Here is a 60,948-nt window from a genome sequence, read left to right on the forward strand (position 1 = left end):
AGCCCCGAATATCCCAGAAATATCCCAGATTTGGGATTCCTCTGAGAGCCCTAAATATCCCAGAAAATCCCGGATCTGGGATTCCTCTGAGAGCCCCAAATATCCCGGAAAATCCCAGATTTGGGATTCCTCTGAGAGCCCCGAATATCCCAGAAATATCCCCAGAAATTCCCAGCTCTGGGATTCAGCAGAGGATGGGTTTGGGGAGTCCCAGGAAACCTCTCCTGGTCCTTTTGGGTCCTCCAGATTTGGGGGAAACACACCCAGAACCCCCAAGCCGGGTCCAGCCTTTCCCTCAAACCCTGTTTTGGGAGGGTCGGGATTGTGGATTGTGAACCTTGCAAGGTGTGGGGGGAATCTCCTGGCAAAGGGGCACAAACCCAGAGCCATTCCAGGCCCATTCCCGGCTGGAATTCTCCTGGCAAAGGGGCGCAAACCCGGGCCCATTCCAGGCCCATTCCCGGCCCATTCCTGGCTGGAATTCTCCTGGCACGGGGCACAAACCCGGGCCCTGCCCTGGCCGGGGGCGCCGCGCGGGCGATGCCAGGCAGGGAGAGGGGCAGGACCGGGGCCAGGAGCAGCCGGGACCGGGGCCAGGAGCGGGAGCAGGGCCAGGAGCCCTTGGGAACGGGGCCAGGAGCCCTCGGGAACGGGGCCAGGAGCTCCCGGAGCGGCGGCGGCGCCTCCAAAGCCGCGCTCGGGCGGTGCCGGGCGTGGGGCGGCACCGAGGGCGTGCCCGGAGCCGCGCGGGCAGCGCTCGCACGCCAGGGCTGCCCAAAGAGCGCCCAGAGAGCGCCCAGAGAGAGCCCGGAGAGAGCCCAGAGAGCACCCAGAGAGAGCGCCCAGAGAGGGCCCAGAGAGGGCCCAGAGTGAGCCCAGAGAGAGCCCAGAGAGCGCCCAGAGAGGGCCCAGAGAGAGCCCGGAGAGCGCCCAGAGAGAGCCCAGAGAGAGCCCAGAGAGAGCCCAAAGAGCCCAGAGAGCGCCCAGAGAGGGCCCAGAGAGCGCCCGGAGAGGGCCCGGAGAGGGCCCAGAGAGAGCCCAGAGAGAGCCCAGAGAGAGCCCACAGAGGGCCCAAAGAGCGCCCAGAGAGCCCAGAGAGCGCCCAGAGAGAGCCCACAGAGGGCCCAAAGAGCACCCAGAGAGAGCCCAGAGAGAGCCCAGAGAGCGCCCAGAGAGCCCAGAGAGCGCCCAGAGAGCGCTGAAAGGCTCCCGAAGGGCGCCTAGAGAGGGCCCAGAGAGAGCCCAAATGTCCGCCAAAGGGCGCTGAAAGGCTCCCAAAAAGCTCCTGAAGAGATCCCAAAGAGCGCCTGAAAACCCTTAAAAACTTTCCAAGAGTTTCCAGAAAGGTCCCAAAAAGATCCCAAAAAGCTTCTGAAAAGCTCTCAAAGACCTGCCAAAAAAATGCCCAAAAAGCTCTCAAAGAGCTCCCAAAAACTCCTCAAAAACTCCCCAAAAACTCCCCAAAAAGCTCCCAAAATCTCCCCAAAGGCTCCCCAGAGGCCCCAGCCCGGCCCAAGCCGTGGATTTGGGGCCGCGCTGGGGTCGGGGCGTTGCCCCCCGGGGCCGTGGGGGCGGAGGAGGCGGAGGAGGAGGAGGAGGAGGAGGAGGAGGAGGATGAAGATGAAGCTGCCGCAAACGCAGGGCGCGGAGCGTCCCGGCGCGGGGGGCGGGGCGGCAGCGGCCGCGGTGTTAATTACCGTAATTACCGTAATTAACGTCCCGGCCCGGGGGGCGGGGGCAGACAAAGGGAGCCTTGTCTGCCTCGGGATGAAGGCTCCGATCGAGCCCCGGCCTGCCCGGGCCGGGGGGGGCGGCCGGAATTGGGGCAGAAACGGGGCTGGGACCCCAAATGCGCGGGGAGGTCTGGGAATGACCCCAAACCCGAGGGGGATTCCTGGGAATGACCCCAAACCCGAGGGGGATTCCTGGGAATGAATGACCCCAAACCCGAGGGGGATTCCTGGGAATGATTTGGGATCTCGGGATTTGGGGCTCTCTCGGGATTTGGGGTTGGGGTCAGCGCGGGGAGGACACGGCGGCTTCGCCCCTGTCCCCTTGCGGGGTCACTCACGGGGGTCACTGATGAGGGTCACCCCCCTCATATTTCATCCTATTCCCATTTCCATCTCATCCCATTCCCATCTCATCCTATTCCCATCCCCATTCCCATTCGCATCCCATTCCCGTTCCCATTCCCGTTCCCGTTCCCGTTCCCAGCCCCGCCGCCCCTCAGCCAATCCCGCTCTGCCACCTCCTCTCCCGACCAATCCTGCGCCGCCACCTCACGGCTCTGCCCACCAATCCCACCAATCCCATAAATCCCTGGATCCCATAAATCCCTGAATCCCACAAATCCCCCCCTGCATCCCAACGCATCCCACAAATCTGCCCAATCCTACAACTTCCCCCCCTCATCCCGCAAATCCCACAAACTCCCCTGCATCCCACAAATCCCTGCATCCCCCAAATCCCGCTGATCCCACAAATGGGGATTTTCGGGGTCAGAAATGGGGATTTGGGGTTTTTTTAGGGTTAGAAATGGGGATTTTGGGGGTTAGAAATATTTATTTTTTTAAATGGTCAAACCCGGGGATTTTGCTCAGTGCGCTCCCCGCTCCCTGCCGCCGCCCCCCCCCCAATTAAAATCCGCAATTAAGCCGCAGCTCATTTGCATACGAGCTCTTCCCCACCCGTTCCCATCCCGGTATTTTTTTCCCGTTTATTTCTCCCCATTTCGGGTTTTTATGGGATCGGCTCGGGAGGCGCCTCCCGCCGCTGCCGCCGCGCATCCCGCGGGATCGCCGCATTCCCGTCGCCATGGCAACGCGACATTCCCGTCGCCACGGCAACGCGACATTCCCGTCGCCACGGCAACGCGACATTCCCGTCGCCATGGCAACGCGCCGGGATGCCCTCAGGTGCACGCGGGAACAAAGAGGGGACGGCGGGAAATCCCCGAATTCCCGAATTTTCCGCTCCGGGACCGGCCCGGGCGGGACGCGCCGGGTTTGGGGCGCCGCTGCTGCGCTGGGGGACCCCAAAAAAACCCCCCAAAAAAAACCCAAAAAAAACCCCAAAACCGCCCTGGATTCCCGCGCGCATTTGGGGTCGGGATGGGGGAAAAGCCCAAAATTCTGGGGCCGAAATTCCCGCTGGATTCCCCCTCTGGAAGCGGCTCGAGACCCCGGCGCTAATTAGGGGATTAATGAGGAGCCTCCGGGATGGGCGGCCAGGAAAACCCGGAGCTGGGCAGGGAATCCACAGACAAACCTTCCTCCCCTCCCTCCTCCTCCTCCCCAGGCTGGGCTTCGGCGGGAAAGAGAAATAAAAAATAAAATTTAAAAAATAAACCCCAAAAAACCCAAAAAACCCACCCGAGACCGTGCACAGAGAAAGGAATTCAGAACAATTCCAAACCGGGCCTCGGCTCCGATGGTTCTTCGGTTTTGGGGCGGTTTTGCCGGGTTTTGGCACATCCCGAGCCGGGCTGGAAATGTTGGCGCTGCTTTGGGTCATTTCCAGCCGTTTTTGGGGGAAAAATTGGGATGGAGGGGCCCGGGGGAGGCGATGGAACCCCCTGGATTTTGGGGATGGGAATTTTGGGGATGGGGGAATTTGGGGATGGGAATTTTGGGGATGGGGGAATTTGGGGATGGGGGAATTTGGGGATGCCGAGGCAGGGGGGAGCTGGGGCTGACCCCAAACCCCTCCAGCCCCAGGATTCCCCAGGATTTTGGGCCATTTTCCCATTTTTAAACATCAAAATCCCGCCTGGAGCAGTTGGCAAAAACTCAGCAAACTCCCAGCACGGCAGTGCCAAACCCCAAGGGGATTTTGGGGATATTTCCCCTGATTTCACCACATTCTATCCCAACTCCCAGGGGGATTTTGGGGATATTTCCCCTGATTTCCAGTGCAGTTTATCCCAAAGCTCCAGGGGGATTTTGGGGATATTTCCCCTGATTTCACTGCAGTTTATCCCAACCCCCAGGGGGATTTTGGGGATATTTCCCCCAATTTCCAGTGCAGTTTATCCCAACCCCCAGGGGGATTTTGGGGATATTTCCCCTGATTTCCAGTGCAGTTTATCCCCAACCCCCCAAGAGGATTTTGGGGATATTTCCCCTGATTTCCAGTGTAGTTTATCCCAACCCCCATGGGGATTTTGGGGATATTTCCCCTGATTTCCCAATTTCCACCATGGTTTATCTCAAAGCCCCAGGAGGATTTTGGGGATATTTCCCCTGATTTCCAGTGCAGTTTATCCCAACCCCCAGGGGGATTTTGGGGATATTTCCCCTGATTTCCAGTGTAGTTTATCCCAAACCCCCACGGGGATTTTGGGGATATTTCCCCTGATTTCACTGCAATTTATCCCAACCCCCAGGGGGATTTTGGGGATATTTCCCCCGATTTCCAGTGCAGTTTATCCCAAAGCCCCAGGGGGATTTTGGGGATATTTCCCCTGATTTCCAGTGCAGTTTATCCCAAAGCCCCAGTGGGATTTTGGGGATATTTCCCCTGATTTCACTGCAATTTATCCCAACCCCCAGGGGGATTTTGGGGATATTTCCCCTGATTTCCAGTGCAGTTTATCCCAACTCCCACGGGGATTTTGGGGATATTTCCCCTGATTTCCCCATTTCACTGCAGTTTATCCCAACCCCCAGAGGGATTTTGGGGATATTTCCCCCAATTTCCAGTGCAGTTTATCCCAACCCCCAGAGGGATTTTGGGGATATTTCCCCCAATTTCCAGTGCAATTTATCCCAACCCCCAGGGGGATTTTGGGGATATTTCCCCTGATTTCACTGCAGTTTATCCTCAACCCCCAGGGGGATTTTGGGGATATTTCCCTCTATTTCCAGTGCAGTTTATCCCCAACCCCCCAAGAGGATTTTGGGGATATTTCCCCCGATTTCCCCATTCCCACCGTGTGTTACCCCCAGCGTTTCCCCACCAATGCTCCTGCAGCACCCTGGTTTCCACGGAGCACCCCGGGCTCAGCTCATTCCCAAATCCCGTTTTTTTTACGGCTCTATTGAACTGTTTGCCACATTATTTATCCGTTAACGCGCCGGGTCCCCGCCGAGACGGCTCTGCCTAATAAATAACGGCACAAATCATTAAGCAGGGTGATAAAATCAGAGCCATTTAAAAATACATCAACCTGTGCGGCTCCCGTGCAGAGAGGAGCTCCAGGGCCCAGCGGGAGCGCAGGGAAACTCACGGGGGAAGGAAAAATCAAACAGGGAAAAGGCCTGGGATTGGAGAATTCCCTGGAAAATGAGGGATGGGGGCGGTTTGGGAGGGCTGGAGGGGGAAAGGGTGAAATTCAGGAGGGGCTGAAGGCAGGGAAAGGGGACTGGGGACAAAGCCCAGCAGATCCCAGCCCCAGAGGGAAAGGGATGAGGCCTCCCCAGGGCCCTGGGTTTGGGTGGGATTTGGGATGGGATCCTGGGTTTGGGATGGGATTTGGGATGGGATCCTGGGTTTGGGATGGGATTTGGGATGGGATTCCGGGTTTGGGATGAGATTTGGGATGGAATCCTGGGTTTGGGATGGGATTTGGGATGGGATTCCAGGTTTGGGTGAGATTTGGGACTGGATTCCAGGTTTGGGATGGGATTTGGGACTGGATCCTGGGTTTGGGATGGGATTTGGGATGGGATTCCAGGTTTGGGTGAGATTTGGGATGGGATTCCAGATTTGGGATGGGATTTGGGATGGGATCCTGGGTGGAATGGGATTTGGGACTGGATTCCAGATTTGGGATGGGATTCCAGGTTTGGGATGGGATTTGGGATGGGATTCTGGGTTTGGGTGAGATTTGGGGGAGGATCCATCCTCGCCCAGCTCCACCAAACCCCAAAAACCCCAAAATTGGGATGTGGGCCCCTCCCACCCGTTCCCGGTGACGTCCCCGCGCGTTGTTTGCGTGACAGCGGCGCTGATTCCTGATTACAGGCAGCAGCGTAATTAGCAGCAGCCAATTACCCTAATTACACCGTGCTGGTCCGGGGGACTGCGGGAAAAACAGGTTTATTTGGGTTTATTTGGGTTTATTTGGGTTTATTCGGGTTTATTTGGGTTTATTTGGGTTTATTTGGGTTTATTCGGGATTTTGGAGAGAGAAGTGAAAAACGGCGCTGCCAGACCCTGGGGAACGCGGAGCCCCCAAAAAAATCCTCATCCCCAAAATCCTCATCCCCAAAATCCTCATCCCAAAAGAACCTCATCCAAACATCCAAATCCCAAAGAAAACTCATTGTAAGAAGCGCAGGATGACCCGGAGGAGCCGTTCCCGTTCCAGCCGCGCTCCCCGGGAAAAACAAATCCGGAAAACACCTCCAAAAAAGCAACTCCAGAAAACATTCCTGAGAAACACGATTCCCTAAAACATCCCTGAGAAACGATTCCCTAAAACATCCCTGAGAAACACGATTCCCTAAAGCATTCCTGAGAAACGATTCCCTAAAGCATTCCCAAAAAGCAATTCCAGGACCATTCCCGAGCAGCGATTCCAGAAGGTTCCACAGGCTGGGGCTCTGCAGGAGCCGCGGCCGCTGGGGTTTGGGGGATTTGGGGGGTTTGGGGTTCGGGATTTTGGGATTTTGGGGTTCGGGATTTTGGGGTTCCCTGTGGATAACGGCCGCGCCCCGGCCTCGCCTCTGCTCCGCTCTCATCCCCGCCCCGGCTCCGCCCCCGGGCCCTTAGGCCGGGTTTAAAGCCGGGATTAGGCTGGGGAGGCTTTGGGGCTGTCCCCAAGGGCCCCTGTGGGGTGAAAGCACCGCAGGCCCCACATCCCCAGGAACGGCCCTGCCCCATTGGCCACCCCAAAAACCCTCCCTGCTCTGCCCCAGGCCCGGCCCCGCCCCCAAATCCCCAAAAATCCCAAAAACCCCAAAAATCCCAGCCCAGGGGTCTGCAGGACCCCCCTCACATCCCCTGAATCCCAAAAATCCCCAAATCCCCAATCCCAGCCCCAGCCCGGGGCCTTTTCCCCTCCCAGCCCTCCCTGCACCCCCAGGCCGGGATTTTGGGAAGAATCCTTGGAAAGACCCAAAGCGGGCGAGTTTCCCCCAAATTTACCATTTCCAGCTGGAGCTCCTGGGTGGAACCTCAGCCCCGATCCCGGGACCTGGAATGGCCCTGGGAGCTCCCCAGGGGAATTCTTGGGGAATTCTTGGGGAATTCTTGGGGAATTCTTGGGGAATTCTTCCCTTCCCAGGCCCGGCCCAGCCCCAGGTCTGCGGCTGGGGAGGGGAAAATGACAAAAAATGGGAGCAGGAAAGGGGAAAATGATCCCAGAGATCCCAGAGATCCCTGAGATCCCTGAGATCCCGGAGATCCCTGAGGTCCCTCCAATTCCCTTAATGGGATTTTTTCTCCTTTTTCCCCCTCCCAGGGACGCCCCCAGGGAAAACCCAGCCCCAAATCCACCTTCAATCCTCGGGAGGGGGAGGAAGCCCCGGCCCCACGGAGCCCCCAGGGCCCCTCCCAGTCCCCCCAGTTTGGGTGGGCTGCCCTGGGCAGGGGAGGCAGCGCCAAAATTCGGATTTTTAAGGGGAAAAACCTGAATTTCTGCCACTCTGGGGCTGCTCTCGTGACGCGCAGAGAAGGAATTCGGAGGGGAAGGGGGCCCTGGAATTGGGGCCGGGGGCGTTTGGGGACCCCGGGGGCGTTTCCAGTTCTGCTCCCTGAACAAACACCGGGACCCAGCCCCGCTGGGCAGGGCGAGGTGGAAAATCCCCGTTTTCTGTCTGTCTGTCTGTCCGGCCGTAATTCCTGCGTGTCAGAAACGCCGGGAGCCGCATTCCAGCGCCGCACGCCGGCCCCAGGCCCCTCCAAAATCATCCATCTCCAAAATCATCCATGTCCAAAATCATCCATATCCAAAATCCCCTCCAAAATCATCCATGTCCAAACTCATCCCCTCCAAAATCATCCATGTCCAAAATCATCCATGTCCAAAATCATCCATGTCCAAAATCATCCCCTCTAAAAATCATCCATGTCCAAAATCATCCATGTCCAAAATCATCCATGTCCAAAATCATCCATGTCCAAAATCATCCATGTCCCAAATCATCCATATCCAAAATCATCCATGTCCAAAATCATCCATATCCCAAATCATCCATGTCCAAAATCATCCATGTCCAAAATCATCCATGTCCAAAATCATCCATACCCCAAAATCATCCATACCCCAAAATCATCCATGTCCAAAATCATCCATATCCCAAAATCATCCATGTCCAAAATCATCCATACCCCAAAATCATCCATACCCCAAAATCATCCATGTCCAAAATCACCCATATCCCAAAATCATCCATGTCCAAAATCATCCATACCCCAAAATCATCCATGTCCAAAATCATCCATACCCCAAAATCATCCATGTCCAAAATCATCCATACCCCAAAATCATCCATACCCCAAAATCATCCATGTCCAAAATCACCCATATCCCAAAATCATCCATGTCCAAAATCATCCATGTCCAAAATCACCCATATCCCAAAATCATCCATGTCCAAAATCATCCATATCCCAAATCATCCATGTCCCAAAATCATCCATGTCCAAAATCATCCATGTCCAAAATCATCCATGTCCAAAATCATCCCCTCTAAAAATCATCCATATCCCAAAATCATCCCCCTCCAAAATCATCCATATCCCAAAATTATCCATATCCCAAATCCCCCTCCAAAAATCATCCATATCCCAAATCCCCCCGCTCCCAAAATCATCCCCTGCCCAAAATCATCCCCTGCCCAAAATCATCCCCTGCCCAAAATCATCCCCCTCCCAAAATCCCCTTCCCAACATCATCCCCTCCCCAGCAGTTTTGGCTCCAGGCCTTCCCCAATTCCCCCCCGAGCAGCAGGAACCCAAATCCGCCAGGTTTTGCCCCATTTTCCTGCCAAGAGCAGCGAGCGCGGCCCCGTTCCAGCTGCAGCTTTGGAAACCAGGCCCCATTTTCCTTTTTTCTTTTTTTTTTTTTTAGGGATTCTGGAAGAGCAGCAGGAGGGGAGGAAGGGTTTGGAATTGTTTCTCTTTTTTTTTTTGTATTTTTAAAAGTTTATTTTTTAAGGGGAGGCTCTGATGCCGCTTATTTTAAAAGGAGGAAAAGGGGGAAACAAAGGGGTGGGAAATGCGTGTTTTGCACCGGTTTTTTTTTTGTGGTTTCGCCCAAAAACGTCCAAGCCGGAGGCCTGGGCCAAGGAGCGATGCCCAAACCTCCAAGATTCCGCGGATTCAGGGGGAAGAAGGAGAGGAGAAGGCGCGGAGGAGCGCGGGCGGCTCCCGGAGGCGTTTCCTGGCCCGATCCCCGCGGGATTAACCCCAAAGCGCGGCTGCGTCAGCGGCGGGCGGCAGCGCCGCCAATTAACGCTCACGCGCTGCCAATTAACGCTTGCGCAAGGGCGGCGATCGCAGCAGCAGCCCCGGTGTGGAATTGCCGAGGTGCCCGGTGGGGCCGGGCCGGGCGTTAACCCCGCGCTCCTGGCATTTGGGGTTCCCCTTTTCTTTGGGGTTCCCCTTTTCTTTGGGGTTTCTTTGAGCCCCGCTCGGGTTCCGGTCACGGGTGGGAACGGTGAGAAATTAATTGTGGGTTATGGAAAAGAGCCCCGGGCTCTGGAGCTGAGCATTAATTAATCACGTGGGGCTTTGTGACCTCGGGCCAGCCCTTATCAGCGAGCCTTATCGGGATCCTTATCAGTGATCCGTGTTACTACTGATCCTTATCAGCGATCCTTGTCACTGAGCCTTATCAGGATCCTTGTCAGCGATCCAAGACTCCGTTTTATCCCTTTAGGGCTCGATTTTACACTTTAGGGCTCGGTTTTATCCTTTCAAGGCTCGGATTTACCCTTTCGAGCTCGGTTTTACCCTTGAGGTCTCAGTTTTGTCCTTTAGGGCCCGGTTTTAGCCCCTATACCCCCGTGCAATGCCTGACTCTCCAAAGTCGGGGTTTGGGGCCGTCCCAAACCGCCCCTCAGACCCCAAACCCATCCCCAAACCCCAAATCCCCTCCCCAAACCCATCCCCAAACGCCAAATCCCCCTCAGACCCCAAATCCCCCTCAGGCCCCAAATCCCCCTCAGACCCCCGGCCCGGCCCCACTCCCGGGAGTCCCTCCCGGTTCCCGTTCCAGCAGCCCCGTTCCCTTTTTTATCTCTGTTTTCACCGGAGCTCCCGCTGGCTCGGGCTGCGGCCGAGGGGTCCCGTTTCGGGGCATTTCGGGCCATTTTGGGGCATTTTGGGCCTTTTTGGGGCACTTTTGGCCGTTCCGCGGCAGCCGCGGCCGCCGCTCGGCGCTGCCATCGCCCCCCCTGGCGGCCGCTCCGCGCATTGCGCCCAAAGGGGGTTCGGCCTGTCCGGAACCCACCCGAACCTCCCCGAACTGTGCCGAACCTGTACGAACAGTCCCGAACCTTCCCGGACCCTGCCGAACTATCCCGAACCTTGCCGAACCTGTACGAACAGTCCCGAACCCTGCCGAACCTGTACGAACAGTCCCGAGCCGTCCCGAACCCTGCCGAACTATCCCGAACTGTGCCGAACCTGTACGAACAGTCCCGAACCGTCCCGAACTCTGCCGAACCGTCCCGAACTTCCCCGAACAGTCCCGGACTCTGCCGAACCGTCCCGAACCCCCCCGAACCGTCTCGAACCCCCCGAACTCTCCCGAACCGTTCCGAACCTCCCCAAACCGTCTCGAACCCTCCCGAACCAGGCCGAACTTTCCCGAACCCCCGGTCAAACCCATCCCAGATTTTTGGGGTTTTCCCTCTTTTCCCCCCGTTTCCTCCCTGATCGCCGATTTTCTCGTTAATTGATGTTTTGGCCCCAAAATTCAGCGAGCCCCCCTGGCGGGAGGGGGACAAATCCTGCAGAGTCATCCCCAAATTCCCCATTTTCCCCAAATTCCCCATTTTCCCCAAAATCCCCATTTTCCGGGACCGATCCACCTGCAGCTCCCGGCCCTGTTTACAGCCCAGGGGATTGGTAAACAGGGAAGGGGCAAAAATCCCATAAAATCCCATAAAAATCTTTCAAAATCCCACAAAAATCCCTCAAAATCACAATCCCACAAAAATCCCACAAAATCCCATAAAAATCCCATAAAATCCCTCAAAATCCCATAAAAATCCCTCAAAGTCTGGGGGCTTGTGGGGCTGCCGAGAGCGGAGCTGTGGCCACCAAATTCTCCCTTCCTGCAGTGTCCCACCCAAAATGGGCCAACTTTCCCTCAAAACGGTGAATTTCCCCCCAAAAAAGGCAAATTTCCCCCCAAATATGAGAATTTCCCTCCCCAAAAAGGCAAATTTCCTCCCAAAAAAAGTGAGTTTTCCCCCCAAAATGCGAATTTCCCCCAAAAGAACACCCCAGTGAGTGGAGGCTGGGCCCACACCAGGAATGGCCCCAGAAAGGGGCAGAAAATGGGGCAAAACCCCCGGGATTTGGGGCAAAAGGACCCAGAGAACTGCAGGGCACCACGGGGGATTTCAGAGAAGGGGAAAAAGGGGGGAAATCGGATTTTTTCCCCCATTTCTTTTGAATTTTATTGATTTTTTTTCCCCCCATGTCTTTTGAATGTAATTATTTTTCCCATTTCTTTTGATTTTTATTGATTTTCCCCCATTTATTTTGATTTTTATTGATTTTTCCCGTTTATTTTGAATTTTATTGATTTTTTTTTTCCCGTTTCTTTTGAATTTTATTGATTTTTTCTCCCCCCAAAGCAGCGGATTTGCAGCAGGCAGCGCCGGCTCCTCCCGGGAGGGATAAATAAATAAATTGGGCTGGGACCTGGGGGAAGGAACATTTCCTGACCTTTTCCAAGACAATTAAAATCCCGCTGGAAATGGGGATTTTCAGCAGAAAAACCCAAGCTCTGGATGGGAAAAACAGAGAAAAAATAAAATCAGATTTTTAAAGAAAATCACTATTTTTTCCTTTATAAGCGCCGTTTTTGGGGGAAATTAAAGAGGTTTTGGGGCGTCTGCACCTGCTGGGGGAGGGAGAATTTTCCCCCGGCGATTTTGAGGCAATAAAAGGGGTTTTTGGGGTGGGGGAAATTCTGTTTATGGAGCCTCTCTGCGGTGCTCATTACCAGCACGGAGCTGCTTTTGGGTTCTTTTAACGGGGATTTTTTATTTTATTATTGCCTTTTATGGCTTTATTTTTTTTTTCTTTTATTTCCGAGGTAGAAATGAAAAAAAAAAAGGGAAAAAAAGGGGAAAAAAAAAAGGAAAAAAGGAAAAAATCCCATCCGCAGCTCCCCCCCCTCCCCGTGCCTGGAGGGATCCGATATAAAATCGGGAACAATTTGTCACTTCCAGCAGGAAATAAAAATGACAAATGAGGGGTGGGAGCGCCGGGGCTCGGCGGGAGCAGGGGAGCGGGAGAGGAGGGAGGAAAACCCCGGGTTTGGGGGGAAAAAATGGGATTTTGGGGAAGAGATTGGGATTTGGGGGGGATACCTGGGATTTTAGGGGGGGAATTGGGATTTTAGGGGGAAAATTGGGATTTTTTGGGGGGAAATTTGGGATTTTGGGGGAATATTTTGGATTTTGGGATGAATTTGTGGGGTGGTATATTGGGATTTTGAGAGGACGCTTGGGATTTTGGGGGGGGACATCTGGGATTTTGGGGGTGATATTTTGGAATTTGGGGGGAAAATTGGAATTTTGGGGGGGGGATTTTTAGGAAGGAAGGAAGGAAGAGGGGGGGAAAAAGGAGGAGAAAAAGGAGAGGAAAAAAAGGGAAAAAAAAGGAAAAAAAGAGGGGAAAAAAAGGAGGGAAATAGAGGAAAAATATGGAAAAAATGGGAGAAAAGGAGGGGAAAAAAGGGGGGGAAAAAGGCCAAAAAAGGGATTTCTCCCTCCTTGGGCTCGTCCTTGCTCCCGGGCTCCTCTCCTCCCTTTTCCTGGCTCCCCTCCTCCTCCCGCGTTGATTTTCCGCAGTTTGGGTTTTTCTCTCTGCATACAAATGGCCCCGAGCCCTCGCCCCGCCCGCGCCTCTTTTATGGGTTTGGTTTTTTTTTTCCATATTTCTGATTTTTTTATTTCCCCCCCCCCCCCGCCTGTTGCCATGGAAACCTTCCCGGGCTGTGCTCCCCCCTCCCGGGGGACAAACGGGGACAAATGGGGACAAATGGGGATAAACGGGGATAAATGGGGATAAATGGGGACAAATGGGGATAAATGGGGATAAACGGGGATAAACGGGGACAAATGGGGACAAACAGGGACAAATGGGGATAAACAGGGACAAATGGGGATAAATGGGGATAAACAGGGACAAATGGGGACAAACGGGGACAAACGGGGACAAACGGGGACAAATGGGTATAAACAGGGATAAACGGGGATAAATGGGGACAAACGGGGACAAACGAGGACAAACGGGGATAAATGGGGACAAACGGGGACAAACGAGGACAAACGGGGATAAACGGGGACAAACGGGGATAAACGGGGACAAACAGGGACAAATGGGGACAAATGGGGACAAACAGGGATAAATGGGGACAAACGGGGATAAACGGGGACAAACAGGGACAAATGGGGACAAATGGGGACAAACGGGGATAAATGGGGACAAACAGGGACAAATGGGGATAAACGGGGATAAATGGGGACAAATGGGGACAAACGGGGATAAACGGGTATAAATGGGGATAAACGGGGACAAACGGGGACAAACGGGGACAAACGGGGACAAATGGGGACAAACGGGGATAAATGGGGACAAATGGGGATAAACGGGGATTTTGGGGACAAACAGGGACAAACGGGGATAAATGGGGATTTTGGGGACAAACGAGGACAGCCCCGGCATGGGGGGCAGGGGGGGATTGGGGGACATTGGGGGATTTGGGGGACATTGGGGGATGTGGGGGCACTGGGGGGATGTGGGGGCACTGGGGGGATTTGGGGGCACTTCCCGGGAGCACAAATCCCCCGGAGATCAATTGGCATTGGGGATTTGGGGATTTGGGGCTGGGAATCGGGGATTTAGGCCTGGGGATCAGGAATTCAGGGTTGGGAACCGGGAATTGGGGGATTGCGGATTTAGGGCTGAGAGTTTGGGGCTGGGAATCGGGGATTTAGGGTTGGGAATCAGAGATTTAGGCCTGGGGATCAGGAAGCGGGGATCAGCTTTGGGGCTGCAGGTTGGTGGCAGCGCCACCGAGGCCCCGCCTGTCCCCAGGGCTCCGGGTGACCTTTCCCGCTGTCCCTGAGCCATTCCCGGGCTTTTATTCCCTTTTTTTATCTTTCCCTGCTCGCCTGCGGGGGTTGGATTTTCCTGTCGTCGCAGTGTGGGGAGGGGGGAGCGCTGAGCCCGGCCCTGTCCCCCTGTCCCTGTCCCTCTGTCCCTCTGTCCCCGTCCCTCTGTCCCCGTCCCTCTGTCCCTCTGTCCCCAGCTGAGAGCAGGACGCCAGGAGGGGCTGCAGGGTGACAAAAACCCCCCAAAAATCTCATTTTCAACCCCAAAAGCCCCTCCCGGGGGACAGGGCCGGCCCAGAATCCCCAAATTCCCAAATCCCACAGTTCCTGCCCCACTCCCGGCGCTGTCGGAGTCAATCTCCGGCCCCAATAAATTTCCCAATAAATTTCCCCATTTCCCCTGTCCTGCAGGGAAGATCTGATCAGCCTTTAAATGTCAGACGTAAAGGAAAGTTTGTCATAAAAGAGCGTGTAAAAAAAAAAAAAAAAAAAAAAAAAAACCTAAAAAAAGGGGAAAAAAAACCGGGAAAGGCAAATCCCGAACTGAGGCGGCCGGAGCTGAGCGGGGCCAGCGACCACAGCCCACCCCAAAAGGGCTCCCAGACCCCAAACCTGGGGAGGAACCCCAAATCCTGGGGGAGGAACCTCAATTTCTGCTGTGAAACTCCCATTCTCAGGACCAGAACCCCCATTTTGGGACCAGACCCCCCATTTTGGGATCAGGCCCCCATTCCCGGACCATACTCCCCATTCCCAGGCGTTCTGGCTCCTTTTTGGGGCCGTTTCTGGCCATTTTCACAGCCCGGCTCTGCCGCTCCTCCCGTCCCCCCGCCGAACCCAAAACCCCCGAACCCAAGAGCCCCGAAACTGCCCCGAAGCCAAAAGCCCCGAAACTGCCCCGAAGCCCCGCGGCTCCCCCGCCCTGTCTGGGCCCCGGTGCCGATGTCCCCGTGTCCCCCCCGAGCAGCGGCACCGATCGATGCCCGCGGCGCCCCCGCGGTGCCCGGGAGGGGTCGGGGTTTGGGGTCTCCCCCCCCGCCGGAGCCGGAGCCCCCCCAGCCGCGGCTCCTCGGCATTGATTTCCCGTTAAGGGCCGTTAATTATCGCCCGGCTTTAATTAATGGCCGTGACGGCAGCAGCGCCAGCAGAGAGAGAGCCGCGGCCGGGGGGGTGGCAGCGTCCCCAAGGGGGGTGACAGCACCTGGGGGGTGACAGTATCCCCAAGGGGGGGGGTGACAGTGTCCCCAAAGCGGGGGGACAGCACCGGGGGTGGCAGTGTCCCCAAAGGGGGGGGACACAGCACCTGGGGGATGGCAGTGTCCTCGTGTGGGGTGACACAGGACAGGGGGGTGGCAGTACCCCCAGGGGGGGGTGACAGTGTCCCCAAGGTGGGGGACACACCAACTGGGGGGGACATTGTGCCCTCCCTGCACCCGGTGGGGACAGGGGGGGGACACGGTGTCACAGACACACAGACACACACACACACAGGTGTCACACACACAGGTGTCACACACACACACACACACACACATAGGTGTCTCACACACACATACACACACACATACACACACACACACAGGTGTCACACACACACACACACATACACACACAGGTGTCACACACACACACACAGAGGTATCACACACACACAGGTGTCACACATACACAGGTGTCACACACACACACACACACACACACACACACAGGTGTCATACACACACACACACACAGGTGTCACACACACAGGTGTCACACACACACACACACACACACATAGGTGTGTCACACACACACACACAGGTGTCACACACACACACACACACAGGTGTCACACACACACACACAGGTGTCACACACACAGAGGTATCACACACACACAGGTGTCACACACACACACACACACACACACACACACACACACACACACACAGGTGTCACACACACACGCACACACACACAGGTGTCACACACACACACACACGTGTCACACACACGCTCACGTGTCACGTGCTCTCCCCAGGTGCGCACACCTGCGCTCCCCCGTTTCCCCGCCAGAGGGCGCGCGCGCCATGGCTCCGCCTACCCCGTTCCAGGCCCCGCCCCCTCCCGCGCTCCTCCAAGTCCTCCAGTCCGGCAGGGGGCGTCCTCCCATTTCCCGGCCGCGCATGCGCACAGGGAGCGGTCGCGACCTGCCCGGCGGAGCCCGGTGAGAGCGGGGGGGACCGAGAGGGGGGCGGGACAGAGTGGGAGGGGACACCGAGACACCGAGAGGCCCGGGGACACCGAGGGCACCCCAGGTGTGCCCGACACCCCCGCGGCCGGTCTCGGCTCCGCTGCCCCACCGGGACTGACACCTGCAGCGGCACCTCCGTCCCTGTCCCCACGGTGCCACCGCACCTGGGGGTGGGACGCACACCCGGGTGACAGCGGCACCTCCTGCCCCTCCCGTGTGTGCCCTGCGTGACCCCAGAGCCGGGGGCACCCCTGGGGCCGCAGCCCCCGAGCCTCAGTCCCGTGGATGGGGACAGGGGGACAGGGAGGACAGGGACAGACAGGGGGACAGGGACAGGGCGAATGGGGAGACAAGGAGGGACAGGGGGCTGGGGTGACAGGGGGGCTTTGAGGGGGACGGGGGGGCTTTGAGGGGACAGGGGGCTCGGGGAGGACAGAGCTCTGGGCGGGGACATGGGACTGTGGGGTGACAGGGCTCTGTGAGGGGACAGGGACCGAGGTGGCCCTGAAGCAGCAGCTCTTCTCCTACGCTATCCTGAGCTTCGCCCTGTCCGAGGCCAAGGGGCTCTTCTGCCTCATGGTGGCCTTCCTCATCCTCTTCGCCATGTGACAGCGGGCGGTGACAGCGGGGACGGGCGGCAATAAACACGGTTCGGTGACAGTCGGAGCTGCTCGTGTCTCCTTGGTGGCCCTCGCAGTGTCACCTGTCTGCCAGCCCTGCCCCGGCTTTGGGGTGTCCTCGGTGCTGGGGGGACAGTGCCAGCCGTGTCCTCCTGGCTTTGGGGCGTGGCAGAGGCCCGGGCCTGGGATTCGGGGGGTGCCTGTGAGCCGGCGGTATCCCGGGTCTGTCCCGAGTCTGTCCCGGGTCTGTCCCGGCTATATCCCGGGTCTGTCCCCTCTCCCCACGTGTCGCGGTCCCCGCGGGGCCTCCCGGGCGGGGCCTATCACTGATCACGCCCACTGTGGTGTGGTAACCACGCCCCTTCGCCTCCTCGGCCCCGCCCCCGGCGCGTCCCATTGGCCGCCGCGCCGTTACCCTCCGCGCGGGTCTCGCGAGAGCCTGGCGCGCGGGGCGGGGGGGGCGGCGGGAGCCCCAGCGCGAGCGGCGCCAGCGCGAGGACCCGGCCCGGCTCCCTCAGGTAACGGCGGCGCCGGCACGGCGGGAGTGGGGCCGTCCCGAGCGGTTCCGCGGCGGCGGCGGCGGCGCCGGGGCAGCTCCGGGGGCGGCGGGAGCCCCGGCCGGCCCCTCCCCCCACAACTCTCCCCGAGTTTTCGTGCGGCGGCGGCTCCGCCCGCCCCGCCCCCGCGCTGAGTGGCAGCGCCCCCCGGCCAATCGCATCGCGCGCCGCCCCTGAGCGGCGGGAGCAGTGGCCAATGACGGGCTAGGGGGGCGCCGCTATGTGGCCAAGCCCCGCCCCCGGGGAGGAGCCGAAGAGCAGCGAGGGGCCCGGGCGGTGCCGGGGGGAGCGCGGGGGCAGCCCTGGAATGGGGCTGGGGACTCAGGGCTGAGGGGAGCCCCGGAATTGGGGACCCCAAAGCTGGACTTGGTGCTCTGGGGTGGGGAGGGGTCTGCACCCCCGGATGTGCTGGGGGCTCAGGGGGGTGTGGAGGGGCTGTCAGGGGATGCAGGGGATCCGGGGGTCCATCCTCCCGGGGATGGGGAGGCGCTGCAGGAGCCCCTGGGCAGCGTTTGGGGAGCTGGGGTCGGTGCCTGTCCTGGCACTGGGGAAGGGAGCAGCAGGAGGGGCCCATGTCAGGAATTGGGGGTTGAGGAGTTTGTTCTCGTCGGGGAATTGAGGGCTGGACTGGGGGCTGGGGGCAGCGGGGCTCACCTGCACCTGCACCTGCACCTTCCCTAGCAGGTGGGAGAGGGCAGGGAGTGCCTGGCTCAGGTGTGAGCGCACAGACATACGCTGCTCAGGTGTGAGCACAGACACAGGCACTGCTCAGGTGTGAGCGCACAGACACACGCTGCTCAGGTGTGAGCACACATACAGACACTGCTCAGGTGTGAGCACACACACACAGACACTGCTCAGGTGTGAGCACACATACAGACACTGCTCAGGTGTGAGCACACATGCAGACACTGCTCACAGTGGGTCCCACACAGTGCTCAGGTGTGAGCACACACACACAGACACTGCTCACAGTGGGTCCCACACGGTGCTCAGGTGTGAGCGCACAGACACACGCTGCTCAGGTGTGAGCACACATGCAGACACTGCTCAGGTGTGAGCACACACACAGACACTGCTCAGGTGTGGGTCCCACACAGTGCTCAGGTGTGAGCACACACAGCTCATTCCTGCTCCGCTCTCCCCATCCTGCCCCTTCCTTTGCTGCTCTTTCCTCTCTGCCCCTCTGTCCCTTTGGAGCTGTTCCCTCTGTTCCTGTCCAGGTTATCCCTGTGGACGGCAGGCATTCCCGTTTATCCCTGTGGGGCTGGTCCCGAGGGGTTCCCCAGCTCTGGGCAGAGTGCTTCCCAAGGGTCTGTTCCTAAAGCAGCTCAGGGAAGGGTTTTGCTCCTGCTGCTCTGGGTTGGTTGGGGTTTCAGTGGGCAGTCACTCTCCCACAGGCCTGCCTGCTTTGGGAACCCAAAACCAGCTCTTTTCCTGTGGATTTGGGCACCCTGGTGGTCCTGAGCTGTGGGACACCCTGGTGAGCCCCGCTGGGTTGTGTCCACCAGGAATTCCAGCCTTTTCCCGGGATTTGTGTGTGTTTCCCTCATCCCTGGGATCTCTCAGACCAGGAGCAGGCTGCACACAAGCTCTGGGAATGCCACAGCTCCCTCTGAGATTCCTCTTTCGCGGGGCCCAGGGCCCATCTCTGACGTGCGTTTCTGTTTTATTTCTGCTTTCTCGGGGTTCCTCATTCCCCTGGGCTCTCCCCGTTTCCTGGCAGGTCCCTGTGCTGTGCTGGGGCCCAGCTGCAGGTGCCAGGTGCTCCCAGGGGCACTGAGCACACCTGGGCAGGTGTGGCAGTGCCGTGGGATCCCTGGAGGGAGGCAGAGATGTGGCTAAGACACAATTCCAGCTCCTGATTCCTGTCTTGATTCCTGTCTATTCCGAAATCCCCGCGAGCCGGGCCCGAGGGTGGATTCCAGGGGTTTTGGGGATGGGAACCCCCCCGGCGTTGGGAAATGGGGAACTTGGAGAGAGGAAGCACCAGCGGGGCTGGGGGACACCAGGGCTGCGTTCAGTGCCCCTCCTGAGGAGGGGAATGTGCTGGGGAGCAGCCCTGGGAGCTGCTTGCGAGCAGCATCCTGGGCTGGAACTGCTGGGGCTGCTCTGGATCTGCCCGGGCTCCCCAGGCCAGGCCCCGTGCCCACGTCTGGGTCTGTGTGTCAGGGAAGCAGCTCTGCCTTGCCTTTGGCTTTGGACTCGTTTCTGCTGTGTCCCACGTGATGCTGCTGCGCCTCTGTTTGGATTTATTTATCCTCGGACTTTCTTGGGGCCTTCTGTTTCTTTCCCTTTCTTTTTCTTTCCCCTTCTTTTTTGTTTCCCCTTCTTTTTCGTTTCTATTCCCATTCCTGGCACTGTGAATCAAGGCCAGATTTCCCAAACTGCTTTTTCCCCCCCTCGTTCAGCTCCAAGCTGTGCTGCAGCCAGGAAAGGTTGGAGGTGGTGAGGAATTCCCAAGGGATGCTCCCCATTCCTGTGCTTGTCCCTCACCTTTCCTTTGATTCCCCATTTGTTTGGCATCTCCCTGTCCCCAAAACCTGCCGGGATCCCTTTAGGGGGCTGGTGCTCCATCCCATAAGGCTTCACTTGGAGTTCTGGGAGCTCCTGTGGGGGAATGGGGGCTCTGCTGCCCACCAAAGCACAGCTCGAGCCATGGCTGCAGCGCCTGGGCTTGCTGCAGAGCCCTTTTCTGCAATCCCTTCTGCAGTCCCTCCTGTCTGGAGCATTTCTCTCTCCCCTCAGACTTTTAGGGCTCGTGCATCAAACAGCAGCACCCTAAAAGCCTCCAAAAGCTGAACAGAGGGAAGTGCCCAGGCGGGAGGGGGTTAATATCAGGTGGGGCAGAGTGTTTTGTATCAGCGTGGGGGCTCCCTGTGTGCCCCGGCTCCGTTATTTGGGTTCATGGCAGGGTTTTTATCCAGGTGCTCATTCTCAGCCCTGACTTTGCTCTTCCCTTCAAACCATCCCCACACGTCGGCAGGGAAAATATGTTCCAGCTCAGCTCGGGGCTCTCATGCCTCGTTTGCAGCAGCTTTCATTGAAACAAGGGCTCTGAAGTGGTGAAATAATTTCAGGAAATGGGACTCCAGTTTCTGGGTCACTCAGGCATTTCCGAGGTAAAATACTGCTCTCTGCGAGGCCGTGTGGCTTTGCTGTAATTACCGGGCCGGGCAGGAGCAGCGGCTCTCCGAGGCCTCCCCTTCCTCCCCTAAAGCTGAATTATTTCCCTGCGCTGCCGTAGATCTCAGCAGCGCCGAGATGGATCGCCCGGCGCCGAGGCCACCCCGATCCTGCCCGGGAAATCAAATCGCTGCTCGGGGAGGAAACATTCTCCTGCAGCAACCGGGGCCTGGGGTGTGTTTTGTGCCAGGGTCAGGCACGGGTCGTGCCCTGGGGGCGGGCAGAGCTCTGGGTCTCACGGGGCTGGGAGGTCCCTGGGGCGGCTCGGAGCTCCTGGGGGACCCTCGGAGCTCCCAGAGGTGCCTTGGAGCTCCCGGAGGTGGCTCAGAGGTCCCGGAGGTGGCTCGGAGCTCCTGGGGGATACTCGGAGCTCCCAGAGGTGCCTTGGAGCTCCCAGAGGTGGCTCAGAGGTCCTGGAGGTGGCTTGGAGCTCCTGGGGGACACTCAGAGCTCCCAGAGGTGGCTGGGAGCTCCTGGAGGTGGCTTGGAGTTTCTGGAGGTGGCTTGGAGCTCTGGAGGCAGCTCCAGGCCCCTGGAGGTGTCTCAGAGCCCCTGGAGGTGGCGCGGAGCTCCTGGGGGACACTCAGAGCTCCCAAAGGCAGCTCGGAGCTCTGGAGGCTGCCACAAGCTCCTCGGGACCACTCGGAGCTCCCAGGAACCACTGGGAGCTCCTGGAGGTGGCTTGGAGCTTCCGGAGGCCTCTCCAGCCTCAGGGATTTCCCTTTGGCCCCACAGGTCCCAGAGCCAGCAGCTGCCCCCAAACAGGGCCCAGACGCTCCCAGTCCCTGTCCAGGTGCCCTGGGCGAGGCCAGGGTCGGTGTCTGGCTCTGCTCTGTGGGGACAGGACGGTGACAATGGCCCTGGAGCCTCTGCAGCCCCTCTGCTCCCAGAGAGCTCCGGGACCCTCTGTGGGCTCACCTGAGGGCCAGGTGAGCGGCTCTGACAGCAATGGTGCCGCTCCAAAGCTGTCCTAAGGCACTTGCCAGCAAGAAATGAGGGTTTGCACATCTCTGACGCCCTGGGGCGATGGGGTTTGGCTTTTTGGGCATCCTCTCCGAGCCCGAACACCCAGAAAGGCCCAGCCCCAGGGAGCTGCTGGGACTTGGCTGAGGTTTCTGGTTAAACTCCCTGTGGCTGGGGGGGATTTGTTTCCAGCGAATTCCCTGCCAATATTCCAGTTTATACAGTTGGGTTTGCTTTGCTTTGTCAAGCCCACGAAGCGCGAGGGTGTTGTGCCTCCAGAGCAGGTTTTATAGCCCGGGCTCTTGGCCTCCTTTCCCACACGACAATTTTAAGCTCTCGCAGCTTTTTGGTTACAAAGCAAACACTCTCCCTCCTTCCCTCACACCCCGAAATAGCTTGAGAGTCGCAGTTTGGGCCCAAGAGCCGCCCTGGGGGGGCCTCTCCCTGCAAAACTGAAAGTCTTTCGCAATTTCCATGGGTGGATCCGGGCGGGGAGAGGCAGGGAGGGCTGCGGGCACCCCGAGGGGCAGGAGCAGCCCTGGCCGGGTGCGGGCAGGGGCAGGAGCAGCCCTGGGCCCGGTGTGTGGAGCTCGGGATTGCTCTGAGGGGAAGGAGCAGCCCTGGGCCCGATGTGTGGAACTCGGGATTGCTCTGAGGGGAAGGAGCAGCCCTGGGCCCGGTGTGTGGAACTCGGGATTGTTCTGAGGGGAAGGAGCAGCCCTGGGCCCGATGTGTGGAACTCGGGATTGCTCTGAGGGGAAGGAGCAGCCCTGGGCCCGATGTGTGGAACTCGGGATTGTTCTGAGGGGAAGGAGCAGCCCTGGGCCCGGTGTGTGGAACTCGGGATTGCTCGGATCGTTCTGAGGGGCAGGAGCAGCCCTGGCCGGGTGTGTGCAGATTGCTCTGAGGGACGGGATCAACCCTGGGCCCGATGTGTGCAGATTGCTCTGAGGGGAAGGGGCAGCCCTGGCCCGGTGTGTGGAACTCGGGATTGCTTGGATCGTTCTGAGGGACGGGATCAGCCCCGGGCCCGATGTGTGCAGATTGCTCTGAGGGGAAGGGGCAGCCCTGGCCCGGTGTGTGCAGATTGCTCTGAGGGGAAGGAGCAGCCCTGGCCCGGTGTGTGCAGATTGCTCTGAGGGGAAGGAGCAGCCCTGGCCCGGTGTGTGGAACTCGGGATTGCTCTGAGGGCAGGAGCAGCTCCAGGAGCAGGCCTGGGCTGGTACCCACAGCTTGGCTCACCCCGAGGTGCCACAGCAGCAGGGATGAGGATGAGGATGAGGTGCCAGCCTGGCTCCACAAAGCAGGTGGGACCCCACTCCTGCTTTTCCCTTGGATTTTTTGAAGGGACAGCTCGAGCTGTTGGTTGTTCCCTCACGTGAGGATGGGTCACGGTGCTCCCGGTCACCCCCGGGAGGGGATGAGGACAGGGCTGTGTCCCTGCCCATCCCGGGGGCCCTGCTGACCCCAGCCTGTCCTGAGGCTCGGGAAGCTCAGGGCTGGCCACGACTGCCCTCAGGAAAACCATGGGAGCCTTTCCCGGCCGGCCTCGGAGCACTCGGCTTCCTTCCTTGAGCTTTCAGGGGAAACCTCCGAGGTTCTGGAGAGCCTGGGGGGCACAGCCTGGGGGCACAGCTTGGGGACACAGCCCTGTGCTTCCTTCTCCCGGGCTGGAAATGGCAGTCAGGGCTGCCTCCCCTCCCTGCTGCTCCCCCAGAGCGATCCGGGGCTGGCACTGGGGTTTGTGTGTTCTCCTGGAAGCCAGAGGCTGCTCCAGCCCCGATCTGCAGCCATCCATAATAATCTCGTTTATTGTGGCTCTCCCTGCTCTCCCCCTGCCCGTGCTCGGGGCTGGGCCGGTGCCTGGAGCGCCGTTTGTGTTTGAATGGGTTTGTTTGTGCTCCTGGCACGGCTCCCGGGCTGGCAGGGCCGCCCTGAGGAGCAGGGCTGGGCTGGCCAAGAGTTAACCCCACTGAGCTGGGCTGGCCTGGCACTCACTGGGCTCTGAGTTAACCCCATGGAGCTGGGCTGGCCACTCCTGGGCTCTGAGAATCAACCCCATAACAGGGTTTTATCCCCAAAGTGCCCCAAAAAGCACGCAGCCTTTGTGCCAGCTCGTTCTGTCCCCCTCCATCGCTGCTCTCCACAGCAGCTCAGGGCACGCAGGAGTTACTGAGGATGGGCTGAGGGACCGAGGGAGCCTTGCCCGGCCCCAGGAGTTACTGAGGATGGGCTGAGGGACCGAGGGAGCCTTGCCCAGCTCCAGGAGTTACTGAGGATGGGCTGAGGGACCGAGGGAGCCTTGCCCAGCCCCAGGAGTTGCTGAGGATGGGCTGAGGGACCGAGGGAGCCTTGCCCAGCTCCAGGAGTTGCTGAGGATGGGCTGAGGGACCGAGGGAGCCTTGCCCAGCCCCAGGAGTTGCTGAGGATGGGCTGAGGGAGCCTTGCCCAGCTCCAGGAGCCCCTGGCCCTCCCTGCCTGCCCCAGCACAGCCTCTCTCTCCTGCAGCTGCTCCTGGCCCAGCCGGTGCCCCAGCCTGGTTTTGTGCCTCTTCAGGCCCAGCCTGTTTATGGAGGTGGCTCTCGCAGCCCTGCTGGGTTTGGTTCGTGGTTGGTGCAGCCCTCAGCTTTAATTTTGTGGTCACGTTAATGTGAAGTTTATCCTCATGGTTTACGGGCATAGCCCAGAATTGTGCTGGAGAGGGATCTGTCCTGGAGAGGGATCCCAGCTGGAAAAGGGATCCCTGCTGGAGAGGGATCTGTCCTGGAGAGGGATCCCTGCTGGCACAGAACACTGTCTGCATCCCCCCAAGTGGTTTTTGGGGCCTGCAGCATTCCCAGCTCATTCCCAGCGCAATCTGAGTACAATCCCAGTGCAATTCCCAGTGCAATTCCCAGTGCAATTCCCAGCGCATTCCCAGCACAATCCCAGCGCAATCTGAGTACAATCCCAGCTCATTTCCAGTGCAATCCCAGTACAATTCCCAGTACAATTCCCAGCACATTCCCAGCACAATCCCAGCACAATCTGAGTACAGTCCCAGCGCATTTCCAGTGCAATCCCAGTACAATTCCCAGCACATTCCCAGCACAATCCCAGCTCATTCCCAGGGCATTCCTGCCCATCCTGCAGTGCCCAGCTGCAGTCCTTGGGCACCAGCATTCCTGCAGCGGGGTCACGTGCCAGGACAACAATAGAACTTTATTTTTAGAGCATTTCCCAGCTCCGTGCCCGGCATTCGGCAGGGCTGAGGTCCAGGGAGTTCCTTCCGTCTTCAGGCTGGGGTTTAAGGAGAGGTGATTTTGTGCTGTTCTGTGGTGTTTCTCAGGGCACTCTGAGGCGCTGCAGGAGCCCAGCGTGGTTTGCAGCGAGGCAGCCGCAGCCACGGCAGCCTGGGACACCCCGGGGCCGGGTGCTCCTGGCTTGGGCGAGCCAGGAGAGACCCAGGTTGCCAAATGCTGGCTGCCAGCCCCAGCTCCCTCTCCAGCACAGCCCCGCGGGACGTGCGGGGGCAGGCCGGGCTGGCAGGGCTGCGGTGGCACAGCCAAGGCCAGCCCAGCTCTGGGTGTGACTGTGCCACCGGGCTGTCCCCACCCACACAGCCCTGTCCCCTGCAGGGCCCGGGGGGAAGAGCAGAGCCCAGGGGCTGCGGGGAGGTGAATTCACAGCCAGCCAGGTGATCCATGTGGGCCAGCAGGGCAGGGATCCCACCCCAAACTCCTGGGAGAGAGACCCCAAATCCTGGGGGAGAAACCCCCAAACTCCTGGGGGAGAAACCCCCAAACTCCTGGGGGAGAGACCCCAAATCCTGGGGGAGAAAGCCCCAAATTCCTGGGGGAGAAAAACATCCCCCTGTAGCTCCCGCAGAGCCATCTGTCCGTGCTTTTCCCTTCCAGAGCATGCCAATCCATCCCAGCAGTGCCAGGTCATGCCAGGGCTGCCGGGAGAGAGCTCCCACCCCAATCAGCTCCTGCCTCGGGCTCTTCCCGAGCACAGGATTTATGGAGGGAATTTATCCTGCTAAATGTGACATAAATCTGAGCACACGTGTGCGTCCTGTGCGTGCTGCGCAGCCTGGGGCAGCTGGGTCCTGCTTTGGGAACGGGGGGATCCTCCAGGATCAGCTGGATCCTGCTTTGGGAATGGGGGGATCCATTGAATCCTGCTTTGGGAATGGGGGGATCCATTGAATGCTGCTTTGGGAACAGGGGGATCCATTGAATGCTGCTTTGGGAACAGGGGATCCATTGAATGCTGCTTTGGGAACAGGGGAATCCTCCTGGGGCAGCTGGATCCTGCTTTGGGAACAGGGGGATCCATTGAATCCTGCTTGGGGAACGGGGGGATCCATTGAATCCTGCTTGGGGAACAGGGGAATCCTCCTGGGGCAGCTGGATCCTGCTTTGGGAACAGGGGGATCCATTGAATCCTGCTTTGGGAACGGGGGGATCCATTGAATGCTGCTTTGGGAACGGGGGATCCATTGAATCCTGCTTTGGGAACAGGGGGATCCATTGAATCCTGCTTTGGGAACAGGGGGATCTCCTGCGTTCTGCTGTCACCTCCCGGCCTGGGCAGGATTTGTCCCTGCTGCTGTGCCCTGCTCTGGCAGCTCCCGTGTCGCTGCTGGGGTTTCTGGGGCCGTTCCTGGTGTTTGGGTGCCTTTGTTCCCCCTGGGCCGGGCAGGGCTCTGGCTGCCAGCCCGTGCCACTGGTGACAGGGACATTTATCCCCATTGCTGTCGGTGGCAGGGACATTTATCCCCATTGCTGTCGGTGACAGGGACATTTATCCCCATTGCTGTTCGCACAGCCCCCGGAGTCGGGCTCCATAAATCCAGCCCCAAAGCCAGCCCAGCCCCGGGGCTGCCGCCCTGTGGGATCCCAGCTCCTCTCTGCTCAGCTCGCCGTGGCTGTGGGGAGGGATTCCCCTCCTGCGGCACAGAATCACCATTTCTGTTCATTTTCAGCAGCTCATTGATTCCTGCCCGGGGAGCAGGGGCTCCTGCCGCTCTCCCTGCCGCATTCCTGGAGCTCTTTCTCACAGGCTCCTAAAAATACCAACCCTGGGGCTGCAGTGCAAACCCTGCTGCTGCCCCAGCCCCTCGCTGCCAGCCCAGCCCAGCCCAGCTCGGAGCAGGAGGTGCTGGCAGCCCCCGAGGAAGCAGCATTTGCTTTGTCACAGCTCTGTGAAATCCTGCTGTCAAATAGCAGTGGGTGGAGGAGGGAACCGTTGTTTCTGAGTTTGAGACTGGGGGGGAGGGTTTCACTTTATTTACTCTTATTTTTTATTAATGAGAGCAGCTTCACTTGTAGCATAATAGGAGTGAGTGTTTTGTTATCCTTGGCTGTAATCCGTGATAAACTGCCCCTGCCATCAGCCTTGTAGTTTACCCACTGGGGAGCCCGATTATTGCCTTGTAAAACGGAGCACCACTCCTATAATCCCTTAATTAATTAAATGACAAATTTTAGTTCTCTCCCATTGAAAATATAACCGGTGCAGAGAGAGGCCGTGGATTTATTTGATGGCTGCTCGCTCGCACTTTGTTTCCTGTGGATTGCCACTGTCCCTGCTGATTTGTTGGTGCTGGGGGGGATGCCTGGGCTGGCTCTGAGCATCCCCGGGGCTCCCAGGATGTTCCCTGACCCCATGAGCACCGAGGGGGACGAGTGGGGCCGTGCTGGGGGGGCTGTGCTGCTGCCCCCCTCGGGGGGGACACCCCTGGGTGCTGCTGGAGCCCAGGGAAGCCCCCGCACCCTCCCAGACCCTAAACCCGGGCCGGGGCAATTCCATGCCGGCCCCGCGGGTGCTGTGGGCATTTCTGGGGCTCTTTAAGGATTTCTGTCCCTTCTCTGCTCCCCAGGCTCTGCAGGATGGGTGACGACCGGCCCTTCGTGTGCAGCGCCCCGGGCTGCGGACAGGTACGGCCTTGGGCTCTGCTCTCGTGGCATTTTGGCTGCTCTGGGCTCTGCTCTGATGGGATTTGGGCTGCTCTGGCTTTGGGGTTTAATGGGATTTTGGCTGCTTTGGCTTTGGGGTTTAATGGGATTTTGGCTGCTTTGGCTTTGGGGTTTAATGGGATTTTGGCTGCTTTGGGGTCAGGGTTTGGTCTCACGGGATTTTGGCTGTTTTGGCTTGGGGGTCTAATGGGGTTTTGGTTTCCCGGGACTGTGGCGGGTTCATCCCCAAGCCAGAGCGCTCTGAGCTGCTGTTCCAGGGGCTCCCTGGGGAAAGCAAAGCAGCCCCTGGGGTCTGTGGGGTGCACGCCCTGGCTGGGGGCTCCCAGCAGAGCCCCTGGGACGGGGCCGTTCCTGTGCCCTGGGCTGTGCCCCCGTCCTGCTGCCCGGGGATAAACCCAGAGCCTGCAGGGCCAGGAGCCTCCCGCGTTCCCCTCGAGCAGCTGGGAATGTGACAGGTGATGGTCCCCAAAACGCTATTTTGGGATGGGCTTCGTCCCGTGCCTGCGGGAATTCCTCCTCCCTGGGGCCTCTGTGCAGCTTCCCGGGATGGGAGAGGTGGGGGAGGCTCATCCTCCTCCAGCCTCACCTTCCCATCCCCTTCTCCTTCCCTTTCCAGGGAAAACTCTGCTCCCATCCCCTTTTCCTTCCCTTTTCAGGGAAAACTCTGCTCCCATCCCCTTCTCCTTCCCTTTCCGGGGAAAACTCTGCTCCCATCCCCTTCTTCTTCCCATTTCTGGGGAAAACTCTGCTCCCATCCCCTTCTCCTTCCCTTTCCAGGGAAAACTCTGCTCCCATCCCCTTCTCCTTCCCTTTCCAGGGAAAACTCTGCTCCCATCCCCTTCTCCTTCCTATTCCAGGGAAAACTCTGCTCCCATCCCCTTTTCCTTCCCTTTCCTGGGAAAACATCCCAAAGCTGAGCTCGGGGGGTCCCTGGCACTTGGTACTGGGATGAACTGGGGGACGATGGAATTGCTGCTGGGGCTGATGGAGGGGGATCTGCTGGGCACTGGGGGATCGTGGAATTCCTGATGGTTCAATGGGATCTGCTGGACTCTGGGGGATCGTGGAATCCCTGCTGGTTCAATGGGATCTGCTGGACTCTGGGGGATCGTGGAATCCCTGCTGGTTCAATGGGATCTGCTGGACTCTGGGGGATCATGGAATCCCTGCTGGTTCAATGGGATCTGCTGGACTCTGGGGGATCATGGAATCCCTGCTGGTTCAAAACCACATATTCAGGGTTTCCCAGCTTTCTGGTCACTGTGGCAGGAGCCTCACCCAGATCCTTCCCTGACCCCTTGCAGGTGAACTTCCTCCTTTTGCCTTTTCTTTTTTTTTTTTTCTTTTTTTTTTTTTTGGAGGCTGCTTTTTATCTGAAACTTCTTTGCCTGTGAAATTGTGCAGGCCATTTATAAAATGTATTAGCTGTGTTTGAGCACTTAATGGTGTGAGCCCTTCAATCACGCAGCCCTAAAATCGGCTTCAAACAAGCAATTAAGGCAAACAACAATGTATTTAAATTTAATCTCCCACAATCTCCCACAAATGACATATAAAGGTGGCTGCTTCCTCCTCTGGCTGTTCCAGCCTGCTGCTTATGGGTAATTCCGACAATTCCTCATGTTAATATGGAAATGCTGGGATCCTGGTAATTCCGAGCGGGGTGATTCATGGGGATCCAGCCTGACCTCGTGCCTGCTTTTCCCAGGACGTCCTTCAGAGCAGGGCAGGGCTGGAATCGGGGATCCAGGGCAGGGGCAGCAGGGCTGGGATGGGGGAATGTCCTGGGTGATTCCATGATTTGCCCCAGCACCGCTTCCATCCCTCTGCAGCTGACACCAGCCCCATCTTTAATGCCCTAAACCCCTTTTCCCTCCTTTTCCCTCCCTTTTTCCTCCCTTTTCTTCCTTTTTTTCCTCTCTTTTTTCTCCTTTTTCCCTCCTTTTTTTTCCCTCCTTTTTTCCTTCCCTATTCCCCCCTTTTTCCTCTCTTTTTCCCTCCTTTTTTCCTCTCTTTTTTACTTCCCTATTCCCCCCCCTTTTTCCTACCTTTTTCTGCCTTTTTTCCTCCTTTTTCCCCTCCTTTTCCCCTCCCTTTTTGCTCCTTTTTGCCTCCATTTTTCTCCTCCTTTTTCTCCTCCTATTTCCCCTCCTTTTTCCCTCCTTTTTCCCTCCTTTTTTCCCCTCCTTTTATCTTCGTCTTCCCTCCTTTTTTCCCTCCCTTTTTCCCCCCATTTTCCCTCCCTTTTCCCCCCCATTTTCCCTCCCTTTTCCCCCCCATTTTCCCTCCCTTTCCCCCCCATTTCCCCCTTTTCCCCCTTTTCCTGTTCCCGTGCAGGAGGAGCTCCCCAGGGCAGCAGGGATGTCCGTGCGTGCGCGGGGGCGCAGCGGCTGTAAACACCTTAAGCGTGTTTGGGGTTGCCAGGGCTGCAGGGGGGCTATTTTGGGATTCTCCAGCCCCGGGCCGGGCTGGCACAGCTGCAGAGCCCCGATCCCACCCGGGTCGGGTGTCTGGAGCCTCCCGCAGGGACAGCTGGAGAATGCCCCAGTCCCCGAGCTGGGAATGGGGCAGGGGGAGCTGGGAATGGGGCAGGGAATGAGCTGGGAATGGGGCAGGGGGAGCTGGGAATGGGGCAGGGGGAGCTGGGGCAGCCCCTGCCCCCAGAATGGCCCTGGGAGGCACAGGGGGCGCCTGGAGCCAGGGTTCCCTGGGTGCTGTCACCCCCAAAGCTCTCAATTCTGGGTGCTGATCACCCCAAAGCTCTCAATTCCGGGTGCTGATCACCCCCAAAGCTCTCAGTTCCAGATGCTGATCACCCCCAAAGCTCTCAATTCCGGGTGCTGATCACCCCAAAGCTCTCAATTCCGGGTGCTGATCACCCCAAAGCTCTCAGTTCTGGGTGCTGTCACCCCAAACCTCTCAATTCCGGGTGCTGATCACCCCAAAGCTCTCAGTTCTGGGTGCTGTCACCCCAAAGCTCTGTTCCGGGTGCTGTCACCCCAAACCTCTCAATTCCGGGTGCTGATCACCCCAAAGCTCTCAGTTCTGGGTGCTGTCACCCCAAAGCTCTGTTCCGGGTGCTGTCACCCCAAACCTCTCAATTCCGGGTGCTGATCACCCCAAAGCTCTCAGTTCTGGGTGCTGTCACCCCAAAGCTCTGTTCCGGGTGCTGTCACCCCAAACCTCTCAATTCCGGGTGCTGATCACCCCAAAGCTCTCAGTTCTGGGTGCTGTCACCCCAAAGCTCTGTTCCGGGTGCTGTCACCCCAAAGCTCTCAATTCTGGGTGCTGATCACCCCAAACCTCTCAATTCTGGCTGCTGATCACCCCAAAGCTCTCAGTTCTGGGTGTTTTGTGCTGCTGATCACCCCAAAGCTCTCAATTCCAGCCACTCCAGGGGCTGAGAGCTGGGACTGGGGGTGTTCCACCAGCTCCACCTTGTTAATTGGGGAATTAAACCTTCAGGTTTGGGGGAATTGGGGAATTAAACCTTCAGGTTTGGGAGGAATTTGGGCCCTGCTGTTGGAATCGGGAGCTGTTCCCAAGCTCTGTGCATTGGGACAGCTCCACCTCATTAATTAGGAAATTAAAGCTTCGTCTGGCTCATTAAGGCACCCAGAGCACAGCTCTGGGGCCGGGGGGGTTCAGCTGCTGCCTCAGGAGGTTTCCCCAGGCCTGGCTCCAGCTCCCCCCTCGGAAAACGGCCCCAAAGCCCCCCAGGGACCCAGCAGGTGCCACCCTGGGGTGCTCCAGGCTCTCCTGGAGGAGTTTCCCTGTCAATGAACCTGTTTGGCCACTCCTGCTGCCCAGGGCAGCGGCAGGGTGCGGTATTGAATATACTGAATATACTGAGATATGGAATATACTGAATATATGGGATATATTGGATATACTGAATACATTGAATATACTAAATATACTGAATATACTGAATATACTGAGATATGGAATATACTGAATATATGGGATATATTGAATATACTGAATATACTGAGTATATGGAATATACTGAATATGTGGAATATATTGAATATACTGAGTATATGGAATATACTGAACATACGGAATATACTAAATATATCGAATATACTGAATATATTGAATATACTAAATATATAGAATATACAGAATATACTGTATATATGGAATATACTGAACACATTGAATATACAGAATACATTGAATATACTGAGCAGCGAGCGCAGCTTCCCGAGCCCTGCCCTCCACAGCATTTCCCTTTGCAGGGCACACAAATCATCCCTCCAGCCCCAGTTGCAGAGCTCCAGTTATCCAGGCCATTTCCTCAGACAATCGTTTGCTTTTTAAACCCCCCTTAATTTACCAATTTATTCCCCCTAAACCCTTGCTCAGAGGTGCTGCTTTGTGCAGTGTCCAGGAAACGCCGAGCCCAGAACTTTTCACGAGGCCAGAAAATGATTTTTTATTTTTTCCTCCCTCTCTCTTCTTGCCGGTTTATTGTATCCTCTTATCTTGTCATATAATAGAAATAATGTTTATGGCGTCGAGCCTCAGCATCACTTGGCATTTAACCAAGCTCAAAAGCAGTTTATTGCTTTGTATACTCTGCTGCCATGGCCATTATCCCTTAAATCTCTATTGCCCAGTAATGGATGGGGCCCGGGCTGCTGCTGCCATTGGCTGGGCTGGGTTTGGGGCTGCACAGCCCAGACCGTGAGGGTTGTTCCCTTTGGGGTCAGAGAGGGGAGAACAGCCCAGACCGTAAGGGTTGTTCCCTTATGGGGTCGGAGAGAGGGGGACAACGGCCACACAGCCCAGACCGTGAGGGTTGTTCCCTTTGTGGGAGAACAGCCCAGACCGTGAGGGTTGTTCCCTTTGGGGTCAGAGAGGGGAGAAGAGCCCAGACCGTGAGGGTTGTTCCCTTTATGGGAGAACAGCCCAGACCGTGAGGGTTGTTCCCTTTATGGGGTCAGAGAGGGGAGAACAGCCCAGACCGTGAGGGTTGTTCCCTTTGGGGTCAGAGAGGGGAGAACAGCCCAGACCGTGAGGGTTGTTCCCTTTGTGGGGTCAGAGAGAGGGGAGAACAGCCCAGACCGTGAGGGTTGTTCCCTTTATGGGAGAACAGCCCAGACCGTGAGGGTTGTTCCCTTTGGGGTCAGAGAGAGGGGAGAACAGCCCAGACCGTGAGGGTTGTTCCCTTTATGGGGTCAGAGAGGGGAGAACAGCCCAGACCGTGAGGGTTGTTCCCTTTATGGGAGAACAGCCCAGACCATGAGGGTTGTTCCCTTTATTCACCCCTGCATTGTGGGGTCTGAGGGGGAGAGCGGCCCTTTCCCCTTGCCAGGCCATGAGGAGCTCACCCTGGCACTGCTGTGGGGTGGCACCGGCCCCCGGCCTTGGCTGCTCCGGGGTGTCCAGTGTGGGGTTTGCAGTGCGGGGTTTGCAGTGTGGGGTTCCCAGTGTGGGTTGTCCAGTGTGGGGTTTGCAGTGCGGGGTTTGCAGTGCGGGGTTTGCAGTGTGGGGTTCCCAGTGTGGGGTGTCCAGTGTGGGGTTTGCAGTGTGGGATTCCCAGTGTGTGATTCCCAATGTGGAGTTTCCAGTGTGGAGTTTCCAGTGTGGGATTCCCAGTTTGGGGTTCCCAGTTTGGTGTTTCCAGTTTGGGGTTTGCAGTGTGGGATACCCAGTGTGCGATTTCCAGTTTGGGGTTCCCAGTTTGGGGTTCCCAGTTCGGGGTTCCCAGCTGTGGCCCCTGAGCTGTGCCTGCCCCTGGTCCAGTTTCATCCCAGGGCCAGCTCCTGCCGTGGCAGCTGCCCAGGAGCTGCACAGTGGCAGCTGCCCAGGAGCTGCAGGGGTGGGAGCTGCAGCAGGAGCTGCACAGGAGCTGCAGGGGTGGGAGCTGCAGCAGGAGCTGCGTGAGTGGCAGCTGCAGCAGGCCCTGCACAGTGGCAGCTGCTGCAGGAGCTGCAGGGGTGGGAGCTGCAGCAGGAGCTGCACAGGAGCTGCAGGCGCTGCAGGGGTGGGAGCTGCTGCAGGCCCTGCAGGGCAGCGGGGCCGGCTCCAGGAGCTCTGGAGGGGCTCTTGGCAGGAAGAGGAGGGAATTGGATTAATTTGGGCCGTAACTCTGGGCTGTCAGCAGAGCCCAGCCGGCTCCCCCACCTCTCGCCCAAGGTATTTTTGGAGGTGGGGAGGGGGAAGGCTAATTTTGAATAATAATAAGCTTGAGAAGGCATCTGAAACCAGTAAACGTTTATTTTTTACACTCCTATAACTTAAAAACGGCCAAACCAATTTAAACCAAATTGGATAATAAAAAATATTGCTCCTAGGCTGAGCCCCTGTTTGCCAAGTTCCAGCCTAGAATGAATTTTTATGGCCAAATTATAAACCCCCTAGAAATGAAGGTTTAAAATGGAAATGTTGACAGACCTTTAACTACAAAAGCACCGTAATAGAACTTCTTTTTTTCTAAAATGGCTGGTTTAAAATATAATTAAGACTTAAATATTATTTAATAGCAGCATTTCCTGTAAGTTAAAATCTTTATCATTCCTCTGGCTGGGATTCCTTGGCAGTTCTTGGAAGCGTTCTGTGGCTGGAGCACGGGCGGGACACGGCCCTGGGAGGGCTGGGCATGGGGATGGACACTGGGATGGACACTGGGATGGACACGGGGATGGACACTGGGATGGACATGGGGATGGACATGGGGATGGACATGGGGATGGACACTGGGATGGACATGGGGATGGACATGGGGATGGACATGGGGATGGACACTGGGATGGACATGGGGATGGACACTGGGATGGATATGGGGATGGACACTGGGATGGACATGGGGATGGACACTGGGATGGACATGGGGATGGACACTGGGATGGATGGACATGGGGATGGACAGTGGGGTTGGAGATGGGGATGGACACTGGGATGGACAGTGGGGATGGACACTGGGGCCGGGCAGTGTCCCAAATTCCGGCCTGGAACCGGGGCCAGCCTCAGTTTCCTGAGGTTCCACAGGGCACCGTCCCCGGATCGTGCCTTGCCCAAGCCCTGCCCAAGCCCTGCCGGGCTCCTGGGGCACCTGGATGAGTTGGGATGAGCCGGGGATGAGCTGGGAATGAGCTGGGAATGAGTTGGGAACGAGCCGGGAACAGCCGGGATGAGGCTGGGGATGAGCCGGGGATGAGTTGGGAACAGCCGGGATGAGGCTGGGAGCTCGGGATGAGGTTGGGAATGAGCCGGGATGAGGCTGGGAGCTGGGGATGAGGTTGGGAATGAGCTCGGGGTGAGGCTGGGAATGAGCCGGGGTGAGGCTGGGAATGAGGCTGGGAATGAGGCTGGAATGAGCTGGGGATGAGGCTGGGAATGAGCTGGGATGAGGCTGGGAATGAGCTCGGGATGAGGCTGGGGATGAGCTGGGAATGAGGCTGGGAATGAGGCTGGGAATGAGCTGGGGATGAGGCTGGGAATGAGCTGGGATGAGGCTGGGAATGAGCTGGGAATGAGCCGGGAATGAACCGGGATGAGGCTGGGAGCTCGGTGCGGTGGTGCTGCAGTGTCCTTGCAGGGAAGGGTTCCTGCTGCAGGGCCCTGCTCAGGCTTCTCCCCGCTCCCTTCCCGAGGGGTGCTCTGGGCTCAGGGTGGCCCCAGGGTGACGCTGCACGGAGCGTCCCAGCCCCTGCCTTCATGGGGGTTCCTCAGGGCTTTACTCAGCGTTTACTACTCGTCCTCGTGCCCCTAGAGCAGGTCTGGAGCTCCTCAGACCCCAGCAGGTTTCTTATGAGTTGAATTTCTGATTTATTTGGGTTCGTGGTTTTGTGCTGAGCCCTGGGGCTGGTCTCCACTCACAGCAGCAGCAGGGAATGAGGAGGGAGGGATGGTTCCTCTCCCTTGGGAACACCATCAGGGAGAGCTCCTCTCTTTAGGGAGCACCATCAGGGCTGCAGAAATCCCAGAAATCCCCTGCAGGAGCCGGGCCGTGCCCTCACAGGGGGTGGCAACTTCTGGTTTGGATTTAGAGACTCTCACACCCATGGAGTTCCAGCTTTGGGCAGAGGGAGCTGAGCCAGGTCCTCACCTGGAGCTCTGCTCTGTCCCAGAAATGCAAATGGTGCTGCCAGGGGCTGAGCCAGGCTTGGGCTGAGCCAGGGCTGGGTTTCTCTCAGGAACTGCAAATCCTGCGTGTCGTTTGTCCCTGAAACCCTCGGGAACGGGGCTCTGGGGGCCGCTGGCCAGGGAGGGAGGGGTTTCAGAGTGCAGCCAAAGCTGCCAAAGCCTCAGCCCTGAGCTTCTCCTCCCCCTGCCCGAGCCCCGGGTGTTTTCCTGGCAAGTGCAATATTTCCTGGTGTTAAACCCAGCATTTTGGAGTCAAGGCTGTTTGGTTTTGAAGCCTCGCTCGCTCCCTGCCTGCTGCTCTGAGACAACTGTAAATCCTTTTTATTTTACTGTGAGAACAAATCACTTATTCCTGGGAGCAGCAGCTCTGACAAAGAGCTCGTTACCAGCATCGCGGATATCCCAGCATCAGCACCGCGGCAGGGATGGGGCTGGGGGGAAGGATTTATCCAGCGCTCAGAAAGCTGCCTGAGTCCGCAGGATTTTCTGTAAACTTCTCGTCCAAAGCCCGGCCAAGCTGTCGCTCCACGGTTTAAAGCCGCAGCCCGGAGGAGGAGGGGGCTCGGTCCCTTCCCCGTGGTGGCTCCGCGGGCCGCAGGAGGGACCGGCAGCTTTCCCTAAATTACTGAAACACCCAATAAATAAATAAATGATAACCGGCCCTGGGCTCCCGAGCCGCTGCCAGCCCCAAATCCGCCCTTTTTCTCCCAAGGATGCTTTGTTGGCTGCGGAGGCCGCTCCGCCCCTCTGCGGCAGCCGCGGGATCCACGCGGCTCCGGCAGCGGGAGCACTACCGGGAATACCGGGAATACTGGGAATACCGGGAATACCGGGAATACCGGGAATACCGGGAATACCGGGAGCACTGGGAATACTGGGAGCACTGGGAATACCGGGAATACCGGGAGCACTGGGAATACCGGGAATACCGGGAGCACTGGGAGCACTGGGAATACCGGGAATACCGGGAATACCGGGAGCACTGGGAATACCGGGAATACCGGGAGCACTGGGAGCACTGGGAGCACTGGAGGCGGGCAGACAGGACACAGCGTGTCCTGAGCGCCTGGGGGCGGAACTGTCGGCACAGGGTGCAAAAACACCTCAATTCCTGTATTTCTGCAGAAATATGCGGGGCTTTCACTCGGGTGGTTTTTACTTTCGGGCTTTGTTTTTTTTTTTTTTTTGCTGACGTTTTCCTCTCAGTTTCTCGCTGCTGTGTGTGAGAGCCTTTCTTGGGGTCGGGTTCGGGGTCGGTAAAGGGGGTTCGGGGTCCATCAGGGGTTTAGGATCCATAAAGGGGGTTCGGGGTCCATAAAGGGGTTCGGGGTATATAAAGGATTTAGGATCCATAAAGGGGGTTCGGGGTCAGTAAAGGGGGTTCGGGGTCCATAAAGGGTTTAGGATCCATAAAGGGGTTCGGGGTCCATAAAGGGGGTTCGGGATCCATAAAGGGGGCGGGAAGTGCCGCCGGAGCGGGGTGGGCGCTCGGGGCTGGCCCCGCGTCCTCCCGCACAAAGGGCTGCGCATGGAGGGGCTCAGCGGAGGAACAGAATCCACATTTGGGGTTTTTCCCAAAGACCAGAGCCCGGGCCAGGCTCCGGCGTCCCCGCGAGTCCCGGGGCCGAGCGGGGCCAGCGCTGCCCTCGCTCCGGGCTGGGGTTTGGTTCTCGGTGCGCGGCACAAAAGCGAAACTCGGGCTGGGAGAGGCCGAGCGCGGCCCGGGCTCATCCCGCCCCTCGATGCTGCCCGGCCCTCCGAGCCCCAGCGCCGCTTTAACACCTGCTACAGCACCGCGGCTTCCCGGAGCTTTGGCAGCTCGGCCCAGCTGCTCCGCTCAAGGGATTGGTTTTTTTTAAATTTTTATATGCCGGATTAAAACAATAAAAACATTAAAGTCCTAAAATTCCCGCAGGGAATAGAGATGCAGACAGTAAAGATTTGTGCGAGAGGGGCTGGGCTGGGCTGGGCTGGGCTGGGCTGGGCTGGGCTGGGCTGGGCTGGGGCGGCTTTGCGGCAGCGCACACGGAGCCGGGGGGAGCCGGGGGGAGCCGAGGCGTTTATCCTGGGGGTGTTTGAGAGCGGGAATGTCTGCCAGGGTTTGGGGTTTGGGGTGTTTGAGAACGGGAATGTCTGCCAGGGTTTGGGGTTTGGGGTGTTTGAGAACAGGAATCTCTGCCAGGGTTTGGGTGTTTATCCTGGGGGTGTTTGAGAACAGGAATGTCTGTCTGTGCCCTGCAGTGCCCAGAATTCAGGAATGAGCCTTTCCCTGTGCCCTGCAGTGCCCAGAATTCAGGAATGAGCCTTTCCCAATGCCCTGCAGTGCCCAGGGCTCAGCTCTGAGCCTTTCCCGGTGCCCTGCAGTGCCCAGGGCTCGGCCCTGAGCTCTCCCTGCCCAGCATCACCCCTGCAGTTCCTCCTGCCCTGCTCCCTGCCCAGCCTGGAGGGGAGAGCTCCCATCTGCAGAGCTCCAGAGCAGAATTCCAGTGCTCCCAGTTCTCCAGAGCAGAATTCCAACGCTCCCTCCCTGCGAGGTTTCGCTGCCTCCAGCCCGAACGGGGGCAGAGGAGCGGCTCAGCCTCCTCAGGGATGGTTCTGGTGACCTTGGCTTTGTGTTTCCACATCGCTGCACCAGCAGCACCTCGCCGTGGATGCGGGGGAAGCTGCTGGGAGAGGGTTCCTGGCACCTCGGGGCTGTGTCTGCTCAGGGGGGTTTGGGGCAGCCAGGACGTGATTGCTGGGAATGGTGTCGGGATCAGGTCAGTGTTGGCTCCCCGAGCCTGATCCTGGCTGGGCTCCAACCGCCCAGGGCGAGTCCCTGATGGGAAAGTGGAGAAAGGCGAGGAACACCCAGCACCTTCTGCAAAGAGACTGCAGATGATCCTGGGGGAAGAGAGAGGGAGCCGGGAGCTGCAGGACGGAGCCAGGCAGGGGAGTGTGCCGGGAGAAGCCATAAATCTGCGGGGAGAAGAGGTCACCGAGAGCCTCATCAGGGTGGGAGCAGCAGCTCCGCCGTAATGTGCCCATAAATCCCCGCTCCGATAAAACAGGTGGCTCTTCCGAGAGGCAGAAAGAGGCGAACGCTGGGGTTTTGCTGCTGCTGCCGCCGCTGCTGCTCTCCTTCTTTAAAAGCTTTAATTACCGCAGTGCTGACGGCTCCAGCAGGCAGGAGCCGGGAATGCGGCGGGATGCGGGAAGCAGGGGCAGGGAAGGAGGGAAGGGAGCTGCAGGTCGGCCAAAATCTCCAGGAAAAGGCACAAAAATGAGGTTTTATACAGGAACAGAGGCACAAAAATGATATTTTATACAGGAACGGAGGCACAAAAATGATGTTTTCTATAGGAATGGAGGCACAAAAATGAGTTTTTATACAGGAATGGAGGCACAAAAATGAGTTTTTATACAGGAATGGAGGCACAAAAATGATGTTTTCTATAGGAATGGAGGCACAAAAATGAGGTTTTCTACAGGAATGGAAGCACAACAATGAGTTTTTATACAGGAACGCAGGCACAACAATGAGTTTTTACACAATGATCGTGGGTGGCGTGGATGGAAAATTTCAGGTGCTTTGGCGCTGGGGATGGGGAAGATGAAGGGAGCTGCAGGGTGGGCAGTGGGGCTCTGGGGAAGGCCAGGGAGGGGTGGGAGGGCTGCAGGGACAGGATTGCACTGGCCCAGCCTGGCCCGGGGCACCTCTGGCAGGGCCTCAGCCAGGGATGCCTGCAGCTCCTTCCCAAAGCATCCCCAGATCCCAGCCTGCCCCCCGTTTTGTGCCTCTCCCGCCCCTCAGGAATTCCCTCTCCCCGTTTTTGGGTCGTTTCTAACCCCAGGCACCCCTGGGTCCCTGCAGCTTTTCCCTGCATGGCTCCGTTACAGGGGACAAACCCCAGAGCTCTGAGTGACTGGAATTCTCTTTGTGTTTGACCCGCTGCCCTTCCCAGGCAGCTGCTGCTGCTGCTGCAGCTTCCCCAGGAGATAAATCCACACAAAAACCCCTTTTCCAGGCGATAAAGCCATCAGCAGAGGCTCCACTCCGTGAATGGGTGGGCACATTCCCAATATTGCTCTGAATTGAAGGAAATCACCATTCCAGGGCCTTAAAAACCTGAATGGGGCCGTGGCATCCTCCGGGTGACTGGGGCGAGTCCCAAGGTCAAGGCTGAGTCACAGTCCCAGCCCGGCACGGGCACAGCCGGGCCCTCGGAGCCACCCTTGGGTCAGGGGCTCCTTTGGGGTCCTGGAGCCCGCGTTTGGGTCAGGGGCTCCTTTGGGGTCCCGGAGCCCGCGTTTGGGTTAGGGGCTGTTTGGGTTAGGGGCTGTTTGGGTTAGGGTTTGTTTGGGTTAGGGTTTGTTTTGGGGTTGTGGAGCCCACGTTTGGGTTAGGGTTTGTTTGGGTTAGGGTTTGTTTGGGTTAGGGTTTGTTTTGGGGTCCTGGAGCTGACGTTTGGGGAAGGAGCTGTAACTGCATTTGGGAAGGGGCTGTAGCCGCCTTTGTTCCCGTTCCGGGGCTGCCTTTGGGAAGGGGCCGTGGCCGCCTTTGTTCCCGTCCCGGGGCCGCCTTTGTTCCCGGCCCGGGGCTCCGTGCGGCCCCGGAGCCGCCGCGCTCTCGGCGTTCGGAGCTCGCTCCCCGCCTGCCGGGGCTCTGCGGGCCCGCCCGGCCTCGCTGCCTCGCCCAAGGTCACCGGGGCGGCCGCGGCTGCCGGGACGCGGCGCTGGCCCCGCGATTCACGGGGGATCCCGGGGGGCCGGGCCCGGCTCCAGCGCGGCGAGCACGGCGGGGCCGCTCCGGGGCTGCCGTAATTAACACCCGGCCGTGGATGCGTTCATCGCCGCGCTCGCAGGGACGGGAAAGCGGAAAGCGGCGTTTCGGAGCGCTCCGCCGGGCTCGGGGATCGCGGCGTGCCCGCGGCGTTTGGGGTACAAAACCCGTCCAGTGGGGGTTTTTGGGGGCCAGAAAAATCCCCATCCCGCGGGGTTTGGGGGGTACAAAATCCCATCCAGTGGGGGTTTTTGGGGGCCAAAAAATCCCCATCCCGCGGGGTTTTGGGTGTACAAAATCCCCATCCCGCGGGGATTTGGGGGTACAAAATCCCTATCTCGTGGGGATTTGGGAGTACAAAATCCCCATCCCGCGGGGTTTTGGGAATCCAAAATCCCCATCCCGCGGGTTTTGGGGATCTGCTCCGTGGGGCCAGCTGTGCCCAGCTGTGTCCAGCTGTGCCCAGCTGTGCAAACCACGGCGCTGCTCCTGCCCAGGTGCTCCACAACCCAGCTCGTCCATCTGCTCCTTCCCAAAGCCCGGAGCTCGGGAGGTTCCCTGGGTTTGGTGGTGATGAATCCCTCGGGACCGCCCCGTGCCCGGCTCCGCTCTCCGTGCCCGGCTCTGCCCGGGCAGATCCCACCGAAATCCAAGGGGAAAATGGAAATGACAAAGGGCAGCGGGATGCGGAGCTGCTGGAGGATTCTGCCCCGGACGTCCTTGGCTCCTCACGTACGGAGCCAGATGCTTCCTCCCCCTGCCCGAGCACCTGCATCCAGGAGGGGGCTGTGCCGGAGAAGCCCTTTGGGATGAGCGAAGCCATAGAAATGTAAATTAAATTATTTACCTACTCCCAGTTAAACGCTCTGCCCTTCTGGCCAAGGAGGATGGCGGTGGGATGGGGTGGGCTCCAGAACCCGCTCAGCTCTTTGTGTAAAATTGCGGGGAACTTTGGGGAGTAACCTATCGGGAAAAAAATTATCTGAGCAAACAAGGGAAAAAGGAAAAAAAAAAAAAAATCTCAATTTTGGTGCTTTGCACAATGCTCCGTGGGGCCGCTGGGCCGGGGATTCCTCACCCAGCGCTGCCCAGAGCTTGATTATTATTGTTATTCCTCCCTTTTTCTTTTTTTTCACACATAAGGAAGGACCCGGAATCAATCACGGGGCAGAGGGAGCAGCGTTTTAAAGGGAAAGGCAGAGGCACAGCAGCGTCCCTGGAGCCGCCAGAGCCAAAAACGCCATTTCAGGGTTTAAATCTCGCTGCAGTTTTAGCCGGGGGCAGCTGCGGGGGGGGAATGGCTCCAAATGCACCCCGGGCTCCTTCCCTGGGGCTGCTGCAGCCTTCCAGGAATTGGCGTTTCCTGCTGCCCGCGGCTCGGGGGCGGCCCCGGGCACCCCCGGCCCCCAAATCGGAGCCTCTCGTCCCCGTGGGCGCTGGCGCGGGTCCGTTCGGAGAAGGCAGACGGACAGACGGCTCCGTTTGTCCGTGCGGGGTTGGGCTCTGCCGAGCCGGCCGTGTGCGCGGCGCTGTCCCCGCACCGACGCCTCCCTCCTTGCCGGTGAACGGGGCTCGGTCACTGCCGTGCTCCTTCCTTGCCGTGGAACGGGGCTCGGTCACTGCCGTGCTCCCTCCTTGCCGGTGAACGGGGCTCGGTCACTGCCGTGCTCCGTCCTTGCCGGTGAACGGGGCTCGGTCACTGCCGTGCTCCTTCCCTGCCGGTGAACGGGGCTCGGTCACTGCCGTGCTCCCTCCTTGCCGGTGAACGGGGCTCGGTCACTGCCGCGCTCCCTCCTTGCCATGGAACGGGGCTCGGTCACTGCCGTGCTCCCTCCTTGCCGGTGAACGGGGCTCGGTCACTGCTGTGCTCCTTCCCTGCCGGTGGAACGGGGCTCGGTCACTGCCGTGCTCCCTCCTTGCCAGTGAACGGGGCTCGGTCACTGCCGTGCTCCCTCCTTGCCGGTGAACGGGGCTCGGTCACTGCTGCGCTCCCTCCTTGCCGGTGAACGGGGCTCGGTCACTGCCGTGCTCCCTCCTTGCCGTGGAACGGGGCTCGGTCACTGCCGTGCTCCCTCCTTGCCGGTGAACGGGGCTCGGTCACTGCCGTGCTCCCTCCTTGCCATGGAACGGGGCTCGGTCACTGCCGTGCTCCCTCCTTGCCGGTGAACGGGGCTCGGTCACTGCCGCGGTCCCGCCGGCCCTTGGGCCGTGAATCACCGCGGACCGGGGCACTTGGGGCACATTAGCGAATTAATTAATTAACCCGAGCGGCCGGGGAGGAGGGAATTACCGGGCATTGCTGAGATGGGAGATGGGAGATGGAGCCGGGGTCACAGCACACCCGGGACAGCCACCCCGGGGTCCCCTGCCCACAGGGTCACCCTGATCCCACCGCAGCCTCCCTGCGCCCGTGCCCGGCCAGCGGGGAATGGAAATGAGCTGGGGACGTTTCTGCGAAGCCAAACCCAACGGGTGGCAGCTTTTAAAGGCGGTGACTTTGAGCTCAGCTCGTGCTCGCCCTGCATCATTTCCCTCCCGCACCGCAGTGCAGCCTCCGCCGCTCCCTCGTGTCCCCTCCGTGCTCCGGTGGGCCAGGGGGCACTGGCCCCGCGGGCACCAGGTGGCTCCAGCACCGTGACCATGGTGGTGACCCCAGCCCTGTGACCATGGTGGTGACCCCGGCCCTGTGGCCATGGTGGTGACCCCAGCCCTGTCACCAGTGTGGCTCCAGCGCTGTGACCATGGTGGCTCCAGCGCTGTCACCGCGGTGGTGGCTCCAGCCCTGTGACCACAGTGGTGACTCCAGCCCTGTCACCAGGGTGGCCCCAGCGCTGTCACCATGGCAGCTTCAGCCCCGTGGCCAGGGTGGCTCCAGTGCCGAGTCACGGTCGGAGCAGGGCTCAGCCTCCCCGCGGTGCTGACAGCTCGTTAATTAATCCCGTTAATTGCGCCGTGAGCGGCCCCGCAGCCTCCCCGGCCCTGCCGAGCCCGGTGTCATCGGTGCTGCCGCAGCCCGGCCCGGGTTCCCCCGGAATTGCGGCCCGGCCCGGGGTTCCCCGGGAATTGCGGCCCGGTGCCGCTGGTACCGGGCTCGGAGCGGGACCGGCGGGGCCGAACCCTGCCCCGAGCTCCAGCAGCTCCGGCCCGAGCCCCCGCCGCCAACGCGGCTCTCCCAGCAGCAGGAGAAGCCCCGAGCAGCCGAGCGAGCCCTCGCTGCTCGTGTCGTGCTCGTTAAATGCGGCAGAAATCCCCTCCCGCCGCCCGCCCGGGGCCCTGGCGCAGCTGGCAGCGCTGTGTGTGCCCTACAGACGGCTCGGAACGGCTCGGAACGGCTCGCAACGAGCGCATCCATCCCGGAGCTGTCGCAGCCCGGGGCCCCCGCCGTTTGTCCCGCCCGGCCCGGCCCGGCTCCGTCCATTTTCCGTGGGGAAAACGCCGAATTTGGGGCCGCAGGAGCGGCTCCAGCCTGGGAAAGCCCGGGGCCGGCTGGCAGCTCACCCTGCTGCTGTCCCTCGCCCCAAAGACTTTACAGCCAACATCTTCTTTTTAATTCCGACACCCGCAAAATAGCAGCTGAAATAACCCTGCTGTATGTCAGCTGCTGATGGAAGGAGATTAAATATTAAAGCCAGTGCTGTGGCTTTAACTCATTCCATTTTTTTCCCTACTCTTCCCCCCCCTGCTCTCCCCCTCTGCTTCCCCTCTCTGTGTAAAATGACATGATTTAGAGCCCAAGTGCCAGACTCAGCCTCTGGGTTTCGGCGTTTGGAAATGTGTGCAGAAAGATATATTGTGTCTGTGAGCATTTCTGCGCAGGGAAGGAGAGAGCTCCCGAGCTGTGAGCCCACATAAAGATGTTAAATAGAGCTGTAACGCGCGCCCGACGCACGGAAAGTGCCGGGGAAAAAAAAGAAAAAAAATTAGGGAAAAAAAAAAAATCCGGCAATGAAGGAAAATGAAAGATTAAAATAAACCTGGCGTTGGCGAGGCCGGGCTGGGGCTGGCGGGGGAGACGTGACCCTGCTCTGCGCCTCCCGCCCTTCCCTCCCTGACCCAAAAATCACATTTATTTAGCACAAAACGGAGCGGGAGAATTGAGGATTTTCTTCTTTTTCATTTCCCCCAGCCCCCGTCTCAGGTGCTCAGATTTCCGACACCGCCTGCCTGCTCAATATTCAAATATTCATCCCAGCCCCGCACAAAAGCCGGGTTTATTTCCCTCGCTTCACCCCATCCCAGCAGGGTCCCACCTCGGGCAGCCGAATCCCATAAACCCAGCGATTTTGGGGCCAAAACCATGGAAAAATGTGGGTGTCCCTTCGCCTGCAGGGCCCCTTGGCCGGCACGATCCGGGGCAATTCCCGAATTCCCGAATTCCCTCGCTCCTGCTCCTTTGTTCTGAGCGTTTCGGGGCCGCCAGGATCTGGGGAAGCTCCTCGGACAAAAAGGGTTTGTGGGAGGCTGGAGCAGAGCAGCGGGGTGGAAAAGCTGCCCAGACCAGGCAGGCTTTGGCCGAGCTGCCGAGAAGTTTAATTTGGGGTTTATTTGGGGTTTATTTGGGGTTTGTTTAGGGTTTGGTTACGGAGCGGAGCTGAGGGGGACAGCGGGGGTTCAGTCCGTGCCTGGAGCTCCACTGGCAAAAACCTCTTGGCTCTTCTCCCTCCAGCTCCAATTCCTCTGAATTTGAACCCAAACCATGGGCGGCCAGCAGAGCACCTGGAGAGCTCTGAAGGACGCTCAGTGTGTGTGACCCCCTTGTCCTTGAGCCCTCGAGGGGAGCAGGGGCTGGCGCTGGCTGCGCCCCAGGTCTGGGTGTCCCCAGGTCTGGGTGTCCCCTGCCACTGCGGGATTGTCCCCTTCCATCGAGGGATTGTCCCCTGCTATTGAAGGAATTGTCCCCTTCCATCGAGGGATTGTCCCCTTCCATCGAGGAATTGTCCCCTGCCATCGAGGGATTGTCCCCTGCCACTGAGGGATTGTCCCCTGCCATTGAGGGATTGTCCCCTTCCATCGAGGGATTGTCCCCTGCCACCGAGGGGCAGAATTGTCCCCTGCTATTGAAGGAATTGTCCCCTTCCATCGAGGGATTGTCCCCTGCCATTGAGGGGCAGAATTGTCCCCTGCCACTGCGGGATTGTGCCCCCTGTGCTCAGCTCGAAACTCAGATTTATTTGCTCAAACAGCAGAGCCGTAAATAAAGCCGTGGGGAGGCCCCCGGTGGGTGTCACGCTGGAGCAGCCCCACAGGAACAGGTGGCTCTGGGTGGGATTGGGCTGCCATGCCTGGAGAGGGAAGGGGAAGGGGCAGGAATGTAGGAATGTGCTGCTCCTGCTTTGCTGCTTTGCTGCTGCTCTGCTTTGCTGCTGCAGCGTTTCCATGCCCGGGGCGCTGCAGAGCCCGGCCCGTTTGTCGCAGTCTATTAGGAGAGACGCAATCCATCCTGAGCTTTATGGGGCTGTGCTTTAACCCCGTCCGTGCCTCGCTCCCCCTGCTCAGCCTCGCTCCCGCCTTTGTCTGCCTCTGCCGGCCCCACAGCCAGCCCCAAGCCCTCCCTGGGGTTTCCACGCTCCCCAGGCGCTCCCTGAGGGACGGGGTCCGTCCTGCAGCCCTCCCTGCAGTGGGGTTCGCCTGCTCCCCCTGAGGCTCCACCTGGGGGCTGCCTCTGCCTCGCCCCACGCACGAAGAGTTGCCCAAACTGCACTGAATTCCCCCCTTACTCAGCCAGCGGCAGAGTGGGAATTTTGGGGTTCAGAATTTCCGGGCATTTACCCCTAACCCTGTCCCCTCTCCCACAGCCCTGTCCCCTCTCCCACAGCCCTGTCCCCTGCTCCCACAGCCCTGTCCCCTTCTGTCCCCTTCTGTCCCCTCTCCCACAGCCCTGTCCCCTTCTGCCACCCCTGAATCCGCCGTCCCTCAGCTCCAGCCCAGCGCAGGTCTGGCTGTAAAACCCCGCGTGCGTTTATTCCCCATTTTGTAAACGGTTTCATTGCAGAGGTTCACAAACGAGGACCACCTGGCGGTCCATAAACACAAGCACGAGCTGACATTGAAATTCGGCCCCGCTCGCACCGACTCCGTCATCATCGCAGGTATGAGCCCGGCCCGGCCCGCCGAGATTGATGCCAGGCACCAGCTGCACTGCAAAGCCCATAAAACCTCCTGTGATCTGCATTTAATCAGGCCCAGAGCAAAGCCAGAGGCTTCCAAGTTTTTTCTTTTTTTTCTTTTTTTATGGTAGTATCAGGTTTTGTGGGGTTTGGGTTTGTTTTTTTTTTTTTTTTTAATTTTTTTTTTTTAAGCTCTCGCCCTTTTTTATTAAAGGCTGGAGGATTTATGGCCAGAAGGGCTTTCACGTCTCTGCGTGTGCTTTGAGGACGATGAACCACCCCTGACAGAGCAGCTTCCCCTCTCAGCCCAGGTGTCAATTTTCCCGAGCCTTTAGGAAGCTGCAGTTAATAAATTAAAGCCCCACGAGCTCTGCGGGAGCTCCCACAGCCTCTGTAAAATTGGGGGAACCCAAACCCCACAAATCTCAGAGCAGAGAGGCCCCCCCGAGTCCCTCCTGTCCCTCTGCGTCCCTGCTGGGTGACCAGAGGGGTTTTAGGGAAAACAAAACAAAACAAAACAAAACCAAAGCAAAGCAAAGCAAAGCGCTGCAGCATCCTGGCACCTCCCTCCTTCCCCGCTCATCTCCAGCCCCGAGCCGGGGCTGAGGCAGGCAGTGGGAGCTCAGCTGGCTCTGAAGGTTTGGGTGAATTGTGGCTGTGGGCTGAATTCATTCCCACTGGGAATTTCAGAATTGCTCTCCCTGGCAAGCATGAAACGCTTCAGGAGCACAAGGAACAAGGTCACCCCTGACACTCAGGGGGCTGCTCTGGGGTAAAACACACAAAAAAACCCCAAACAAACCAAATTTATCCACAGCCAGTCCAGGACCAGCTACACCCCCCAAAGCAGTGCAGGCCCCGTGCCTCTGGCACAGACAGGGGGAGTGAGGGCTGTAAAACCCCGCTGGCTGTGAGCAGAGAGTCTGGGCCTGCTCCTGCCTGAAATTCCATTTATCCCAGGCTTTTCTGAGCCACCATTTTGTCTCTGGGATTTTTTTGGGACCATTTTGTCTCTGGGATTTTTTTTGACTGTTTTCTCTGTGGGATTTTTTGGGACCATTTTGTCCCTGGGATTTTTTGGGACCATTTTTTCCCTAGGATTTTTTGGGACCATTTTGTCTCTGGGATTTTTTGAGACCATTTTTTCCCTGGGATTTTTTGGGACCATTTTGTCTCTGGGATTTTTTGAGACCATTTTTTCCCTGGGATTTTTTGAGACCATTTTTTCCCTGGGATTTTTTGGGACCATTTTGTCTCTGGGATTTTTTTTGACCATTTTGTCCCTGGGATTTTTTGGGACCATTTTTTCCCTGGGATTTTTTTTGACCATTTTTTCCCTGGGATTTGTTGCTCCCTCCGTGCCTCCCGAGCTGTGTGGCAGGAGCAGGAGCTGCTCAGGCGGGGCAGGACAGGAGCAGGGAGGCTCCAGGGTTTGTTTTCACAGCCTGGCAGTGTCTGCAGCAGCTCGGGAGGGCAATGCTGGGCAGGAATGGTCCCAGAGGAGCCCTGTTAGAGCCAGCCCAAGCCCAGCACAAACAGCTCCTGCAGGGAGATCGGGATGATGGAGCTCTGGATTTCATGGGCTGGGATCTGGGGGCAGCTCAGGTGCCCAGAGGGCGATTTTGCTTCAGGGCCAGCCCAGCAGAGGGAGGGTTTGGGGCTGAATCATCCCGGGGATGCTCTTTGTGCTGGAAAATCCAGTGTTTTCCTGGGGAATGGACCCTCGGGTGGGATCCCCATGGAGCTGGAGGCTGCCTGCAGCAGGGAGGCTCCTTGGGCTCTTCTGGGCTGGGTGATGGCCAGAGAGGCCAGGACTGGGTCTGAATGGGCTGGGGAACGGGACTGGGTCTGAATGGGCTGGGGAACAGGACTGGGTCTGAATGGGCTGGGGAGCAGGACTGGGTCTGAATGGGCTGGGGAACAGGACTGGGTCTGAATGGGGTGGGGAACGGGACTGGGTCTGAATGGGCTGGGGAGCGGTCCCACAGGAATTGCCCTGGGCCTCAGAGCTGGCACAAGGAAGGGAGAATTCCCAGGGAATCACTGTGGGATTCAGAGCTGGCACAAGGAAGGGAGCATTCCCAGGGAATTGCTGTGGGGTTCAGAGCTGGCACAGGGAGAGGAGCATTCCCAGGGAATCACTGTGGGATTCAGAGCTGGCACAGGGAGAGGAGCATTCCCAGGGAATCACTGTGGGATTCAGAGCTGGCACGGGGAGGGCAGGGAGAATTCCCAGGGAATCACTGTGGGATTGGGAGCTGGCACAGGGAGAGGAGCATTCCCAGGGAATCACTGTGGGATTGGGAGCTGGCACGGGGAGGGCAGGGAGCATTCCCAGGGAATCACTGTGGGATTGGGAGCTGGCACAGGGAGGGCAGGGAGCATTCCCAGGGAATCACTGTGGGATTCAGAGCTGGCACAAGGAAGGGAGAATTCCCAGGGAATCATTTTGGGATTGGGAGCTGGCACAGGGAGGGCCGAGGCTCTGCCCAGCCCTGGGGCTGCTCTCCCCTCTCGTCACTCCCTGTGTTGATGATTTCAGGGAGATCCCACTCCCGATTTTCCGTCCTTGTCCAGCTGAGGACGGGGCAGACCCGAGGTGGGAGGGACGGGAATCCCACAGCCAGGAGCTGACAGAAATCCTCTCCCTGCAGTGATTATTCCCCCAACACCAGAGGAACAGAACCAGCACGGAATGAGTGTCCCCGTTCCAGAGTGTCACTGGCTGTCCCCAGGGTGGCACCCACAGTCCCGGGGCTCCCCACTCAAGGACTGGGGTGGGAAAATGGGGGTTTTGGTTTTTTGGTTTTTTTTGCTCTCCCTGACCAATTCTTGGTGTTCCAACCCGACCCAGATCAGACCCCGACCCCGACGCGGTTCCTGAAGAACTGTGAGGAGGTGGGGCTGTTCAACGAGCTGGCCAGCTCCTTCGAGCACGAGTTCAAGAAAGCTGCTGAGGAGGATGAGAAAAAGGCAAGGGGCTGCCCTGGGAGGGACCGGGGCGCTGCTGGGGGAGGCACAGGCCCGGGGGAGGATCCGCTGCCCTGTGGGGTCTCGTTTGTGTAACTCGGGTGCCTTTGGCTGCTTTTCCCGCTGAGCCCGGCCTGCCGAGAGCACATTTAATGGTTTATTATTCCTTTGGCTTTGCACCTCGAAAAAGGGGGGAACAGAGAGGGGGAGAGCCCAAAATACCTGACAGGGAGGGAGCTGCAGGAGCCGGGGAGGGAGCAGAGCCCGCTCGGGGCCGGGACGCGGCGGGATCGAGCTTGGAGGGGCAGGCACGGGCTGGGGGCTCCGGGGTGTCCGTGCCAGCGCGCCCGGAGCCGGCGGCTCGGTGCAAACGAGCAGCAGCTTGCGCTAACAAAGAGCCCCGCGCTCCGCCAGCGCCATCGATCCCGGCTGCCCCCGCAGCCCGGCAAGCGCCAGGGGCTGAAGGACAACGGGATCTCATCAGAAAGCGGCTAATTAAGGACATTTGCAGCCCCCGCCCTCCCCGCTCGCCGGGCGGGAGCAGCAGCAGATGCGTGCCGGGCGCTCAGCCTGGCACATACATTTACTAAATTGATCTATGGCCGCGCATACGCTCGCAGTCAGCGGCGCTGCTCGGAAATAAACTGCGGGAGCCGAGCCGCGTAAATCTTCCCGAGATGGGGAACGGAGGAATTCAGAATTAAAACTGAAACCTGCCTTCCCAGCCGCTCCCCCCCTCGCCAATAACAGGCTCTTTAAACCGAAATTGATCTCTCTCATTGGTATGCGGCTGCGGCAAAGGCTCCTGCCCTTTGTTCTGGAGCGGAGAAGGGAGGCAGGAACAGGCAGGGATGGGGAGCAGGAATAACCGGGGATGGGGGGCAGGAATAACCAGGGATGGGGGGCAGGAACAGACAGGGATGGGGGGCAGGAACAGGCGGGGATGGGGGGCAGGAATAACCGGGGATGGGGGGCAGGAACAGGCAGGGATGGGGGGCAGGAACAGGCGGGGATGGGGGGCAGAAACAGGCGGGAATGGGGTCAGGAGAGGCCCGGGATGTTCGCCCACAGCACCCCCGAGCAGCCTAAACACTTGTGAGAAACGGCTCTGAAATATTCCTCACGCTATTCCCCGCACGGGGAGCTCGGCTGCTAGGGAGGGGACTGTCCCTGCTCAGCCCTGTCCGGCCAGGCCAGCTGGTCACTCGCTGGTCACTCGCTGGTCACTCGCTGGTCACTCCCTGGCCGGGCTGAGCTCCCGCTTTTGTGTTCGTCCTCCCCTTTGCGAGGGTGGTCCCGCTCCGGCGCCGTTAATTAAAACCGCGGGCGCAGCGGGAGCGTCCCCGGGGGCGCTTTAAGCGGCTCGAGCGTTGCTGCGCGTTAATCCCGGCTCTTTGTGATCCCCCAGCCGCGGCCGTGCTCTGAAAGGGCAGGAAAATGGGTATGAGGGCAGGTAAATGGTGATTGCTGACCCCCTTAGAGGGCAGGTAAATGGTGATTGCTGCACCTACAGCAGGGCTGTGCTGTGAAAGGGCAGGTAAATGGGTAGAAGGGCAGGTAAATGGTGATTGCTGCACCTAGAGCCGGGCTGTGCTCTGAAAGGGCAGGTAAATGGGTATAAGGGCAGGTAATTTGGTTATTGCTGCATCTACTGCGAGCAGACCCACCCAGGGGAGCCACCCGGGGGTCTGGAGCTATGTCCCGTGTGAAATACCCCAAAAGGAGAGGCTGGAGCTCTGAAATACCCCAAACTGAGGGGCTGGAGCTGCATCACCCCATGGGCTGGATGGAGGGATGGAGGGAGGGATGGAGGGATGGATGGAGGGATGGATGGAGGGATGGAGGGAGGGATGGAGGGATGGATGGATGGATGGATGGATGGATGGATGGATGGAGGGATGGATGGAGGGATGGATGGAGGGATGGATGGATGGAGGGATGGATGGATGGATGGATGGATGGAGGGATGGATGATGGATGGAGGGATGGATGGAGGGATGGATGGATGGATGGATGGATGGATGGATGGAGGAATGGATTGAAGGAGGGATGGATGGATGGATGATGGATGGATGGAGGGATGGATGGATGGAGGGATGGATGGATGGATGGATGGATGGATGGATGGATGGATGGAGGGATGGATGGATGGATGGATGGATGGATGGATGGAGGGATGGATGGATGGATGGATGGAGGGATGGATGGATGGATGGATGGATGGATGGATGGAGGGATGGATGGATGGATGGATGGATGAAGGGATGGAGGGATGGATGGAGAGATGGAGGGATGGAGGGATGGATGGATGGATGGATGGAGGGATGGATGGATGGATGGATGGATGGATGGATGGATGGATGGATGGATGGATGGATGGATGGATGAAGGGATGGAGGGATGGATGGAGAGATGGAGGGATGGAGGGATGGATGGATGGATGGATGGAGGGATGGATGGATGGATGGATGGATGGATGGATGGATGGATGGATGGATGGATGGATGGTCGGTCCCTGACTGGTTCCACTGGGCCACGTGGCCCTGCTGGATCCCAGGGTGGTGGCAAGGGGCCAAGTCCAGGCATATGGTTGGGTTTTATTTTAATGGGGCGCTCATAGATATTTAATAACTTGCATGGCTCTTTGTTTGCTTTTGATAATCGGGTAATAAAATAATTCAGGCTGATTTATACAATGTTTTACAGCTCTTCTGTGAATGAAAGTGCCTCCTGTAACTCGCAGGCATTTGGCTGGGGTACCTGTTCTCCTTAGCAGGGCCCTTTTTATACCAGAAATCCCAATAAAGCCCGGGGAGCAGGGCTGTGTGTTACTGAGACCCCAAAGTGCTGCCAGCTGGGGCTGGGCTGCAGCAGCCCCGTGCCCTGCCCTGGGCTCCCAGAGGCTGCTTCAGTGCAAATAAATCACAATGATGATGATGATAATAATAATAATAATAACAACGATAATAAATTGGCAGGGCTGGGGGCCTGAGCCTCCAACTCAGGGAGCAGAGAGCGCTTGGCAGGCAGTGCGAGATGGGGGCTCCTTCCAGGCTGTCTGTCTGTCCCTCCCCGGGCTGTCTGTCTGTCCCTCCCAGTCTGTCTGTCCGTCCCGGGCTGTCTGTCCCTCCCAGTCTGTCTGTCCCTCCCAGTCTGTCTGTCCCTCCAGGGCTGTCTGTCCGTCCCGGGCTGTCTGTCCGTCCCGGCTGTCTGTCTGTCCCTCCGCAGGCTGTCTGTCCCTCCCCAGTCTGTCTGTCCGTCCCGGCTGTCTGTCCGTCCCGGCTGACTGTCCGTCCCTCCCCGCAGAGCTCGGGGGCCCTGGACATGTCGCTGCCCTCCACCCCGGAGGTCAGGGTCAAGGAGGAGGAGCCGCTCGAGGTGGATTCGTCGCCGCCCGAGAGCCCCGCGGCGCGGCCCCGCTCGCCCCCGCACCGGGACAGGGACAGGGACAAGGTGGGGACCCGGCCGGGCTCCTCGGGGCCTGACTGGGGCCTTTTGAGACCTGAGTTGGGCCCCTGAAGGGACAGAGGGGCTGGAGCTGCACCCCTGTCTAAAGTGCCCCACATGGAGGGGCTGGAGCTTCTAAAACACCCCGAGCTGAGGGGCTGGAGCTTCATCTCCCTCTCAAGCCCCCAAATGAAGGCACTGGAGCTTCATCTCCCTCTCAGAGCCCCCAAATGCAGGGCCTGGAGCTTCAGCCCCCTCTCAGACCCCCCAAATGGAGGGGCTGGAGCCAATGCCCCCTCTCGGAGCCCCCAAATGGAGGCGCTGGAGCCGATGCCCCCTCACCACGCGGCACGGCTGATGTGCTGCCCCGGGTTTGTGTGGTGGGGGTCTCTGGAGGCTGCAGCAGGCAGAGCCGTGGCAGAGCCAGCAGCCCCTGTCGTGTGTTCTGCCCCACAGGAGGGCCCCCCCAAGGCCGTGATCCTGTCCACCCCCACGCCCACCATCGTGCGCCCGGGCTCGCTGCCGCTGCACCTGGGCTACGACGCCCTGCACGCCGCGGCCACGCTGCCGTCCCCCACCTCGGTCATCACCCAGGCACCGCCCTCCAGCCGCCAGCTGGGGTGAGTATCGGGGGCAGCCATTCCGGCCGGGAATCCCCGGAGGGCCAGGGGGAGCTGGCACGGCTGGCACGGCTGGCACTGCCGGCACTGCCATGGCCCGCACAGTGGTGCAGAGCTCTGCAGCTCTCCCAGGGCAGTGCTGCAGTTTTGGAGCTCTCCCAGGGCAGTTTTGCAGCCCTGTTGTGGTTTTGCAGCCCTGTTGTGGTTTTGCAGCCCTGTTGCTGTGTTTTGCAGCCCTGTTGTTGTGGTTTTGCAGCCCTGTTGTGGTTTTGCAGCTGTCCCAGGGCAGTTTTGCAGCCCTGTTGTGGTTTTGCAGCTGTCCCAGGGCAGTTTTGCAGCCCTGTTGTGGTTTTGCAGCCCTGTTGCTGTGTTTTGCAGCCCTGTTGTGGTTTTGCAGCCCTGTTGTTGTGGTTTTGCAGCCCTGTTGCTGTGTTTTGCAGGTCTCCCAGCTCCTCCCTCCCTCTCGTCGTGCAGCTCGCCAATGGCCAGACCATGCCCGTGCTGCCCGGGCCCCCCGTGCAGATGCCTTCTGTCATTTCGGTGAGAGAACCTTCCAGAGCCCTGCCCTGCCCTGCTCACACTCTCCGTGCCTCCCCTCCCAGCCTGGGGGCTGCAGGAGGGGCAGAGGGCAATCAGTCCCTTTGGAAAAACCCAAACCCGTGCCCTGACAGATGGGTGGCACTGCCAGGCAGGGCTGGGAGCCACAGGGTCCTGAGGAGCCGCTTCCATTGGGAGCAGCTGCTCTGAGGGAAGGGAAGGGAAGGGAAGGGAAGGGAAGGGAAGGGAAGGGAAGGGAAGGGAAGGGAAGGGAAGGGAAGGGAAGGGAAGGGAAGGGAAGGGAAGGGAAGGGAAGGGAAGGGAAGGGAAGGGAAGGAGCTGTCCCTTTCTGTGCTCCGCGCTGGGTGATTCTGGGTGCCAGCAGCCGTCAGGGGTGACCTGGGCTGGGCGTTTGCCAGCCCCGCTCTGCCAGAGCTCCCGCGGGGCTGCTCCAGTGCCAGCGCCTCTGTCCTGCTCCCCACAGCTGGCCCGGCCCCTGGCCATGGTGCCCAACATCCCTGGCATCCCCGGGCCCCCCAGCAGCAGCAGCAGCGGCAGCAGCAGCAGCGGGTCCCTGTCGCCCTCAGCGCTCCCGGTGCACTCCGAAGCCAAAATGGTGAGGGGACAGGGGGGCCCTCAGCCTCCAGCAGCTCCTGGCCAGAGAGCCAGGGAAGGGATTTGGCACCAGGCACCCCTGGCTCCCTCGGCACACTCCAGATCCCGCTGTGGGCACGCAGGGACTGGGCTGGACACTGGGCTGGGCTGGACACTGCACACTGGGCTGGACACTGCACACTGGGCTGGGCTGGACACTGCACACTGGGCTGGACACTGGGCTGGGCTGGACACTGCACACTGGGCTGGACGCTGCCCTCTAGGTCAGACACTGCCCTCTGGGCTGGACACTGGGCTGGGCTGGACACTGCCCTCTGGGTCGGACACTGGGTCGGACACTGCCCTCTGTGTCGGACACTGCCGGTGCCCGTGTCCAGCGGGGTGGCTGCAGGGTGGCAGGGGCAGCCGGGGCCCTGGCAGCTCCTCTGATGTGCCTTTTCTGCTGTGCCTTTTTCTCCCCTGGCAGAGGCTGAAGGCCAGCCTGGCAGCCTCCTCCTCGCTGAACGGCAGCAGCCTGGCCGTGGGCTCGGCCAGCACCATGGTGACCGCGCGGCCGGAGCAGAGCCAGGGGGGCCAGCACCCCGACACCCCCTCGCCAGCGCAGCCACAGGTGTGTGGGTGGGTGTGTGTGTGTGTCTGTGTGTGTGTGTGTGTGTGTGTGTGTGTGTGTGTGTGTGTGGGTGTGCTGCTGCTGCTGCTGCTGCTGCTCTGCTGCTGCCCTGGGGCTGGGCGAGGAGCACAAAACCTCCCAGCATCCTCCCTGCGCTGCAGAATGGGTTAAAACCTCTTCATTCCAGGGCTGCTCAGCACTGAGGCACTCCCAGCACACCAGGCAGGGGCTGCAGCCCTGCTTCATCTGCCTGGAAGCCCTGGGAAGGAGCGTTTCCCCTCTTCTCCCTGCCCAAATCTGGGTTAAATGCTCCTCGCTCAGGCCATCAGCCGGCCTGGCTCCTGCAGCAGCCAAATGCCAGCAGCCTCCATCAGCGTGGCCACCTGCTCCAGCCCGGCTGGGCTTGCAGAGTTTAATCTCCATATGCTGCACTGGGGCTGGGCTGGCTCTGTGGGGCTGGGCTGGCCCCAGTGTGGGGCTGGGCTGGCCCCGGTGTGGGGCTGGGGCTGCTCCACTGCCAGCCCTGGCTGCTCTCCCTTTGTTCTCCCCAATAAAACTGGGGCCCTACAAAACCTCCCGTTCCCCGTTGCCTCCCAGAGCTTTTTGGCTGGAGGTTTTGAGGGGAAAATTAATTTTTAAAGCAAATTAGATTCTTAAAAGCCGGGATTTGCTGCTGCCCTGAGCAGCGACCGTGCCGGGCAGTGGCAGCGGGACCGAGCTCCGCTCCGCTCTGCGGTGCCAGCGCCGTGTCCTGCCTGTCCCAGAGCCACTGCTGAGCACAGGCCCTGTCCCCATCCCCTGTCCCCATGTCCCTGTCCCTATGCCCCATCCCCATACCCAGCTCTCCCTGTGCTGTCCCCAGGTGTCCCCAGCCCATGCCCAGCTGTCCCTGTGCTGTCCCCAGGTGTCCCCATCCCCATGCCCAGCTGTCCCTGTGCTGTCCCCAGGTGTCCCCAGCCCATGCCCAGCTGTCCCTGTGCTGTCCCCAGGTGTCCCCATCCCCATGCCCAGCTCTCCCTGTGCTGTCCCCAGGTGTCCCCAGCCCAGCCCGTGCCCAGCTGTCCCTGTTCTGTCCCCAGGTGTCCCCAGCCCAGCCCGTGCCCAGCTCGGGCGGCCGCAGGCGCCGTGCTGCTGACGAGGATCCGGACGAGCGCCGGCAGCGCTTCCTGGAGCGGAACCGCGCGGCCGCCTCGCGCTGCCGGCAGAAACGCAAGCTCTGGGTGTCCTCGCTGGAGAAGAAAGCCGAGGAGCTGACGAGCCAGAACATCCAGCTGAGCGTGAGTGGGGCACGGGGCTGGTGCAGCCCTGGCATGGGGCTGGTGCAGCCCTGGCACAGCCCTGGGCTTTTGGGACGCTCTGAGGGCTTTTGGGAAGCTCTAAAGGGCATTTGGGACGCTCTGAGGGTTTTTGGGACGCTCTGAGGAGTGACTCAGGTCAGTGTGTGTGTGTGTGTCCCCTCAGAACGAGGTGACGCTGCTCAGGAACGAGGTGGCTCAGCTGAAGCAGCTGCTGCTGGCCCACAAGGACTGTCCCGTCACAGCCCTGCAGAAGAAGACCCAGGGCTACCTGGGTGAGTGATGGCACCGCCGGGCTGGGCTGGGCCAGGCCGGGCTGGGAGGGGACTGTCCCCTCAGGCTGTCCCTGTCACCCCCTGTCTGTCGGGGTCACTGCAGGGCAGGGCTGGCACAGCACAGGACCCAGCAGGGAGTGCAGAGTGCAGGGCTGGGCCAGGACACCCTAAAACCCCTCAGAGCCCCCCAGGGCATCCCTGCCCATCCCACTCAGGGGGATCCCCCAGATCGTCCCTGCGACCTTGGGGTGGCACCCGCTGCCATGAGGGCAGCACCAGGGCAGGGTGGGTGTCCCTGTGTCCCCCAGGTTTGTGTACCTGTGTCCCCCCAGGTTTGTGTCCCTGTGTCCCCCCAGGTTTGTGTCCCTGTGTCCCCCAGGTTTGTGACCCTGTCCCCCAGGTTTGTGTACCCCAGGTCTGTGTCCCTGTGTCCCCCAGGTCTGTGTCCCTGTGTCCCCCAGGTTTGTGTCCCTGTGCCCCCCAGGTTTGTGTCCCTGTGTCCCCCCAGGTTTGTGTCCCTGTGACCCCAGGTTTGTGTCCCTGTGTCCCCCAGGTCTGTGTCCCTGTGCCCCCCAGGTTTGTGTCCCTGTGACCCCAGGTTTGTGTCCCTGTGTCCCCCAGGTTTGTGTACCCCAGGTTTGTGTCCCTGTCCCCCAGGGGTGTCTGGCTGCTGTGGCTCCAGCCCAGCCCTGATCACCCCTTGGAAATTCCAAATTTGCTGCTCCACACCAAGGCCAGGCTCCCTCCCTCCACGACATCCTGGAGCTCCATTGCTCATTCTCTGCCATCCCCACCCGGCTGCCTCGGCTTGGCAGTTAAAAGAAAAAAAAAAAAGGAAAAGGCTCCTTTTTATCTCCTTTTCTTCCCATAATTTTCTCTTTTTTTTAATGCTGGCTGTTTCATTATAACCAAGCCGGGAGCTAAACACGATCTGGGTCCTGCTGCCCTCCCTGCAATGCCAATTCCAGGCTGCTGAGAGGCTTTGGGAGGACGCTGGAGTCCTCTAGTGTTCCTTGGAAAAACGGGAGGATGGGCTGAGAGAGTGGGAACTGCAGGAACACAGGGAGAAAAAAGGGAAAAATTATCTAAAAAATGAAAATTCAGCGTTGTGGGGGCTGTGCCTCGCCCCCTGTCTGGGGCTCTGGGGTCCTGCCCGGCCTGGTGGGGCACAGGGATGGGCTGAGGGGTCCTGGCACAGCCCCTGTCACCCCTGGCTGGCTCTGAGCCCTTCAGTGTCCCCAAATGCCCAAACCCCAGCCCTGCGGAGGGTGGGGGCTCCCCGCTTCTCCCTGCTCATCCCGATTCCCCCTCAGCAGCAGGAATTCATCCACATCTGCAGGCTAAGAATGAGACTCCCCCCTCCCCTCTGCCCCTTTTTATGGCCGAGATTTGTGGCCGGGCAGGTCCTGCACAAAGCCCCAGGTCCCTGATGGGGCTGCAGCTGCTCTGGGCACTCTGAGCTTTATTGTAAATCTGCACTCTTGGGGTGCCAGGGCAGGAGATGGCTCTGCTTGACCTTCCCAGCCCAGGACAAGGAGCCCGGGGAGGGGTTGAGCCCCACACCTGATTTTTGTTGGGGTTTCACGTGCCACAAACATCCCAGCTCTGCCTTTGTTTGCTCTCCTAAAGGGAGGTGGAATTCCCTGCTGGCACCTCTGGGTGCAGAGCTCTGGGTTGTTGGTTTTTGCTGGGGTTTCACGTGCCACAAACATCCCGGCTCTGCCTTTGTTTGCTCCTGCCAAGGGAGGTGGAATTCCCTGCTGGCACCTCTGGGGCATCTGAGATCTCCCAGGTGATCCCCAGGCTCTGCCTCCCAAAATTCTGGAGGAACAAAGGGAAGGAGGGCTCTGCCTTTGTCTGCCCCCCGTCCCCTCACGGGGCTGCAAATTCCCCGAAAAACGGAGCAGGCAAAGCCTCGTGATGGGCTCTGATTGATTTTTATGGCTTGGGAAGCAGTAAAGAGCAAAGCAGGTGATTTAGGTAAAAAATGCCCCCCAAAGCCCAGCTCCTGGGCCTGCTGAGGGCATCCTGCTCCCCCTGGCAGGTGGGGAAGGGGCTGCTCAGCCTCGGCTCCAAAACCTGGGGGGAAATTAATTCCCGTTAATGAGGAATGGATGGGCAGGGAAGGAGTGGTGGGATGAAGGCTGTGCCAGTGCTGCCCTCCTCGGGAAGCTGTGCTGCTTCCTGCCTGCAATTGAGGAGCATCCAGCGGCTCCCTGGGATGGGGCTGCAGTCCCAGCAGGAGGGTGGGGAGGGTCCCTGTGTCCCAGCTCCTGCTCCTGTCCCTGTCCTGCCCCCCTATGCCCTGGGGTTGGCTTCTCGCTGCTCCAGGCTGGAGCGTCCAGCCCATTCCTGCTGGTCCCTGATCCTCCTCTGGGCCAGCAGCCCCACTGCCACCCCAAACCAGCCCCATTGCCACCCGAAACTGGCACCATTGCCACCCGAAACCGGCACCATTGCCACCCCAAACCAGCCCCACTGCCACTCCAAACCAGCCCCATTGCCACCCCAAACCAGCCCCACTGCCACCCCAAACCAGCCCCACTGCCACCCCAAACCAGCCCCACTGCCACCCCAAACCAGCCCCATTGCCACCCCAAACCAGCCCCACTGCCACCCCAAACCAGCCCCATTGCCACCCAAAACTGGCACCATTGCCACCCCAAACCAGCCCCACTGCCACCCCAAACCAGCCCCACTGCCACCCAAAACTGGCACCATTGCCACCCTAAACCAGCCCCATTCCCCACCCCAAACCAGCCCCACTGCCACCCCAAACCAGCCCCATTCCCCACCCCAAACCAGCCCCACTGCCACCCCAAACCAGCCCCATTCCCCACCCCAAACCAGCCCCATTGCCACCCCAAACCAGCCCCATTGCCAAACCCAGCCCATGCCCTGTCCCCCGTGCTGCCCCTGCCGTCCCTGACCCTCTCCTCTCCCGCTCCTGTCCCGCAGAGAGCCCCAAGGAGAGCTCGGAGCCCTCGGGCTCGCCCGCGCCCGTCATCCAGCACAGCTCGGCCTCGGCCGCTCCCAACGGGCTCCGCTCGGCCGCCGAGGCCGTGGCCAGCTCGGTGCTGGCCCACATGGCCGGGCAAAGGACAGAGCTGGCCGTGCCCGCGGCCTCGCCCGTCATCATGGCCCCACAGTCGCACTCTGCCGGCAGATGATGGCCCCGGGCTGGGGGCACCCACACGGACTGAGCACAGCCTGCACCGCCCGCGGGGCGCGGGGCCTTCCCTGTCCTGTCTGGGGTTGTGTTCCATGGGGCACCGGGGCCTTCCCTGTCCTGTCTGGGGTTGTGTTCCATGGGGCACCGGGGCCTTCCCTGTCCTGTCTGGGGTTGTGTTCCATGGGGCACCGGGGCCTTCCCTGTCCTGTCTGGGGTCTGTTCCGAGGGGTGCAGGGCCTTCCCTGTCCTGTCTGGGGTCTGTTCCGAGGGGTGCAGGGCCTTCCCTGTCCTGTCTGGGGTCTGTTCCGAGGGGTGCAGGGCCTTCCCTGTCCCTCCTGGGGTCTGTTCCGAGGGGTGCAGGGCCTTCCCTGTCCTGTCTGGGGTCTGTTCTGAGGGGTGCAGGACCTTCCCTCTCCTGTCTGGGTTCTGTTCTTCTGGTTCTGGTTCGGTTTGAGTTAAGGGCGGCTCTGGCGCTTTCCCCCCCAATGGAGCCCCAGGGAGGGCGGGTTCAGGGCTCCTGTGGCTGACACTAAATCTGGGGAGCCCCAGGTGCTGGCCCTGTCCCTGGGCAGGGGGCTGTGGCACTCTGGGGACACTCTGTGCTGTCCCTGAGCAGGGGGCTGTGGCACTCCATGCTGTCCCCATGTGCTGTCCCCGGGCAGGGGGC

The 60,948-nt window shown here is 59.2% G+C and overlaps 1 protein-coding gene across 1 annotated transcript; it reads left to right on the forward strand.

Annotated features, from left to right (window-relative positions):
• Positions 1–17,501: 17,501 nt before the first annotated feature.
• On the forward strand, positions 17,502–60,417 carry LOC129130634 (cyclic AMP-dependent transcription factor ATF-7-like). The gene is made up of 12 exons (XM_054649179.2): positions 17,502–17,623; positions 27,678–27,735; positions 46,626–46,722; positions 49,595–49,713; positions 53,017–53,163; positions 53,614–53,777; positions 54,218–54,317; positions 54,799–54,930; positions 55,396–55,539; positions 56,619–56,816; positions 57,001–57,109; positions 60,068–60,417. Exons 2-12 carry the CDS (start codon positions 27,688–27,690, stop codon positions 60,277–60,279), a joined length of 1,470 nt encoding a protein of 489 aa, XP_054505154.1. The 5' UTR covers positions 17,502–17,623; positions 27,678–27,687; the 3' UTR covers positions 60,280–60,417.
• Positions 60,418–60,948: the final 531 nt, after the last annotated feature.

The sequence above is a fragment of the Agelaius phoeniceus genome, chromosome 35 (assembly GCF_051311805.1).
Source record: "Agelaius phoeniceus isolate bAgePho1 chromosome 35, bAgePho1.hap1, whole genome shotgun sequence".
Lineage (NCBI taxonomy): Eukaryota > Metazoa > Chordata > Aves > Passeriformes > Icteridae > Agelaius > Agelaius phoeniceus.

Bases quoted from the DNA above. Each gene is read 5' to 3' on its own strand.
- LOC129130634 (XM_054649179.2), top strand. From the start codon at position 27,688: ATGGGTGACGACCGGCCCTTCGTGTGCAGCGCCCCGGGCTGCGGACAG. The intron at 49,714-53,016 runs GCAAGGGGCTGC...CCCTCCCCGCAG, and splicing joins CTGAGGAGGATGAGAAAAAG to AGCTCGGGGGCCCTGGACAT. The intron at 53,778-54,217 runs GTGAGTATCGGG...TGTGTTTTGCAG, and splicing joins CCCTCCAGCCGCCAGCTGGG to GTCTCCCAGCTCCTCCCTCC.